This window comes from Cuculus canorus, chromosome 1, assembly GCF_017976375.1.
Source record: "Cuculus canorus isolate bCucCan1 chromosome 1, bCucCan1.pri, whole genome shotgun sequence".
NCBI lineage: Eukaryota > Metazoa > Chordata > Aves > Cuculiformes > Cuculidae > Cuculus > Cuculus canorus.
Window position 1 is genome coordinate 110,671,449 of NC_071401.1, and position 71,074 is coordinate 110,742,522.

Genomic DNA, 71,074 nt, shown 5'->3' on the forward strand with positions numbered 1-71,074 from the left:
ACCAGGCTGCCCAAGGCCCCATCCAACCTGGCCTTGAAACCTCCAGGGATGGGGCAGCCACAGCCTCCCTGGGCAACGTGTGCCAGTGCCTCACCGCTCTCATGGTGAAGAAATTCCTCCTTATGTCTAGTCTTAAGTTTGCCCCTCTCCAATTTATACCTATTGCCCCTGGTCCTGTCACTACAAGCCTTTGTAAACAGTCCCTCTCCAGCTTTCTTGTAGCCCCTTTTGGGTACTGGAAGGTCACTAGAAGACCTCCTCTAAGCCTTCTCTTCTCCAGGCTGAACAAGCCCAACTTTCTCAGCCTGTCCTCGTATGGAAGGTGCTCCAGCCCTCTGATCATCTTTGTAGCCCTCCTCTGGACCTATTCAAACAACTCCATATACTTATGTTGAGGATTCCAGGACAGGACACAGTACTCCAGATGAGGTCTCACAAGAAAGGAATAGAGGGGCAGAATCACCTCCCTCGACCTGCTGGCCACACTTCTTTTGATGCAGCCCAGGATACGGTTGGCCTTCTGGGATGCAAGCACACATTGCCAGCTCACATCGAGTTTCTCATCGACCAGCAGCCCCAAGTCCTTCTCTGCAGGGCTGCTCTCAATCACATTGTCCCCCATCATGTACTGAAAATGGGGATTGCCCCGACCCAGGTGCAGGACCTTGCATTTGGCCTTGTTGAACCTCATGAGATTCTCTCAGGCCCACTTCTCCAGTCTGTCTAGGGCCCTCTTGATGACATCCTGTCCTTCTGGTGTGGCAACCGCACTACTCAGCTTGGTGTCATCTGCAAACTCGCTGAGGGTGCACTCAATGTTGCAGTCTATGTCATTGATAAAGATATTGAACAGCACCGGTCCCAGCACAGACCCCTGAGGGACACCACATGAACCTTATTGAACCCTCTCTGGCCGCAGCCCATCTACGGCCTCGCCCTCTATCTGGCCCCGCCCACTACCGACACACGCCCTCCTAGGCCACGCCCCCAAGCCACGCGCTAGTCTGATTGAGCCCCGCCCATTACCTGGACACGCCCCCATACTCTGACCACGCCCCCTCCCTCGCATCTCCCTCTCTCACCCCGTCCCCTCTCAGGCCCCACCCCTCCAAGCCCCGCCCCCTCAGTGCCTACAGCTGCGTGCCCCCACACCCTTCCCAGGCCCCGCTCCCCTCCAGGCCACGCCCCTTCCGGTTGGTGGGAGCTGCGTGGGAGGTACCGCGTGGCGGCAGGGTGCGAAGCGCGATGTCGCCGCGTAAGGGCTTGCAGAGCCCCTACTGCATCTTCGTGCGCGAACAGCTGCCTGAGCTGCGGCGGCGCGGGCTGCCCGTGGCCTCCGTGGTCGATGCCATCCCCTACTGCTCCCAGGCGTGGGCGGTGAGGAGAGAGGACCCCGTCCCGCGGGGGCGAGGGGAAGGAGCTGGATTCGAAGCAGCTCGAATGGTGGGGAGGGCAGGGAGGAGGCGTGGCACGGCCCCGCTTCAGCCACCCCGTGCCTCTCCGGTTTCCGGGCAGCTCTCCGGTCTGCCTTCAGCTCTTTGGGAAGCCATCGGGTGGACCCACATGGTGCCCCTGCGCAGGCTGTGTGGGGAGCAGGGAGTAGGGTGGCCTTTTCTTGGGGGGCAAACCAGCTGGTGGCTCAGCTGCTGCGTGTTTAGCAGCTTCAGCGGGTGTCTTGAGTGGCCTCAGCTGGCTCGGGATAAGCAGCAGGCGCTGTGCTCTGCTGTCCTCCCCTCACCTGCTGCCCTATGATTCCACACAGGAAAGACTGGATCTCTTAGAGCAAGGTTGTCAGAGGGCTGCAGCACCTTCTATAGGAGGGCAGGCTGAGACAGTTGGGCGGCTTCAGCCTGGAGAAGGCTCCGGGGAGACCTTATAGGGACCTTCCAGTCCGTCAGGGGGCTCCAGGAAAGCAAAGGAGGGGCTCTTTATCAAGGAGTGCACGGATGGGATTAGGGAGGATGGTTTTAAGCTGAAAGATATAGATTAGGTATCAGGAAGAATTCGTTTCCTGTGAGAGTGGTGAGGCACTGAAACAAGTTGCCCAGAGACGTCATGAGTGCCCCATCCCCAGAGATGTTCAGGGTCAGGTTGGATGGGGGTTTGACCAACCTGAAGTAGAGGAAGTTGTCCCTGCCCATTTCAGAGGGGTTAGAAGCAGATAAGCCGAAGGGTCCCTTCCAACCCAAACTATGATTCAATGATCTGTGGCTGGCAAGAATGGTTTCAGAAGACCTCTTGTGCATGATGGAACAGCACCAGTTTGCACTTGTCTGAGGGTGCTTCAAAAGCATGTGCTTGCTAGATGTTTTGAATCCAAGGTTATGGCTTCATTAGGAAGAAAGCTGCTGGAAATGTTTGAGTCAAGGTTAGCGGGTGGCAGTTCTTGCCAAGTGTTCAGAATGTCCTTTAGAAATGCACAGCTAGTTTGTTTACATGGCATTTGTTGGTTTGTGGGACTATTAGAAAGAAGCAGTAAAAACCTTATTTTAACAATTTGCTTTCCTTCAAGTTGCTGCCTGAGGAAGAAAAGATGGCTTATGCAGAGAAGGCTCGTAAATGGAAGGAAAAGAAACGCAGTCAGGAAACAGCGAAAGAGGTAAATGTGGAGAAAGGGACACCCTTCAGTGTAGCTAAATAATAGGAGGAGTAAGTGGTGTTGGGGTTTGGTCATCTGCTCTCCGTAGCCTCCAGCCTGGAGGTTGTGGCTGCTGTCAGAGTCCACACTGTTATGACGGTTACACAGAAAGTTATTCTGATTTAAATTGAAGATGAGAATACTGTATAGTACTTTAAATCAGCACATCTTGTTCCCTCGGGCTCTTTTATCAATTAAAATCTAGTTCTCTAACAACTTAGTTTTGCATTTAACGGTATTTTTGCCGACTGACTTAAAATTTTAACTTTTTTTAAAACTTATAATACTGTAAATTGGTGTGACTTTTGGTCATAGGTTCATGTTGCATTTGCTTCTTGGATGTTCTTAGTTTAGGTGGTTCCTGTTGACGGCCTGAAACTGCATCTTACAGCTGATAGGGCATTCTGAAGTCGCTGTGTGATGGACCAGGTCAATGAAATGTTGCAACCTACATACAAAAAGAATAGTTATACCTTGTTATTGTTTTTAAATTGATTTGCTTGTGGGGCAAATGGTAATGCTCTGGTGGAGGACAAAATTCCACAATGTAGAAGTGAATAGTTACGTTATGCTGAATGTGGTTGTGGTCAGAAATAGTGCTAACCAGATCTCTTCTACTGATTATAGTCTTGAAAGGGCATGTGTGTGTCTCCCCTTTTTTTTGTTTTTCCTTCTATCTGTCTCTCTCTCAGCAGTTCCCTGAAGCACAGTTTGTTTCAGAGTTTGAATTATGTGAAGTGCCAGAAAGCTTATTTTATTCCAGTCTTGGTTGGCAGCATAAAAACTTGCGTGTCAAAGCAGAATCTGGTTGAGTAAATGGATAATACTGCATTTACTTCTTCATCCCATGTTACTAGGTACTATAAACTACAAATGACTGGTGAAGGTAAATTTTAGGACTTTAAAACATGTGTTGCTAGAGAGAAATACAGGATAATGGTAATTTCGAGTTACTGCTAAATGTGTGTTGATTAGTTTAGTCAATCTAGATTAGCAGAGAGATGTTAGGCAGTGTTTTCTGATTATGGGAAAGAGCTGTTTAAAATGCCGTGAGCACTGTTTTATTTAGCTGGTTAGGGGTGTGTGATTAATAAAGCTCCATTTTCATATATAATGGAGAACTATGTGAATGACAACTAAGTCATAAATGGAGGGTTCTGTATTTCCTTCCACAAACAGTAGTGTTTTAGAAGGCTGTAATCAGGGAAAGGTATAATCGCTTTACCAAAATACAGAGCATCATTCTTATTGCCTGTCAGTGGAAATGAGGAAGTGTGTGTGTGCGAGATTGTGATTTCAATTTATTAATCCCACCCCATACACAGACATCCACAGTTATTTCGTGTAGTGAATGGAACCAATTCCTTATTTTATTTTAAGTAGTTCAAACTGATAATCAACAACCTTTGGTGATGATGGTCATCTGGAATTGGTGTAGCTGGATGTGGAGGTTAATCCTAATTTGGGTCTTGAATGATTGAATTCTGTAAGGCTGCTAGGTTTTTCTTCCCGTTCTCTTAAAAGCTTATTGTTCATGCGTGGATTTGCTGTGCTTAATGGGCATACGCACCCCCTCTTACTTGCTCTGTGCCAGAGCAGTCTTTTTTGAGACTTTATTAGCTTTTCATTAATTCTGTTCCTAGTCGAAGGCAACTAATGCAAGTGCCAAGCTTTATGAAAAAGTTTTAAAATTCCAATTTGAGAAGGTCCTTGCCTGTGATAAGTGGTTGAACCTAACAAAATATAACAAAATCTTAATTTTTTAAAAATTACATTTTGCAAATTTAGCCATAGTTCTTTCCAGTTGTACCGAGTTGACCAAGGTGTTAAGATACCTATCTCTTTGTTGGAAGAGAAGTCTTGCCTTTGTGGTCTGTAAGTACATATGCATTCATACCTAAACTGCAGGCTTGTTCCACCTGGCCGTAAATGTTAATGGACGTCATGTGTTCCTTTAATAGAAGGAGGTGAAGGTCTTTATTGGGTCTTCGAATTCTTTGATTTTTTTTTTTTTTAACTTTCTCATCTTTTCCAGACGTGTAATCTGGCTCATCCGGTTCCTGCATGTCTGACAGCAGAGATCCCCAGTGATACTTCTTTTCCAGATGCCTCTGCTATGTCTTGGGAGAATGATCAGGGTATGGTAGTACTGAAGCACTTGATCCTGGTAGATAGAAGCTTGCCCTTTATAGATATTCTTAGTGGTACCTATATAGAGGCTGTTTACATTTACTTAATGGCCATCTGTGTCCATCCTTGCTTTGTTTGAAACTAAGGGTCTACGGCTGCCAAAAGGTCTTTAGCAGTGCAGAGGTAAGCCAGTGCAAATGTGTATAGTTGTTCTTCCCTTTCCCCTCCCCCCAAATAATTGCATACTCTTTTTTAGCTTGATTGGAGTATAGCAACTAATAGTTTCTTTACAATTATTTCAAGGCTTTTAAGAAAAAGGTAATTCTTCAACCCCTACGTTTATGATTTACAAAGCATAACCCAAGTTGAGCATAAAAGAGTACTTGTACCAATTTTAAAGGGTGAAAAGTTGTTATATGTAGAAGTTCAGAATTCCTGGAATAGAGATGTTAAATAAAACGATGACCTGGCCTCTTTAGGAGAATAAAAGAGGGGATATGTACTTTGTCAGTGCTTTTATAATGTCCTGGCTTACTTCATTACTGAAAGAACTCTTGAACACTAAACCTTTCTTATCTGTGCCCCTTCTTCAAATGGATGTTTTGATTAGAATCGAATAATGAACACATCTGTAATCTATTCCCCATGAATGTTACATTACCTGAAAAATGATAAATGGTAGTGCTTACAAGATAAGTCAAACAGCGGATTAATGTAAGCTGTATCTGCTGTGTAGTTAAGTTTCAGCTCGAGCCTTTTACCTAAGAAGTCTCTTGAGCTATTTTCATGTTGTCATGGTTATGGAGGGGCAGGAAAGAGTAGCTCCGTAATAAGTGTAATAGCTGTTAGTGTCCTCACTGTCCAAGGACATGGTCCCCTGTCATTGCGATGCAAATTTCATCAGGTTGAGCATGGTGGCTTGAGCTGACACAATTGATATTGAAGCTGAATGAAAGGGGTAATAGTAAGCGATAACTGAGGTGTGCTTTATGAATTCTGCTCCTTAATATTGCTCAGTGAAAGTCTTGTATGGTTCCATGTAGCTATATCCATTTTTTCACATGTAAAGCAGTTCGTAGTTGGGTAGAAGAGGTATCTTTCCTGTGACCCTGTAGCTTGTAGAGTTTAAGACCTATGTAGGAGAGTACCAGCTAAGGACAACCGGTGTTGAATGCCATAAAATCTGGCAGACCACATCCTTTCTGTATACAAACAGTTATGCATCTCTGTTTTGTAGAACAGGTAGGATTTTTTTTATGAGGGTAGAACTTAAGGATTAAATAGCTGCCTCAAAGGTCAGTGAAACAGTTATGTGGCAGTGATGAAGAAAAGGATTAAGGTGTGTTGTGAAATATTTTTCACAGTTGGGCACTTTAAAATTAGTAATCTGTAGATTTATTTCTTAATGTTTGCCTTGGATATTCTTGCCGCCTTCTTTGTGTGTTCATTTAGTGAAAAAGAAGCAAAAGAAGCAACTCTTTTAATTAGCAGAATTCTCATTTCCCCCTATCCTGGAAGATTATTACCAGCTCATTTAACTCATTTAAGTTACCATATTGAGCTTGTGAGGCTGCTTTGCAGTTACTGATTTTTTTTTTTTTTATTTCTAACCTTGTTTTTCTAAGGGATGAAGACACCTGTCATAAAAAGGAATAGTAATTCCTGTTGGATTCCAGGCCTCTTGGTACTCTTAGGGGTTTAGAGTTTGATGGGTTTTTTATTGCTTTTATTTTGGGTTCTTATTGCCCTGATATCTACACACAGCAGCATCTGTGGAAGGTGTACTAGGACTGCCAGTATGCCTGGCTCTTGCCTTACTATTAGTTACCTTGTCGTCTCAGATACAGAGGAAGATCTGTGTGCTTTACTTGGTCATTACCCCGCTTTAGTCACTCATATGATGAAGTGCACCAAAGCTTTTGCTGGATGAGGCGAGGCCAGGATGGCTTTTCTGTAACCTCTGGTGGCTCTTATGAAAATGCGGGGTTTTTTTCTTTCAGCTGTGATCGCAGACATCTTCTACTTTCTGAACATTTACAGCCATGGCAAGCTGCCACCTGTCTGTGAACAACGCTTCCTTCCTTGTGAAATTGGGTGTGTCAAGTACTCCCTACAGGATGGCATAATGGCTGACTTCCATCACTTCATAGATCCAGGCGAGTCCCAAAATAAGGAGATGAGAAGTTCATCTTGCTTTGGGGCAAGAGAGAGGCTTTCTAGTGTCATTTAATGCTGCCCAGATTACATTTCTGATATTAAGATAGGTTTATTTCTTTAAGTGGTTGGACTTCTTAAAATAGTGGAGCAGTGCTGATTGTTTCTGAAGAGATGGGCTTAAGTGTCAGAACTGCATGAAGCTTCGAGGAATGTGTAATAAATCCAGGAGGACCTTCAGATGTTTGTGCTTTTTATTTCATTCCAATCAATATTTGTCTTGATTGGACTTAAATGCACAACACTGTACAATGTACTTTGTTTTTTAAAATGCATATAGCTGAAAATAACTTTTTCAAAAATAGTTATGGCATGTGTACGAGGCCACAAGGGGAGACAAAACTCTTCCTTTCTGTACATGAAACTATGGTGTGCCATTAAGAATTGAGGATCTGTCATTGTTGGATGGTGATTGTTCTTTTTGTCATTTCTTCCCTGCTTCTCCTGCAGAAGTACCACCACGAGGTTTTTGGTACCACTGCCAGTCTGCTGGTGAGTATCAGTGGAGTAAAAGATTGGCATGCAAAGGTGTACGGTTTTCCACTCAGGTTCTCTGAGCTGTATCCAAGTGTTTTGTAAGTCTGCAGTTTCTCATCCTGAGAACTTCTCAAGTTATGAAGAGAAAGGAGTGAGAGCAGGTTTTGTCACGGTCACCTTTTGTATGTCTCCTGTACCCTCAAATGGCAGAGCACTTCACCCAAAATGGTTTTGTCAATGGCAGTTGTCTTTTTTAATTCAATAGTACATGCAGCATGTTTTTCTTAAATGGGAAAACTTCATATAGCTTTAAATGCTTTTGGGCCCATCTGAGCAGAGTGTGCTTCCTTTGCATGTATCTTCAGCATGAAGTGATAATTCATGATAAGGTAACTCAAAGATGCTTAGGGATGTGGTTTAGTGATGGATTGTGATAGGTTTATGGTTGGACTCAATGGTCTTAACAGTCTTTTCTGACCTAACCAATTCGTTGATTCTGTATTTAAAAGCTCTTGTTTTGCAGCTTTATGTATATCAGCAGAGTTAAAGTATTTATAGTGATGTTGTGTCTGGCTTGGTCTGCCTCATTTCCCCTGTGACTCTTAAGTAGTGTTTATAGATTTCAGTTTGTTTCTATTAGTACGCTTCCTCCCCTTGTGTGCAGAGGGAGCAAACTTGGCTGATGTTTTCCTATGTCAAATACTTCGAAAATGGCCTTGTAAAAGTGGTAAGTGCGTGCGTGTTTGCTCGCAGCCCAGACCCACCAGTCTTCTGCTGACAAAGGTACGGTTTTGATAGCTTAATCACAGACACTGCCAGTAAAGAAGAGGGGGGGTGTGGGTGTGTATGTGTGTGTGTATATATATATATATATATATGCGCACGTGTATATGTAAAGATACAAAGGAGGGAATTATAACAGTTAAGGAAGTGGTGCTGCTCTTAACTTGTCTGTTATTTTTTATTTCCCACACTCCATTAGGTTATACCACTCATAAGATCCCTTTATCTGGATTTCATCTTCCACGTACGTGTTACGCAGTGGTCTTACGGGAGCTTCTCGAGTTTGTCCAGCCAGCCAGAGATGTTCGGCCTCGCTTCTACTGCAGGGTGTGTTCAAGTTCAAAGAAAGTTGCTCTAAATCAAAGCCTGTAATTTCACTCCTGTTGGATGACTAAAGATACTTCAGTCTCAAATCTAATCAGTGTGCAAATGCCTGGGAAAATACACTTGCTTCCGAAGTTTTCCTGTTCCATGCAGGAAGCCTTATTTTCTGCCCTCTTATTTTCAGCCTGCACTTCTGGCTCCATTGTACTGATGATCGTTACACTTGGTCTCTAAAATTGCTTTGACTTATGAAAGGCTTGTAAGATTGACTTAAATTGGTTGTGCTGAATAATAGTCAAATAATCATACTTCTCTAAGGAATTTTTTTACTTTTTTATAACTCTTTTCCGGAGAGAATACTGTACATCTCAGTTTCTGTTCAAGTTTCATTTGCCAATCAGCAAAACAAAATGTTAGGATTCAGAGGCATTTAAGCTTTGTGACAGCTCTGTTAATGTTTTGATCCCGTTTGAACCTAATGTTAATCCTTAAAAAGGGGGGGACAGTCAAGGTCTTCGGCTCCATCAATAAATACAGGGCTTCGAAGAAATACACATGAAAAATGTATCTCAGAGCGTTTAACAGACATGGCTGTTGTATGAGTTAGCCTTTGACCTGTCCCCAAATATTAGCCTAAAATTTCTCATAGAGTTTGGCTGGAAAACCTCTGTGGCATTTGGTTTGTCTTTGAGGTAATTTTCAGGAAGAGTGCGCATTCATTCCCGTAAAGTTTTTCAGATATAGTCAGAAGTCTTGCAGGTGTCAGAATTATTTCCTGTACTTCCTCAGTGTGACTGAACTTTTCTTTCCTCTAGTCTAATGACAGATTCCGAATTATGTGGTGTCTCAAACGAATGTCTAGCCTAACAGGTGAGGAATGGATAATCTTTGGCTCCCCTCCCCCTCCCTGTCCTCCCAAGAAAGAAAGTTTATATAATCCTGGACATCTGTATTTGTTTGAAAATCTTTGGGTCTCAAAGACTTCATAAAAGCTGGTACTGATGGCTAGAACTACTTTGTGTGCTTCTCTCCTTTTCCTCCCCATCAGTGGCAGTAAAACACTAGTGTCCTCAGCTAACTGGCTAAGGAGCACATCCGTACAATAACATCCATTGTCTATTGCTCAGCCAGTTCAAGGAGCACCAGAGACAGTGAGATTACTGGGAAGGCGAGCATACAGTAATGTGGGAAAACTAAGAGCTTTTGAGGAGAGATGGCCTGCAATTAGGATATTTAAGTACTGAGGTGCAGAACATTGTGGGAATACAGGACAACCCACTTTGCTGTGTAGACAGGTTTCATTAAAACCTCCTATTTGATGCTTCAGTAGGAGGTTGGGCAGTGAACAGGGACTGACTGAGAAGCGAGCTGAGCAGAATATTCACTGACTCTTTTTCTCCTGACCTGGATTTTGCCTGAGCTATAGGCATCGAGAGCCATCTTGAGCTTCTTGCTGTAGAAGACCTGGTAACAGAACTGTACCAGAAGAAATACCAAAAGGAGCTATCCAAGACTTTGGTGTGGAGAGAACTGGATGCCTTCCTGTGGGATTTCTCCAGTAATACCAGGTATGTTGGTTTCCTCTTTGTGAAAATGTGTATTAGCCTGGTGTGTCTTCATGCCCTGCATGCAGCTTGTATGCTGGTAGGCTAGAACGTTCTAGAAGCCTTCTAACCTGGAATGCTTGTCATATCATGTGTACAACTGAAAATGAAAAATACTTTCCCAAAAGAATTGTAAAGATAAGTGGACTTTTAATGCTGAGGCCTAATTTAAAGAAGGGAGTAAAAAATGGGAATAAAATGCATTGTGGTATTTAACTGGAAATCATAGAAGTGGGAAGATCCTGACACTCTTAGAAATGTGGATGGGACTTGGCTGTTGCTAAACATCAAATGCCTTGTGCTGGTACTCTGAAAGATGAGGTATGTTTGCCAGCGGTATATATCAAGTTCTCAAGTGTAAGATTGTAACCTAGATCGTATCTTTTTTCTTCTGAATGAATGTTCTTTATAACACATCTGGAATCCTGTTTACTTAGTAGGATTTTTTCGTTTTATTTGTTTTTCCTGTGTGTCTTGCACAGCACAAAGTAGTGGTTTCTGGTATGCAGCTTGTGGTGTTGCAGGGCAATATTTAGTGATGACGCAGTTGACTCAGAAATATACTTCAGCTTTTCCTCTGCTACTGTTCTAAGTAAGAACCAATAATTTAATCTTAAATTTCAGTAGACTTTATTTTACAAAAGAGAGAATTCTTCTAAGTCTGCTTATGGTATGAAGGTCCATTGGAATAATCAATATCACTTTATCTTTTTATAGGTAGGTAGTTTTACCATTTCCATGAGTATCTTCACACAAGAGGGAGACCTTAATGAGAATGGGAAAATGTACTTTAGAACACACACTTGGAGAGGAAAGTGGGGATGTTTATACAAAGAGGAACTATTTCACATTAATGGAAAACTTCAAAAACTTACCTTAAAATTACATGCATCTCTTGGAGTCTCTTTTCTCCCTTCCCCCACCTCAGCGTGCAGCAGGCTGCCTGTTTAGAATGCCTTTTAACTCTGCATCAGTCGCTTAGAGCTTAGTTATTGAATGCCAGTCCTCTGAAATTTTAAAGGCACTGTGTGATCCCCTCACCACAAGAAAGATGTTGCTCTTCTCTGGACACGCTCCAGAGCCTCAACAAAGCTGGTGATGGGGCTGGAGAATAAGTCTTATGAGGAGCAGCTGAGAGAGCTGGGGTTGTTTAGCCTGGAGAAGAGGAGGCTGAGGGGAGACCTTATTGCTCTCTACAACTACCTGAAAGGAGGTTGTGGAGAGGAGGGAGCTGGCCTCTTCTCCCAAATGACAGGGAGCAGTACAAGGGGGAATGGCCTCAAGCTCCACCAGGGGAGGTTCAGGCTGGACATCAGGAAAAAATTTTTCATGGGGAGGGTCATTGGGCACTGGAGCAGGCTGCCCAGGGACGGAGTTGAGTTGCCTTCCCTGCAGGTGTTTAAGGGATGGGTGGATGAGGTGCTGAGGGACATGGTTTAAGGAGTGTTAGGAATGGTTGGACTCGATGACCCAGTGGGTCCCTTCCAACCTAGTGATTCTATGATTCTATGATCCTGGATTCAAAAAGATAACATCTTTGAAGTTTGCTCCTGTACCTTTCTACTAAACCAACTATTTTTGTTGATTAAAGATGTCTAAATGCTTCTGAAATAAGCCTGAACTTCATTTCATGTAGGTGCAAGTGGCATGAAGAGAATGACATAGTGTACTGTGCTTTGGCATCGTGTAAGAAAATGGCGTGAGTATTGCTAAGGATTTATCTCCAGTATGATGATGATTTGTTTGCTTATAGTTGCATATTCTTTACTTTGGCTTCTCTGACTGCCTGCAGCACTGCTGTTCTAGATCTTGTTTTATTTGTTTTCCTCTACCCCCAAGATTTTCTGGTTTTAACTTTTTTTGTAGTTTGTATGGCTTAGCAGTATGCTCTAAGTCTTAACACTTAGATATAACATAATCTCTGTGGACATAATCATGTCTATCACTCTGTAGTGATCCTTCCCCTACCTCCAATTATTATTAGAGAGTTGAGAGAAGTGTTAATTACATTAGAATTGACTGTTTTTCTTCAGAGGTTTGGTATACCCATATTTGGTGAGAAATTCTTGGTGCATTCTAGTATATCTCTACTTTGGAAACTTTGATAATACTTTACGTATAGTGTAGATACATTAAATTCTGTAATCTTTTTGGTGGGGGGAGGAAATAAGAAAATGCCATTTAAGATTTCAGTCACTAGTAGTGCACTTTGAGAGAGATAACGAGTAATCTTTCATTCAGAAAACTCATCATGTATGGCTACACCTTGCAAAAAAGGTGTTGGTTTTCACACTCTTCAGTGGCTGCGTTTGGTAGTATAGAGAAGCAGTTGTTTTCATTTCATTTGCAGTTGTAGAATAGGCTGGTGGTCCTGGAAGGATTCAGGGTAACTATTTAGCTGCTACGATAACATCCTTCTGCCCTCTGCCATCTGCTCTGCGTGCTTCAGTCTGTGGTTGCTGTTGTTTTGCCAGTTGAAGAACTTAAAATGCTGTGCTTCCGTACATAAGCATTACAGTCCTCTTAGCCAAATTTTTCTTGTTTTCTTTTTCTTTTTTTCTCTTGGTCAAGTTACTGCATCAGTAAATCTTTAGCAAGTGTGTATGGAGTCCCACTGACAGCAGCTCACCTCCCTCTTCAAGACTCTGATTATGATGGAAACGTGTATACCAGGATGGTGGTACTGGATACTGGACATCTTCAGGTCACATTCTTTAAACAAGTATCCTGTTTTATTTCTAGTTAACTCTTGTGCTCAAATTTGCCAATTTCAGGTTAGGTGTTTTCTTTTGAATGTATATTGTGTAGACTGATGAAAGAATAATAATCTAGCTGGATTACTTAGTGTGATTTTTTTGAAGACACAGACATTACTTCAAGTGTTTATTTCTTCATGCAGAAGATGAAGCCTGAGGGTTCTGGATGTGACAGGCGTTTCACTTCTCCAAGTCAGGATGGAAGAGCTTGTCTGCTCTAATTGTGAGTTTGAAACTTTCACATTTGTGTAGGGAAAGAGATATTTAAACTTAAGCCAGTTAGTTATTGCTTTTTCGGATTTCTGGGCTTAGATGTTACCTGTCAGTGGTGTAAAGCTTAAACGGCTCTGTGTGAGCTGCACTTATCCTGCACGTGGATTTCACTGGATTTATGAAGATGTAAACATAAAGAGCTGCCCTATTCCTACTGGATACCATCTTATGGTCAGAAAGGTCTCAAAATTTAATTTTTCATATGACTATTGCTCTCTGATTTATACCCTCTTATTTTTATGCTACATGAAGTCTGTTCTCATATGCTGAGGGGCTTTTTGAGGCAGGGCCATCTTTAAAATATTCTCCTTGCTCTTAAGTCATTATATGTGCAGACTCAGCTCATACTTGTTGCGCAAGTTCTGTTAGAACTCAGTTTATAAAGACTGCTCATTTAAAGTTGTTTTCAGAGACAATTTTTTTTAGCAGAAGGCACGTGAGTGCGTTTTCTCTGGGCTAATCATTTCACAGCTAATCATGAGGAACAGAGTCAAGTTTGCAAGACCAAACTAGCAATTCTGAGTTTGCACCTGATTTTCTTGCATATAAAATACACGCTGAATTAAACTCCAAAATGGTTCCAATTGTAAATCATGAGATCTTATGGTCTTGGTGTTTATAGAGGACACGACCCCTGTGACTTCTTGTTAGAGCTGTGTTCAGTTCCACAGTGTATAAGAAGGACATTCATTCATTTATGCAAACTTTAAAGGCTGATTTGATTTGCAAACTATATTTAATTTAATAGGTGATTCTCCACGTGGTGTGAGGACTTCCCTCATGAAACAAGTACCATGCAAGGAAGAGGAATTATTCAGTTGCTGCTGAAAAGTGGATCTGCTCTATCAGAGTCTTTCAGTAATAGATTTTTTTTTTTTTTTCATCCAGGACAACTGAAAATTCTGATTTTTAATTTGTTTCATAAAGATAACCAGCAGTTTCTCTAGACAGCAGTTTTTCATTTTATGTGCGTTCCTTGACAGTTCAAGCTTTTGTTAGAATGATAAAACTGTTGACTGGATTTAAAGACGACAAAAATCTTGTTTATTATCTACAGGAAGACTTATTTTGAAGGGACCTGACAGTTGCATCCTCCTTTGAAAATACATGTCATACTAGTTCTGTTTCTTAATGGATGGAGTTGAAATATCAGAGGTTGATTAGCCAATATAATTTGATTAGGTGAATTCTTTAGTGGCCAATGTGGCTTTAAGCAAGTGCTTTATTTCTTCTTTAATAACCTCCTTCCCTTGTTCTGCATGTGGAAGACAGAATTTTCGTGTACAACAGTCTTTCCCCAAAAAAGTCTAGAGGGCTGCACAAGGGGAATTAAAGGTATAACAGTCTCAAAGGCAATAATCTGCCGGTTCTAGCCATGAAGAAGTTGGATTTTTTTTTTAAGGCAAAAAAGCAGACTTCCTATAAAATGTCTTGGAAGAAATGTGGTAGCAAACGTATCCATTTATTAATGTTATTTTAGAGGCACAGGCTATGTACATCAGGAACAAGTACAACATAGCTTTTTTTTTTTTCACCCTTTGCCTCAGTTTTCTGCTTAAAAAATGGGCATCCCTCAAACCTGCAGGATGAAAAGCAGTGTAGGTGTTAAGGCTTTTTTTTTTTTTTTTTAAAGCAATATCAAACAGATATATTGATCTGCAGATATAATTTCACGAGTTTATTCAGGCTGGGTAGATGCCAGTCATGTAAAAACTGGGAGACTGACTTATTGCTAGGAAGTTAGATGTTCCATTTTATGGAGATACAAGTTTTGGACTAGTCTCCAAAAAGTTGTCTGTTGTCTGAACCTCATCTTTAGTCTGCGTGTCCTTAAGCTACTGATTCTCACAACAAAGAGCTTACTTTTTTTTTTTTTGAGTTGCTTCTACGTTTTGTTCCAGCAGAGGTCCAGTTGTGAAGTACTATCTCCATAGCAACTAACTGTGAAAAGATCTTCATTGCATTCCTTGTAAGGACTGAAACTCAAAGTTATGTAGTTTGTTCTTTTGCATGATGGGAAGAGGAAAAACACCCAAACAGACCGCAGGCAAACTAAGAGATCAGCACATTCATGAATAAATGAGCATGCTGATCAGGATGTTAAAAAAGGCCAGTTGCTGGTTTGGTTGGAAACCTATACAGTTGCTTGCACTGTACCTGTTACTGTTGAGGCCCTTCTTCCAATATTACAGGGTCACTTAACCATTTTGATGCCTCTTACCTAACAGTTTGCCTGCATTGTTGAACTTTATTGAATGATTCTGTATTTCCTTCTTTTGAGGCAGCTGTTCTACCTGCTAAATAAACAGCAGAACAATAAACCTCTAAGACTAAAATTTACCAAGGAAGCATCTAGGAGTGTTGTAACAGAGTGAGAGCATCTATTTAGTAGTGGTAAAGGCTTCTCTGCATTGGAATAGAGTTGTTTGAGTTTAAAGTTTCTTGACTGACAGCCATTGTTGCATTGAAATTTCAAAACATACAGAACTGTAATCTGAACTATTTTCATAGGTTGGTGTTGCAATAGAAGTTTGATATTTTGGCTCTTAGGAAGAAGAGAATTCATTGTTATTAAAACATTTATTCTGTATGTGTGTAAGTACAAGTACACAAACCTAAGAGCATTTGTTACTGTGCTTAAGCTGTTCCAGATCTTCAAGACAGAGAAAAAGAATCTGGGCAGAAATGGAGGAGTACAGAGTTAGGGTTCCATGGCAGGTCTACACCTTATCACCTTTAATTTTAAATAGTACCTAAGTTGTAGAAGACCTAGTTGTATGCTATAGTCAGTGGGCTAGTAACTAGGGCAGTAACTGTCTTACTTCTTACAGTAATAACTAACCACCTGTGATGTTTTTTGTAGTGACAACTGTAAGGGCTGTACAATGAGACTTGAGTACATGACCTCGATGTAGCCCATTTAATACTATGGTTCTGCATATGTTGGGGGAACCCTAACAGCAGTTGGAGGATGATAGAAGACTTCCATTTTGGAGCTCTGCTTCCCCGGCTGTTTTGCAATTTGAAACTGTTTGTTTGGTTTCTTGAAAAATAAATTCCGCTTAATAAGCACAATGCAGTAGTATTTCTGTCCTTTAAGGGAAAAGTAAAGAGGGGGAAAAGATGGTGACTTGGCACAATTCTTAAGTCCAAAGCATAGTACTGGTAAGGCACAAACTGTGGGTCAAAATCCAAATAAAATTCTGCCCACTTGCGTGACAAAATCCTCAAGGGGAAAGAAAGCCAAATCAAGGCAGAATGGTCTTGAGCAGAGCTAAAGTGATGCAGCCTGGGAGCTCTAAACATATACTTTCCACATGGTAAAAAGTAATGGTAACTTAATGCTCTCTGCATTTCGGCATATAGGTACCGTACAGACTGAATTACCAAAAGAGTTCTTTTTGTAAAAAGGCATCTAGCACATTCTGTCAGATCTGATTTTCTGTCCTGTTGCTGTAGATTGCTCAGTTCTGTGACAGCAATCTGTAAAAGTCGTCCTGGTTTTGCTCATGTGTTAGAAAGTTAATAGGTGCTTTTGTTCTTGTTATACGAGTAAGTAGACTAATAGTTGAGTTGTGTGTTACTGCTCTAAAGGTTTTGGCTAGGAGAGCAGTTTGAGGGTCATGAGAATGCAATGGACTGCGGTGACAGCTTTGATTTAGTCTATGACATCAGTGTATTAACCTGTAATCACATTCTTTTACATTCTATTCAAACAGTATGTAACTGATCTTGAAAAATAAAGCATGTTCATGTAGAATGCACAGCAGTTACTAGTTCTATGTTGTAGATACTATGAATTTGACTGAATTGTGCATTCATTTCTGGCTTGTCCACTGTTGCCTAAGTTTCTACAGTGTATTGAATGTGGAAGAAATTCCTATGTGACCACTATCTCTGCATCAGCTAAGACTATTCTTACCAGTACCTTATTATTCTGATTTAACAAAGGTGTTCTCGTACACATATACAAATACACTGCAGATACAGCAATACCTGTTTATACCTGCCTATCTTCCCAGCAAAGATCAAGGCAAAGAAGGCATTTAGTCCTTGAACCTGCTTGTCTGTTCTGACCAAGTCCTCATTCCAATTCAGATGCACCCACAGCAGTCCTTCTTGTTGCCCTTCGTGTGCTACACCAGATCTAGCTTTGGGTGAGCTTTGGCTTTCCTAGCCCCATACCTGCACACTCACACAGCATCTCTGTATTTCTCCCAAATTGCTTGTCCCTGCCATTACCTTCTGTATGTTTCCTTTTTATATCTGAGTTTTGTCAGGAACTTTTTGATCAGCCTCTGCTTGTTTTCCTGCTGATCTTGGAGAAGATGATACTGGAAAGCTCATCTGGTCTTCTCTTCAGGACCATATGGCATGGGATTTTTCCAAGCACATCTCTGAACAGGCCAAAGACTGTCCTCCCGAGGTGCTGCGTTTTCCCTTCCCCTTAGGATCCTGAACTCCGCTATCTCATGGTTAGTGCAGCTAAGTTTGCCCCCCAGCCTTCACATCCTTGACCAGTTATTTCTTGTCTGTATGTCTAGCAGAGAGCACCTACCCCACTTCTTGGCTCCTCAGTCCCTTGTATCAGGAGTCTTAGGCTTTTTCCAGTTGCCTGAAGAAGGCCTTGTGTACTTCCTCCCAATAAGGCTGTCTGCAGCAGACATCCATTAGAATGTCACCCATATTGGTCTGTCCTTTTTGTCTAACCCATGAGCTCCTGACTGGCTCATTGTCTATCCCCCAGATGAGCTCTGTGCATTCCAGCTGCTCTCATCTAAAGACTAAATCTCACATCCCCAATGTGGGAATACAAGCTGGGCAGTAAGTGATGTGTGGGAAGAAAAGCCAAGTAATCTCTTTATTTCTGAGATCTGTAGGTTCCACACTTGTGCCAGTTTCAAGGTCTACATTATAATTAGTGGCAGTTATAATGGAGTGGAGTCCTTAGCACAGGAAAGACGGGGATCTGTTGCAGTGAGTCCAGAGGAGGCCACAAAGACGATTAGAGGGCTGAAGTTCCTCCCACATGAGAACAGGCTGAGAGGGTTGGGGTTGGTCAGCCTGGAAAAGAGAAGGCTGTGGGGAGACATTAGAACAGACTTATGGTACTTAAAGGAAGGTTGAAGATGGGCTCTGTATCAGGGAGTGCAGGGATAGGATAGGGGAACAGTTTTAAGCAGTAAGAGATAAATTAGATACGAAGAAATGTTTTCATATGAGGGTGGTGAGGCACTGGCACAGGTTGCCCAGAGAAGTCAGGGCAACCCTGCTATCCGTGGAGGCATTCAGGAACGGTTTATGGCTTTGAGCAACCTGATCCAGTGGGAGGTGTTCCTGCCCATTTCATGGGGGTTGGAACTGGGTGATGTTCAAGGTCCCTTCCAATGCAAACCATTCTGTGATTCTAAGTTATCAAAGAGAGTGTTTGCTGTGTCTAAAGTAAGATGAGTCTTTATTACATCTTTAGTGGTGTGTTATCATAGAATCATAAAAAGTTTGGTTTGGAAGAGACCTTAAAGATCATCCAGTTCCAACCCCCCTGCCATGGGCAGGGACACCTCCCACCAGACCAGGCTGCCCAAGGCCCCATCCAACCTGGCCTTGAACACCTCCAGGAGTGGGGCAGCCACAAATTCCCTGGGCAACCTGTGCCAGTGCCTCACCGCTCTCAGAATGAACAAATTCCTCCTTCTGTCCAGTGAAAATCTGCCCCTCTCTGGTTTATACCCATTGCCCCTAATCCTGTCACTCCATACCTTTGTAAAAAGTCCCTCCCCAGCTTTCTTGTAAGCAAAATCTTAGAAGGCAAGCAGTAATTTGGTGGGGATTTTCTGGGCGGAGGGTCTGTCAAATATCAGATCCTGGATTTTGCTGTGCAGGTGCATGTCGAACTGGAGGAAAAAGCGCTGTGACCCTTGATGAAGTGACATAGCTGATATTTGTTCTGCTCTGTGGGTTCTTTGCCACCTCCCTAAAGGGAGGTCCATGCAGAATCATACTGAAATAGAAAATGCTTCCGTTTCAGGGACTCTGTGTCTTGAGGCATCGCAGTCAGATGGCATTATGATGAAGGTCACATTCTTCCAAATATTAAGTTGTGTTGGGTGAGTGAAAACCTGTGTTCAAGAAAGCCCTGTCTGGATTTCATTGCAAAATATCTGTGGTTTTCTGTTCTTGATACATTTTTTCAAAACCTGCATTAATTAATAGAGATGGACTGTGCTTTTTGACCTGTTAGTTGAATTTAGAAGTGCTAATCCTTTCCCCTAGCAAGAATTTCAGACTTTCCCCAAAAGTTAAGTGACTGAAATGCATATGTGAAACCAAGTTTTTAATTTCTGGTTGCTAGATAGAGGTTTATGCAGTTGATCGCAAAGGCTTTAGCAACATCTTTCCATTTTGCAAAGTAAACGTGCTGTCGTGAGGTAGGGACAAAACAAGTTTGTTACTAGGTTTCTGCCCTCTTGATGTTTTCTGCAAGATTACCATCCCTCACTGTCACCCTAGAATGAGCTGCCAATTCATTTTTATTGCAATAATTATAATTCAGTTATACAAAGAAATGGACAAACACGTTTATTAGTCTAACTGTATATTATCTCTGCTCCCTCACTTTTCTTTGGTTCTGTCTTAGAAGCTCCCACAAGCTTCTCTGGTTTCAAATAATTTCCCCCCTCCCTAGTGAACAGGTGAAAAGCAGCAGAGAGAAGTTCCAAATTCCCTTATGCTGGGCTATAATAAATTTAGTTCTAGCACATCCAGAATTAATCTTGACGGTTTGCTCATCATACCGTGAACTTCATCAGACAGAAGACTGCCTCAATGTCTTTCCTGGAACAGATGATACAAATAAATAGAAAAGTAGTGCTGTTACTCTAGCAACAAGAATTGTGAGATAATTAACTCTTGTCTGTCTGCTCAGTTCTGAATTGTGCACCGAATCTTGTAATGAGCAGTGGCAGTGCCGGCTTTTGTGTCTGTGTAACGCTGGAAGTATTTTTCTCAGGACTTTGCAAAGTGAGGAAGGCAGTGAGAGCAGACTTTGGGGGTTGTGTGACAAATGGGTAGGGTTTGGATCCCTGAGGGGCAGCTCTGAAGAATAAAGGAGTTCATTAAGGTTGGCAGTTCATTAACAACAATGTCTTCTAACTTCAAGAAGAGCCCAGGAATGCAGGTGGATCTGGGGAGGTTGAGGTTGCCTCATCTTTCTAGGGAACTCATGGCAGCACCGTGGCTCTAATGCAGTACGTGGGAGATAGAAGCAGGTGTGGGCTACAAAGGAAGAATCCACAAACAGGGGCCAGGCTCATAGCAATGGTGTTTGGAAAACCAAAAGTCACCTGGAGCTGAAGCCTGCAAGGAATCAAGGTCAACACAAAGAGCTTTTATGACTGTTAGCAGTAAAAGACTGAATAATGAAAAAAGTGATCCTGTTGCTGAATGGTGTGTGTGATTCAGTAACACAGCTGGACTAACACAGATAAGGCTGAGGTGTTTACTACCTTCTTTATTTCAGTCTTTTCTACTAACGATTCTCAGATATCTCTACTCGGAAGGGTTCAGGGAGAGGAACACCAGCACTAGATGAAGTCAGGGGTCAGTTGGGAGTTCTAGGCCCATACAAGTCCCTAGAGCCACATGGGTTGCATCTGAAGATGCTGAGAAAGCTGCCTGGTACCTTTCCAAGGCTGTTCTCTTCACCTTTGAAAGGTCACAGACAGCATAAAGTCCACAGCAATGGAAGGCAAATATTGCACTCACATGCCAGAAGGATGATCTAGGAAACCATAGACTGCTCAGCTTTGCTGGACTCCTTGGAAAAAAATAGAATGAGTCCTCTTTGAATGTGTTTTCAGGTATGCAAAGGAAAAGAGAGGCTCTGGAAATGGTCAGCATGGATTTGCCAAGGTTAAATTGTGCTTGACCGGCCTTGTTGCTCTCTATAATAAGTTTGTGAATAAAGGAAGAACAGTAGTGGTCAGTAGTGAGTTTCAGTACAGTGTCTCACAGTACGCATGTATCCAAGCTGGAACCTTATATTATAGATGGGTGGACAACCAGATGGGTGGGAAACTGGTCGTACTCTAGGTGGAGGCCAGTAACAAGTTGAGGTACTGGAGTCTGTACTATGGCCTGTTTAGTGTCTGTAATGGCCTGGAGGAGGTGATGGAGTGCACTCTTGATGTAGAATGCCAAGCTGGTGGCACCAGCTGGTGAGCTTGAGGGCAGGACTGCTATACAGAGGGACCTACCCAGGCTGGAGGAGTGGGTGGATAGGAACCTTATGAAATGCAGCAAAGTCCTGAACCTTGGAAGGGAGAAACCCCTGCAATAGTACGGTCAGGATTGGCAGGAGGTTAACTTGGCTGCGAAGAAAGCTGAAAACTAGGAAGGGAACATAGGAAAAAAGGGGGATTTGGAAGGTGAAATAGGAACAAGAGTGTTGATGAGAATAGTTGCCTTGCAGGGGGCATCAGAGAACAACTTATCTCCATGCTTCTCCTGCATTGTGGTGATCTGTCTCTCCAGCTCTGTCATGTAACTGTTGTCTTTGTCACTCACAAATGACAGGAACTTGCTTGCACCATTCAGTAGACCTTTGAGTTCCTTGGGTGAAAAGTGCCTAGATAAGAATAAATCTTAAAAGCCAAATGACTGTTATTAGGAACAAATGACAACTACCCCCGTCCTCGGTAAGCCGTATAGTATATTGCCTTCAGAACATTATAAGCAAGCAAAAACATTAATGTGAACAGAAACAATTAAAGCTGGGAAGTGAAATAGCAGTGCACTGAGGAGATATTCTTCGCCTTTAAACAGAAAAGGGAAATGTAGTATAGTAGTGTAGTTGCCTTCAGCAATGCAGGGTGAGCCAAGTATTCAAATTGCTTGCAACATTTCTGTCCTGATGGCTTTTCATTGGGTTACTGGACTGCTGAAATGGACTTCTTTCCTTTCTTCATATGGCTCATTATAGAGTGAAAGCTCTGTTGCAGGCTGCTAAGGTAGGGTCAGAAGGAAAACCAGGTAATTTTTAAATGTCTTTTTGATATGCTTGCCAAAACAAATCTTGCTAAGTAATGATGTGTGAATATCTTATTGTGGTTGTTGTTCCACTTGGGGTAACAGATCTCAGCAGTCCTGCAGAAGGGAAAATGATTTGATGAAGGCTTAAATCCTTGTGTCCTGATTCTTCTTGTTTGTGAACAGATAAAGCTTACATGTGTGTATTCTTCCATGTGAAAGAATTACTAGGCAGTAATTTACTATAGGCAGTGTAAAGGGTAGAGTAGGATTTTACTTCCTTGCTTGGTCATTCATTTTCTGCCTACTTCCTGCTTTTGAGGGAAGTGAATATTGCAGTTGGGCATAGCTACATTCATTCTTTGGAATTAATTAATTATTGCTAGTTTTTCCCATTTTTCCCCGAATATGTTAGTAAGTCTTTAATTTTGTTTGAAGTTATGAGTATACTAGAGGGTCTTGGAGTTATTCCTGCTCTAAAGATACACAAGACACACAAATAATTAATTCAGTCACAGGAAATCCTTGGAGTAAGACAGGAATTTGAGTATGTGTATTTCTGGCTGACTGAATTTAACAAATTGGTTGAGGAAAAGCACATGTAGCATTCTGATAAATACACAGCTTCCAACATGTTAGTCGTCTTAAAAAAAAAAAAAAAGGAAAACAATTATAAGCAGCACTGAAATATCTCAGCTGTCTCTTCATGTACTATCACTTAGTTTATTTCCCAATGTAGAACTGAGCTTAGCATTGCAGAATGTCAGTAGTTCTGCTTTAAAGGCTGTCAAGTTTGACACTCTTGTTTTTTTCTTGCTAGTTCTTATGGAACCTGCCTACAGAGAACCGAATTCAAGGGGTTTGGGGTCATTATGTAATCTCTTCTGTATTTTGTGGCTGGTTTCTTCAGATAACTTAATGTAGATTCACTAATCTGCATTTTTCTTTATGGATAAAATAACCAATATATGAACATTACTTCAAGACTTCAGCTGACAAGCAACAATTAAGCTTTGTGTATTGGAAGGGTGAAGAGTATGGGACAGGTAACAGAGTGAGTGTTAAAATTTAGAGGAGGCCAGAGCCAGGTTCTGGCCATAAATTCTTCTGATAGTTGTCAAATCCTTTTGCTGGTCTTCCCAGTTAAAATCTTTGAGGAACCACTCTAATATCCCTCAGCAGGAGCCCTCTGTAGCCCCATGGTAAAGGAGCTTATGAGGGAGCTCGTCTGTTAACATTTATAAAAGAAACAGCTTTTATTTCACGGTAAAAACTTTTTAGAATCCTCATTAGATAATTCATTCTATACTTGCGTGTTGCAAAACAGAATGAAATACCTATCAGCCCTGTTTCTGAGATAGGCAGCTCAGGTTTTATCTGTCTTCGGCTTCTGTGTGTAGAATTCTTTCTTAGCCATCCATTTTTGCAACGTTTGGTTATGCATCTGAACTGAGCCCAGGATCAGGTCATCAAAACATCTTTCAGAGTTGCATTTTGGGTTGTTTGTTGCCAGAGAGATTTGGATTTTTACCTCCTTTGTCAAGAACACTGGTTGTTGGTCTTTGCAGTTGTTATTAGTACAAATGAATAATTTTATTTGAAGTACCATGGAGAACAAAGGCAGCCAGAGAGCACGTCAGAATAACAGTTCCGGTATTCTGATTTGCATAGTTCAGAATCTAAAAAATGCAGCCCGTCTGTAGGAGGATTGCTGATTCTTCTTTAAAGGTGTATTTTAAATTTTTGTTACAGATTTAAAAGTAAGTACTTGGGGGTAAGTGGTATGTGGGAGGCATTGCAGTAAGTTTCTGAAGTCAAAGAGAAGTAGAGATCTTTGAAAGGATAAATATTGTACTGCAAGTCATGTATTGAATATCTTCTTTTATTAAAAAAACCAACAGCTCTTCCTTAGCTTTAATACCACAATACTGACAGTCTTTTGGACAGAGACAGACAGTCCATTGTCTTCCAAAGATAAGATACTAGTGATGGGAATTCTCTCCACATTTCTGCACATTTTGCACGTACAGGGCTTCTGATTAAATTATTACAATTTTGAATAAAAAGTTACTTCTCCTTTCTCCCCCCCTTTTTCTTCTTTTCATTAAAGATGTACTTACCATGCACATGTTCTCACACTGTCATTTTTTTTCAGAAGCAACAGCAGGAGCAAGGCACTATTTCTGACTTGCCCATGCAACAGGAGGAAAGGATAATGTAATGCAAATTAGTGTTTAGAAACTCCCTGAGCTGGAACTCATAAGTTCAGGAATCTGACAGTATATTAGGCTACTAGGCTATTTCTATAATAGATCTTATCAGCTGCCAGTTATAAATCCATCTAACTTCTTATCCACTAGTATGCATTGTTCTTCCAAACAGGAGTCTTTCGTTGGTCATCTGTAAATTTTTTCCATATTTTTATTTATATGTGCATGTATAATATATACAAAGAACACGTTTAATAAAATGTTCTTAAAAGCCAGCTCGCTTCACTCTGCATAAAATAATTTCTATACTGAACAATGCTGAAAGCTGTGACATTTGCATAACACCATAAGCAAGACCGCCCTTCCTCCATGGCTTGCAGTTGGTAACCTTGAAATGTTCTGTAGATCTGGGGATACAGCAGCAACTCTGTTCTCCGAATAGACCTAACTAGCTTCTTTTTTCAGAAAGTGGGAAGATTAGAAGACTGCTTATTTTAGGATGACTGGGCGAAACAGTGCTTCACATGCATTTTTCTGCTGTGAGGTTATATATTAGTACTCATTGTACGTTAGGCACTTCTTTCTAGGGAGACAAGGATATTCTCTTCCAGAACTTGAAGGCAGGGCCATTAGCTTTCATTTTATTATTCAAATAAACCTTCTCTCAGTAAGAACGAGGGATTAATTTCTTTTCTACAGTGGTATCTGTGCCTTAGCAAATCCCGAAGATGGCATTGGCCTCCTCCTTCTTCATGCATCTTCAGCACTCCTCTGCTCTTCCTCTGCTCTCTGATTCCTTGCAGGCATCTCCGTGGAGGGTTCGTGCCTGTCTTCTCTCTCCCTAGAACATTTTTCAGGAGTAGAGATATTAATTAAAACAAACTAGATAGTCTACTGAAGAGATTTTGAGCTAGAATTGTTTTAGACTGCTCTAAGCTAGCCTGGATGTGTGCAAAACCAAAATACATAAATTAAGTCTTGCTGGTGATGCAAGAGGTGAATAAGGTACTTTTTTTTTTTTCATAGCAGGTATGTACAGAAAGGGTGTATCTTTTCTCATCCCACTTTTCTTCCAATGAGAATAAGGAAAAGGTTTCTGTGTTGGAGTGGTAATTCTGAACACCTAGCCTCGTGGTGCTTTAGGCTAGCAAGGACAGAAACAGCTATAGGGACTCGGAGAAATCAGAAATAGTCTGGGCTTTGCTTATCAAGCTGTTCTACGTGCTTGACTGAATTGACTTGCTGATTCATTTCCAAGGTTTGAATGTTTGGGTTCTACCTCAGAGACCACAAAGGTGTCTGGTAACACTGGGCATATTCTGTGAGAAGAGGTGCTGGTCACTAGGGTAGAAACTGAAAGGAGAAAGTGGTGCACTCTTTCCTTGATTTCTTCTTTCTCCCCTGCTTTCTACTCCATGTTGATGCTGGAGGGAGAATGTAAACCCTTCATGTTCTGTTCACTTTTCTAGAGAAAGGTACTTACGCCATCTCGTAGGCCTTGTTCTTGTCATCTGACCGACAACAGCAGAAATAGGCTAAAACACTAATAATTGCAATTGCAGCAACAGCTCCAGCAATGATGCCAATGTAAAGACCTAGGTTCATGGATGCTATACAAGAAGAAAAGAATTAGTCCTTTGCAGTGAGAATGATATAAAGTGCAATCAGCATAATCACTGGACTTCACATCCCCACCACCAGATGTCACATCTTGCTACCATATCCCGACTGAGTGGAAGCCACAGTTATTTGACTACAATAACTGGAATCGCTTCTCTACCGGGTAGCTGGTAAGTCTGCAGGAGCAATCAGTTAGATGGTGATGGGAAGGAGCCCCTGGATCTGAACAACTGCTCCACTTTATTGATAAATTTTAGATGCAGACTTTTGGGGGCTCAGGCCTATGTCACTCTATGCATTTTTTTTTTTAATCTGTGAACTAACCCTATGAGTTAGTGAGTGCTCTATAAGCATGTAAACCAATGCAGAGAATCTCTCTTAAAGGTAAAAAAAGAATGTGTTTTTTTGAGAGAAAGCAGAATTTTATACTTCTGTGTGCATTGGGTCTGTTCGCCACTTAGCTAGGGTGCTTCCTCTGTACTCTTCTGTTAAGCAAACTCATCTCTTACGTGGCATAACGCTGACTGTCATGTTGCAAAATTCCGTTCCCACGATGTTTGTTGAAGTGCAGATGTAAAAGCCAGAGGTATCTGCTGAGATGTTCTTCAGAGTTATTTTTTCTCCTGTGGCAAAACAGAACCCCAGTCCAAAAAAAAAGAATTAAAGCAGGGAAAGAAGTAGGGGCAGCAGCCCTTCAATTCTAGCCCCAGGTAGCAGGAGGGATGAGAGGTTATTAAGGTTGATGAATTGCTTCATCTTGCTCAGGAGCTGCCATGCTACTCCCTAGGTTTTAGTAGGATTTGTGGGAGGACAAACAGAAGTGTGCTGTTTTGATTACAGGGAGCATGTGGCATTTGAACATTCATTTTAGAAAGAAAATTGTAGGTGGAAGGTAGAGACGTGTACATAGTGGAAACTTTTCTGCTTTGGATTTTGCTGAGAAATATAAGATGTCCCAACCCAGCATCTGGCCTTCAGATCTGGCCATCTGATTAATTAATTTGTAAAACAACAAAAAGGTCTTCAATCCTCCAGCTCTTAAGATTTAAAATCTGAATTATGTAGCAGTGGCGGAAGTGGTTTTCTTGTCTGGGAGATGCCATGCAGGCTGTGAAAATAGATGAAGGCAGAACATGCAGTGACATGGGATTGCTATGATACTGATGTTTTCTGTCCAACCTAACAGAGCTCAGAAACATACATTGATGCTTAGCAAGCAGTCGGGTTTTGTGTCTTACATACCCGGCTGATGTTTATGTGTGTAGTCCATGTGGGTTTTTTCGTGATAGTCTGATAAAAATCCAGATTCCTGCTCTAACAGCAAAAAGCTCTGAATACTTTGCAGTAACTTTCCTTGTGATCTTACTTCTTTTCAACCCACTTGTAGGACTGGGATTCTCTTTAGTCCCCGATGGTGCCTAGCATCAGGTAGCAAAAGAGCATGCAAACCAAGAAATAACAGACTACATGCTTGATTATTGTTTTTCAGTCTCTGCATACTGTCTGTGCTTACTTTTTATCTTTTTGCAGTGTGATGTTTATAGCTTTCAGAGTTGTAGTCTATAACTGGAATACTCCTATAGTAAATCAAATGTAATTGGAGAGTCAAATTGGGAAAAATACTGCTCTCATACTATCAATTTTGGAGCGATTCCTGAGGGATTTTGCACTGTGCAGTGCTGGGACTTGCCTAGCACAGAACTTTAGGGACAGTAGGATGTCCAGCCAGCTTGGAGCAGGAGGTCACAGTGAGCATGGTACTGGACATCAGTGTTCTGATGAAACTCAGAACAAATCAAGTGGAAATAGATCCGAAGAGACTTATGTCCCAGGGAAGAATAGGATGATGGCAGAAGCAGGCAGGCAGATGCTGCTGTAAGACACAAATCTTGGGCTGTTCAGGGCTGTGTGTGATGCGTTGGCACCACTTAGTGGCCAGTCAAATGAATAAGGTTGTCTCCCTGGTGATATTTCATCTTTTGCATAATTTATGCAATAAGTGTTGAATATCCAGTTATGTCTCGTTATAGTTAGTTTACCTCTGTAGCAATGCTACAGTAATTAAACCAAGAAGAGTAGGTTCAGATACTCAGTTGTTCTGGAGCTGAATACATCAGGAAAAAACAAAGTTGTTCAGAGGAATAAATCAGAGTCCTCTGTTACTACTATACTTCAAAGAGTATTACATCCTCATTTCTGTGTGAATAGTTCTATCAAAGGTCCTGTGGTGGAAATTCAGTTCCATTCCCTGCCCCCCAGATTCTGACTTAAAATTAAAAGAAAGAAAATATTTGGGCTTGTATGACAGTCCTACAAAACAAGAAGCCTCTTTTATGCTAAAAGCAGGAATGGTGTAACCACTTCTACCACCTTCCTCTAGGTGAGGATTTATCTCTGGAAGAAAAGTAGCTTCCAGAGCCAACTTTTGCTTGCCTTCACCCCAAAAAGCAATCTGGTCATTGTTGAGCAAGCTGAGATATGAAGACACACCAGTTAGAAAACCTGATATTATTCCTCTTGTTATGCTCCCCTTATGCCCAGCAATTGGAAAGTTATTATTCCTAGGTGCTTCCAGAGTAAGCCAGCTTTCTTCCCAGGTGAGAACTAAAATGAAAATCTTACTGACTATAGTTACTTCAGTTAACAGTCCTTTCCCCTCCTGCTAAGTTACTTGTGAGTGATTCTTCAATCAAAAGGATGACTTTTCAAGATCTTAGTCAGAGGACTTCCTAGAAAAAGCCTTGAAGTGTGTTTTGTGTTTGCATTTCAAAATCTTTCCAACCCTGATTTACAGGGAGCTCAAAGACTTGATGTCTTTGAATTTCCCATACCTTCTGTTGTTTGTAATACACGGGGCTCATTTTGTACGTTGAAGCTTCGCCAGGTATATTTGGGCTTTGGGGAGCCCTCGTGAGAAACGCAGGTCAGATTGATTGTCTGTCCATATTCTGCTGTCCCCAAAATCTTGCATTCTGGCTTGGATGGTGCAACTGAAAGAAGAAAAAAGGAAAAAATTTTATGAATCAGAAGTATTTTTTTTCCCTGTTTCAACTCATCTCCTGCACCTGTGGTTTTTATTCTTACTAAACAGAGGCCAGTCTTGCACCTACCACCTTCTTCTCAAAGGAAATGGAGTGAACTTGTCTGTAATATGTTTCTTCCTTCTTGGCACTGGTCAGCCAAGAAGGGATTCTAAAGTGCATTTTGGGATATGTCTAATAGTGTTGGGTAGCTCATCCTTTGATAACTGGAGAATGACATGCCACAGGGGGAAGGAGGAATGCCCAGTAATGAGGCAAGGGTTATTAGGAAGGTGAGTGATACAACTATAGAAACTATTTTGTACAGTCAGGTATCAAGGAGTTGGGTGCTCTAAGCCTCCCAACCTACTTCCACAGTAGTAAGAAAAGACCAAAGTGGATCACTACTTTGTGGGAAAGTTTTTTTCTGTTAGAAAATCTGTCGTCTAAAACAATGTGGATATTAGGGTAAAGGAAGTGTTTTATCTAGTGGATCTGGTGTTGTCTCCATCATGCTTACCAAGGACAAAAACAGCCATGGTTGCGGTCTGCCTAGGGGGGTCATTCCTTAGACGAACGTTGCATGTGTATGTCCCATTGTCTTCCATGGTCACTTCATTAATGATGATACTGATGTCCCCGTTGTTTACATCACCACTAAACCGTATACGGTTTTCATAGCCTTTGCCGTACTGTGTAAGTCCATCAAAATACCTAATGACAGCATCATCCTGATAGAGAGGGAGAGAAAATGATCAATCTCAGTTTCTTCTGTAAGAGCCTACAACCTAACTCAATGGATTAGCTAATTCTTAAGAGAAGAGCAGCTTGGAAAAGAGGGCCTTAAACCAGCCCATTTTGCCAAAAAGCCAAGAAACACATACAAATCTAAAAGGTTCTGGAATCCCCATCTCCCACCTTATCTGAAGTCAGAGACAACTGATTCATCTTTCCTCTCTGTGACATGACACCATAAGACTTGTCTGAGATCCATACATCAATCAAATTCTCCTATGATTACAAAAATTCCCTTGCTTTCTAGCAAGGATCTTCAGAAAAGAAACCATTGGCTGTTGCTGCAAGGAGATCTCCAAAGGCTGCTTCCCCTCATTAATTCCCAAAACAGCAAGGGGAACTTTAGGGGACTCTTTACCTTCAATTTACACTCATATGGAGTAGAGACCTCAAGAATTTCTCCATGTACTATTGTCACCAATGTAAACATTTTTATATAGTACAAAGATCTGTATATATAAAAATATGTACGTGTAGTATATATACACTGAAAAAAATACATATTTTTTATAAAGCATCTGAGTATTTCACATATTTTAATAGATGTAGACCCACAGTACATAGAGTGATGTGTCCTCTGTGCATGATTGCAAGATCAGGAGAGAGGAATGCGATAGATTTGGGAGAAATTGCTTATAGAATCAGAGTTTCTGTTTCATAGTTCTGAGATTAAAGAAAGTCTTGAAGGAATCTTCCCACATTCCCAACCACAGTCCTGCTTCCATCTCTCCTCCCACCCCCCTCTTGGATTGCCCTATGGTATATTTCCTTATGCAACTGTATTTACCAGGCTGTTGATTTTTCTCCAGATAACAACATCTCCGTCGAAAATAGAAGCATCCGATTTGAAGTGACAGTGGAGGGTAGCATTGTTCCCTCGTGCCACCTTTATCTCCTTGTCGGGTGTTTCCACAGTGAGGGCATGAGCAGTCACCAGAACTAGGAAGAGAATTCTGCAGTCAGCAAAATTAACATAATCTGAGTTACATGTTTTGCCTCTTGGGCTGTCTTACATGCCACCACAACCCCATTTTCCTTCTGTCATCCTTGACATTCCCCACTGAGCAAGGGGTGACCTATGCTGGGCCTGACTGACTATAGGAAGCTGCTGCACAGGATGGCTAAGAGCTAAACTCTGCTCTCCTTTCCTCACTCCCCTCTTCTTTACCTGAACACACATTGCTATGACTTTATAAAGATAGTTGATGGTTTTTATTTCCCGAGCCTTCATTCAGCGTGACTGACATCCTTTGACAGTTCCAAATATACAGAGGGAGACAGATGAAACAGATAATACAAGTGCATCGGCGCTCTTAAGGATTCAAGCTAACCTAAGAATTTGATATCGTCAGGTTTCAGGAAAACTGTCAAGGAACTTGCCTCAATCCAGGTCCTTACAGAAGTGACATTTTGTGCTAGGGAATCCAAAACGGTTTATGTAATGCCCTGAAAAGAGGAAAACCCAGAAAAGCAAAGAGAGCTTGAAAGAAATGAGATAAGAATAGCTATTTGTTTTTAAAAAATAGCAAGCTAGTAGTTGCCTTTCTCCAAGAACTGCAGCTCCTGCTTGTGGAGCACGGGAGGATCTGAGTGTTGAAGAAAACAAATCCCTCTTGTGCCCTGTTGAAGCGTGCAGAGCACAGAGTAGGTAATATAGTGTATCTTGTACACTATATTACATTGGACTTGATCATCATATCTAAGCATTAGTTAGTGACAGGTCTTAGTTATTCTCAGAATCAGGCTGGAGGTTTAGCTCTGCCCTGCTGTAGACAACCTTCATGCCTGTGAGAACCTAGTTTAAAAACACCTGCTTTCTCCTTACAGTTTGGGGTGGGGTGGGTGCGTTTTTGGGGTTTTTTTAATGGCAATGAACCAAATAATTTTAAAAAATCTGAGTCTGAAAGCGGTTAGAGAGAGTACAGAGAGGTGGGAAGGGGGTGCTCCCATGGCAAAGAGGAACTTGGTCTACTAAGGAGGAGAGAGGAGGAGGGTGGAGATGTACACTCTACCCTAGAGGGGCATGCTGTGTGTGGTGGTGGAGGCTTGCTTCTGGAAGAACCTGGATATGACAGTGTTCTTTGGAGAGGATTTGAAGAGTTGCTGTTTAGCAAGCTTTGGTCCTCATACTGTCATATCTAGATCCAGATTAGATCCATAAGGAAGCGTGATGTGTAAGGGAGAGAACAAAGAATGTCAAGATTCCACCCTGAGTTGCAAACTGATTGTGAATACATGGGGTTTTTTAGACAGGAAAACACAAACGCATACAATAGGTCAACAAGAGTGTTAAACATTGGCAAGTTGAGCACTACCAGATCTTTGACTATAGGAGCAGTGACCGATAGTGTCCCTTAGAAAATAACAGCACAGGAGCCCAAAGTGCTTTGTTGTCACTGCACTAGGAACCTGCTGGTAGCAATTCAGGTACTTGCACTGGGTAACGTGGGACAGTTGGCATGGAGATCTGCTCCCTGCTCTGTAGCTTCTCTAACAGTTTCTTGGATCCAGTCCTGTTCTCCGTAGCAAATGGACCTTCAAGTGTCTTCCTAGATGTGGCCTGTACATCCAGAACTGCTGCATCTTCCCTCTCCTGAGAGGAGCTGGACGGGAATTTTCACAGCAGCTTTCCCTCCCCTGTACCTCTCCTTCCTTGCTGCCAGGCAGGGATGCCCTCCCTTCCACAGCTGTCTTCAGAAGCAGCTTCAGACATTGTCAGCAGGAGTGCAAAGACTGCCTTCTGTGCTTGTTAGTGTCCTGGTAAGAAAAGGAAGCCCAGTAACCACAGCAGGAGGCTTCTAGCTGAAGTTCTGATCTTCTGCGTTCCGGGTCCTGTAACTGAGTTGTTCTGTGGCCCTGCACAGTTAATTAGTGAAGGATGCGTTTTAGTCTCTCTCCCTCTGTGACATGGCGGTAGTGGTTTCTGTTCTCTCAGGGATTAATTCATTTACAGCTGCTGACAGCTATAAGAAGGAAACCAGTAGGGCAAAGTATTTCTAGCATGATTTTATTGCAGCCGCTCCCAGGTGTTTCCCTGTGCAAGGGCTGTGTTTGCAGAGCCCCAGGACTCTTTCTGACTGTATTTGTCATCATGCCCTCTATATGCGAGATGCCTATGAAAGCTTTCTCGTTCCTGTAATGATTTGTTAGAGACATTTTCCTGTATTTAGGTGAAAAGCACCACCATCTGTACTAAGAGATGGAGCAAAAAGCATCTCCTGATCCTTTCCTCACTCAGAAACTGGTTCCACCAGTCCCTGACGGGTAGTTAACTCAGCCCTGAGGCAAAGAAGACTGCCCAACCCTAGGGCTTCCCCTCACAAGTGCTTTTCCTTCTTCCAATTGGATGATTCAAATCCTACAATAAATGAGATCCTTGTTTTTTTCCAAATATGTCTTCATTGCATGGTCAGGGAACAGCTGAACCAAATGCCACATACAAGAGACACAGCAAGACTACTTATTCATCTGTTGTGTCACCCTAATGCCCGAACTCTTCTGATGCTCCCGTTTTTCACCCACAACATCTCTTTCTAAAGATTCCTACTCCTTCCCTGTTAGGGCTCCTTCTGGCTCTCAGGAAAGCTGCGGTTTCATTCTGGGACGCCATTTGATCATGACCATTTCCCCTTCTCACCACATTTCACTTCTTCACAAAGTCACCGACACCCAGGTAGTCACAGTCGAAACTGGGGTTTATTTTTCAGGAGTTGAGTTTTTATTCCTTATAGAAAATAGAATCTATTCAAAGTACAGCTGAAGGGAGGGCCAAGTCTGAAAGAACTTCAGAAAAAGAGAGGATGAATAGCCTTTATAGTATTAGAGGGGTGGCGTCACCTAGATTTAAGCCTCAGGATTACTTTTTACTGTGTTATCAGTTAGTTTGTTTATAACATTAAAAAATTGCGAAAGGTTTTGTCTCTGTCTGCTCAACCTAAACATTTGCACTTGTACAAAGGAAGAAGAAAATCAAAGTGACGTGTCTACATTCACATACTTCTACTGAGTGAGTGTTAATTAAAACAGAATGAAGGTCAGTTAACAGAGCTGGAAACAATTAAATTAGAGGAATATTTTGTTTGCTGAAAAAAAAGGAGATTCTGATCAAGAAATTATTGCTGATTTGTCTTGGTAGATTTAGCTAGTGAGAAAAGTAGGAAAAGTGGAAATGTTTTACTTCACTTTTACAAGGAAATGGTTTGTCTTAATTCCTCAATACCTTAACCTTTAGCTGAAGTTTAATTCCAAAAGTTAGAGAGGGGAAATCCTTTAAATCTGAAATTTGCAGTAAAAGTAGTTTGTTTGTTTTTCATTCAGAATAACCATTTGGGGCTTTTCTTCAGCAAGAAGTTCACAGTACCAGTTATAAACACAACTGCAGTGAAAAGCTGCGCAGCAGAAGTCAGCCTGTGCTGAGATCCTGATGCAGCTCATTTAGGGCAGCTCTGGCATCCCAACACCACACTGCCATGTGCTGTGCAGCTTCTCCACTCCAGTGCAGTGCAAGAATCTGCTAGACCTTCTCCAAAAGTCTCTTACAGGCCAGTATTTGACTTATTACCATTTGAGTCCTGCTCAAACAGGCAAGAAGAGCTTCACCCAACATACATATTTCTGCTCCAAAGAGTTTACTATCTATAATTTGGAGAGCATGAATGGTGAGAATAATGAAAAAGGAGAATGAATACCAATGGCACTACACAATTTACATAATGATCATGAAATCATGGTCCAAATCACATTTGTTGCATGTGGAGCACATCCACCTTTTCCGATTACATTAAACTTTGTGAATTTCCTTCTTGGGGTCTTACTGTTGTAGCGAGTTTTTCAGCATTTCTGGTAGTAAAAAAAAAAACAAGTGATTTCTATGCACATAGCTTTGTCTAAAACCTGGAAGAAGGTGTAGGAGCATTGGTATGAGAAGATGAGGTGGGTCAAAAAGCAGTGGAACTGAGACTGCAGGCTCTGCAAGGCAGGATGAGAGTGGGCAAGTCTGTGACAAAGGCCAAGGGTGAGCTAGCTCATTTGTATAGGTTAGTAGGGATTGTTGTGCATCCCCTTGACATGAACAATATACAGAGATCACAAGTTGTATTGGAGTACATATAAACAGTAGGATTTAGGCTTGTGGAAATGTACACTACACGCGGATTTACGTATAGAAGAGTAAAACCCAAGAACTTTTCCACTTCCACTTGTGGAAGTTCCTTCTTCAGAATTATGTTTAATGGAAGCCATTCAAACTGTTTTTAGGAAATATTTTCCAGCCTTATTAAGGATGGCATTCTTTCCCTACTCTTAACACTGTCCTGCGGCTTTAGGAGATGCCTGTGAGTCTGGACAGTCAGCACGGAGATGCGTGCGAGTCTGGACATTCAGCACAGAGACGGTAAACACACCTGCCTGATCATAAACATGAAGGAACTTTCACTAAACAAAAAAGAAAGACACAAAGTCCATTGGAATACTCAGGCTTTGTAGCACTGTTTCCTTCAACCCAGCCCTTGAGGACATAACCACATTAGTACTCACTCGCACTGAAAATGAACAGCCAAAGCCTTTTCATTGCCATCCTCCTCTTCTCTCCTTTGTTTCACCTCAAGGTGCTCTTCCTTGTAATCTCTAGGTGGCTGGGTAAGTAATTGGCTTTAGCTGAAGGGCTGCTTCACAGTAGCATCGAAAGTTCGCTTCCTCAGTCGCTTTAAAGTGCTGCCTCTCCAGTCTGCCACTCCCCTCCCAGGAAGAATGACAAGCCAGATCACCAGTCAGCTTTGACATCACTTGCTGCTCTCTGCCTGGAGGCAGAGAGAGACCTATGAACTCCTTCCCTAGTTGTGAACTTCCTTCTCCAATTAAGCTGCCTTTCCCTGTTTCTCCTAACGTGCAGGTACATAAAGCAAGAGAAGAGGCAAACAGAAGGGTGCGGTGGCTGGGAGTGTGCAATGCAACAACTGAAGTCATGCATGTGATGACACATAACTAGGGGAGAATAAGCCTCCTTCATCTTAAATATTTATTAAGGGTTCCTAGGGCCAGAGTTAAAAAGGTATTGAAGGCAATGTTTCACAATGGAGGCAGCCGCCAATATCTACGCTTTAAAGAACTGAAGTACCCAACTCTCCTTACATTGAATACCTGTAAGAATATGTACTTTATGAGAATTCGATGACTAATGAGTTATCTAAACATAAATGAAATGCATCTTAGTCAGGTTCTTATGCCTACCATTCAACTGTCCCTGTGTGGGGGTTGTACAACAGCTATAGATACCAAAGGGACTTTCTACCTCTCTGCTGAAAAAGACCGTTAGATAGACTGATCCATGGCTTGTAGCGTGCTGGCTGTGTATCCATTGAGGCATGTGCAGCGCAAGTCCAGCCACTGCTCACATATTTCTGTATAGGCACTTGGAAAGCACAAATAACTGCTACTATATTTGACTGAAGAATAAAAGGAGGACTGATGGCAGCTCAGGCAAATACCCGACATTACATTTAATTGAGAGCAGCTGGCTAGCATGGCTTTTAAACTCTTCACTGCCAACAGGCGGAAACGGATGTCTCCATCTGGGATAGTCATCTACACTCTATTTCGAGCCATTGGAGAGACAAAGTCACTTTTAGGGTGTGAGTGATCATTTTAGGCATCTTTGATGGGGACTTCACATCTTAAGGCATCATGTGTGGCTATAAACTGGAGAGGGGCAGATTTAGACTAGACATAAGGAGGAATTTCTTTACTATGACAGTGGTGAGACACTGGAACAGGTTACCCAGGGAAGTTGTAGATGCCCCATCTCTGGAGGTGTTCAAGGCCAGCTTGGACAGGGCCTTCGGCAGCCTGATCTAGTGGGAGGTGTCCCAAGGACAAGTTATACTTCTGTGCTTGGTATATAACCTCAGTTCTCTTCAAACAAACTGTTAGCACAAAGCAAATTGAAGCTCATCAGAACACACATACAGAAACGGTATTCTTTGACAATCTTCCAGATGAGAACAGCCAGTAGAAAAATGCCTCCTGCTGTATGCATCTCATCTTTGATAGGCTGCAGGCATTAGGAGATGGCAAGGACCCTGCAAGGAGTGGAGAGCCTTTTTTTTTTTTTAAAAAAAAGAGCTTTCTAACTTCTAAATGCTAACTACAAATGACTTAAAATGTAAACCAAACTGGAGCAAGGTCAGTAGTCTCCTTTCCCCTCTTTGGAGTTCACAAGGATGAGGTTCTTAAACTTTTACCTCCTTTAAAGACTTTAAGATCTTTGTGACTTTATCACACAGCGTCCAGGAAGAGACATGTAGGATCTTTACTCCAGCTGCCAGACTTTTGATTTTGCTCCCATTTAACTGAATCTGAACAGAGATAGTGACAGAAAGGCCATCAGTGTACACCATCTGCCCATAGTTCCTCTGTTAATTCTCAGTTCTCTACATATCAGCATTGAGTATTCACTGAAAATAACTTGATTACAGTTTCTGTACCAAGATGCTGTATGAGACTTGGTAAACTTGCTGTTAGCTTCTTCACAGACATAAAGCTTTCACTGTCATTTGTGCAGCTTCTCTTCCTTCTCTTCTTCCCATTAATTTCAAAATCCACTTGACTGATTTCAATGAATTTTGACATAGTAATCTTAAAGACAAGAAGTTCCTTTCAGACTCATAAAAATCAGAAACCCCAATTAGCTGGGATAAGAGAAAAATCTAAATGAACGGTACCTCTTAGGCATTAATCATTGTCTTTCATTCCAAGAACCTGCGTTTGCACAATCAATGCACCTCACCATGCTCTCTCTCACTTCTCGCACAGCCAGGCAGACCGGGAAATACGGTTTAGCGAGAAGTCGCAGGGAGCAAGAGCTGATGGCTCTGTGAGGGATGGTTATCATGCTGGGGCACCTGGACTGCAGGACACACGTCCCGTGGAAACCAAGCTTGCTAATCCCACTGCCTGTGGAAATACACAGAACTTAGTCCATTTTCTTATCTTCAGCAGCTGGCTAATAAAAAACTCATAATAGAAAGAACTTTCAGAGTTAGGCTGAAGATGGTGTCCATAACAATAGTACTTCAAATACCTAAAGCAGGTCTGAGCTTAGTAACCTAACTGTTTAAAAGATGCTATGGACACTAAGCACTTTATGCTAACCCAAAACCAAATGCATTATTTTCACATAAATTTGTCATTTGACTGTTAAAGGAACAAGATGCATCCTTTCCAATGTATTGGCGTGTGTCTTGGCACTGAGGAAGAAGGACAGGCACTGTCCTTCTCACCTCACAGTCTGTCACTTGGACAGGTTGCCTTGACTGGTGGCAATATGGAAATACTGGTGTGGAAATTATTCACTGTGGGACCAGTTTTACCCTGCTTCTACCAGTCATTCAGTTGCATTACAAGTAAATAAGTTGGTGCTGAGATTGACAATGTTCTGTTGTTTTGGAGACTTGCTAAATAAGACCGGTTTCCTAGGTATCATAGAGAGCAACACTCGATACTTATATAAATCTGATATTAAGAAACTTGCTTAGATGCGCTTTATTTATTGCTTTTGTTAGTTATTTAGACCTAAATTTGAAAAGGTATTTAAATGCTTTTATCTTGTTACTTTTCCCTGACACTCTTGTTGGGGGCCTCAGAAGCTCTTTGTAAATGCAGGAGGCAAATGTACATTTTACCTTTGAGAAGCCAGTAGAGCTACCCAAACAGAAAGACTGGGAGAGCTGGCAGTTTTAAGATATTTTAATTTTGATCCTAGGTTGACTTTCTTTCCCTGTCTAGTGTGATCTGCCAAAACTCACAGGCATTGGCACCACTGCCAGCTTTGCCACAGCCCTATGTAGGCTAATGCAGACCTACGTCTTAGCATAGCTGACACGCACTGACTTCATTGCTTACCCATGGGTAATGCAAACCCTTAAAGTCTTGTTTTTGCTGATGGCTGCAGCTCTAGAGAATCTTTTTGCTGATATATAGAATGTTTAGGGGATATGATTAGCTTATTTAAATGAAACTGCCATTTCCATTAAAAACTTTAATATAAAACTAGGGTGGCTTCATTGTCTTGCCAAAAATACGTGCTCTGATAAGGCTTGCTTGTAGAAGCAGATGAGGATTAACACTTAGGAGTGTGCCCAGATGGCCAAGAAGGCCAATGACATCTTGGCTTGAATCAGAAATGGCCTGGCCAGCAGGTCCACGGAGGTTATTCTGCCCCTGTACTCGGCACTGGTGAGACCGCACTGTGTTCAGTTCTGGACCCCTTGCTAAAAGAAGGATGTTGAGGCTCTGGAGCTTGTCCAGAGAAGAGCAATGAAGCTGGTGAAGGGGCTGGAGAACAAGCCTTATGAGGAGCTGCTGAGGGAACTGGGGTTGTGTAGCCTGGAGAAAAGAAGGCTGAGGGAAGACCTTACTGCTCTCTACGACTACCTGAAAGGAGATTGTAGAGAAGAGGGAGCTGGCCTCTTCTCCCAAGTGACAGAGGACAGGACAAGGGGGAATGGTCTCAAGCTGCGCCAGGGGAGGTTCAACCTGGACATCAAAAAAAAAAAAATTTCATGGAAAGGGTAATCGGGCACTGGAATAGGATGCCCAGGGAGGTGGTGGAGTCACCATACTTGCAGGTATTTAAAAGACGGGTAGATGAGGTGCTCGCGGACATGGTTTAGTGGCAGATAGGACTCAATGGTTGGACTCGATGATCTAGGAGGTCTTTTCCAACCTAGCAATTCTATGTTTCTATGATTCTATGATACTGCTAACACAATTAATGATAGTAACTCCTGTTAAGCTAAGATAGACAAAGAGGACCCTTCCATCAAGATCCCTTCTTTTCCACCCAAGAGGACAGCAACTGGCCATATTCAGTTTGGGTTCTTCTATGAATGAATGTACTGATCACTGATGGACAGATGCCAAACAACCTACAGCTTGTTACTTTTTACTATGCCTGCATGTGTACATATTCATTAGCAAAGATTTCTAGCATCCTTGCCTCTGTTCTACCTGGTCGTCTTGATCCCCTAAGGCAACAACTTCTAACAAGCAGTGAGGAAGAGCTGCCAGGCTGCCTGCTTCCTGCCTATTCTCTGCAAGTCTGCAATGTATGCGCTCCTATCTGCATCTCTACACGTGAATGGCTGCAGTGGGCATGGCAGAGCTTTCAGGCCCTGCAATCATCCTCTACTGATGTTGTATTCTAAAAGTTCACAAACAGGATTTTCAGAAGCCGCTCAGTGACTTAGAAACATCAGGTTTTTATTGGATGCCACTGATATATGTGCTCCCACTACATTTAGGCCCTTTGAAAACACTGATCTTCAATAATAAGGGAGTCCATAGGTAAACATCTTTAGATCACTTCCTGCTTCAATCAGAAGTCATTAACACATGTGGCACAACACAATTCATCCTCTTTTGGTACATGAAACTTAGGATGTCTTCAAATGTGTAATCAGTAATCCATTTCTCCCTTTAGTGTGAGACCCAAAATTCAATATACTACTGTCTCTTGTTCCTACACCCCAGTAACTGTATTAACACAAGTCTAAGCTATGAGCACACCAATACTTGAGTGCCTGTTTCACGGATCTTGCCTGCCATGATGTGGCAGCCCTACAGATGTGGTCCCATCCCCATGCAGGGATGCAGCACTCAAGTAAGAAGGAAGGGGGACAGGGGGTGCAAGCTCTGCATGATGCAGCAGGAAAGGTATCTGTGGCACGAGATAGGTCAGTTCTATTTTCCACTTCCTTTCTGTTTGCTTGTTTGTTTGCAAAAGGAATCAACATTGCATGACTCAGAATTGGAGCCCCCAGTACAGGTAAACAGCACTTCAGCTTTCATCACATCCTGCCTTGGACCAGTCTAGCCCATGAGCTTTGCTAGGGAGTCAAGAGGTGGAAACTGGAAGTTTCTTTTCTCATAAAGTATAGGAGAATGCACGGTGTACCTCAGCCCTGGCTCTTCCAAGAACAAAAATCAGCTAATCATACACCTGCAGAACCACAGAATACTTTGGGTCAGAAGAGATCTTTAAAGATCATCTAGTCCAACCTCCCTGCCATGAGCAGGGACATTTTTCACTAGATGAGGTTGCTCAAAACCCCATCCAACCTGACCTTGAACATTTCAATGATGGAGCAGCCACAACTTCTCTGGACAACTTGCTCCAGTGTTTTACCACCCTCATAGTAAAGAATTTCTTCCTTATATCTAGTCTATATCGATCCTCTTTTAGTTTATAATCATTACGCCTTGTCCTGTCACTACAGGCCCTGGTAGAAATTCTCTCTCTGTCTGTCTTATAAGATCCCTTTTAAGTGCAGAAAAGCCACAGTGAGTTCTCCCAAGAGCCTTCACTTCTCCAGGCTGAACAGCTCCAGCTCTCTCAGACTTTCTTCACAGAAGTGTGCTAGCCCTCTGGCCATTCTGGTGGCCCTCCTCTGGACCCAGTCTAATAGGTCCATGTCTTGCATTAGAGGACCCAGAACTGAGTGCAGTACTCTAGGTGAGACCTCACCAGCGTGGAGTAGTGGGGCATAATCGCCTCCAGCAACCAACTGGCCACTCTCCTTTTGATGTAGTCTGGGATATGGTTGGACTGCAAGCACGCATCACTGGCTCACATCCACTTTTTAATCCACCAACAACCACAAGTCCTTCTCCACAGGACTGTTCTCAATCCATTCATCCCCTGGCCTCCACTGATATTGGGATTGCCCCAGCCCAGGTGTAAGACCTTGCATTTAGTCTTGTTGAACTTCCTGAGATTCATATGGCCCCATTCCTCAAGCCTGTCGATGTTCTTCTGTATGCCATCCCTTTCTTCTGCTGAATTAACTCCACCACTCAGCTTGGTGTCATCCACAACATTTCTGAGGGCGCACTCAGTCTCACTTGTCTATGTCATTAATAAAGATACTGAACAGTACTGGTCCCATACAAACAACTCTTGCTGCTGATCTTCATTTGGACACTGAGCAGCTGACTGTAACTGGATGCAGCCATCCAGCTGATTCCTTATCCATTGAACAGTCCCTCCATCAAATCTGTCTCTCTTCTATTTAGAACTAAGAATGTTGAATCAAAGACCTTACAGGAGTCCAGGTAGTTGACAGGTAGCTTGTTTCTAGTAAGCTTGGAGTGGCTTATCCTGCACTGTGTTTCCCAAGGACATCAGAGGTCATACCAGCATTTCAGGTTGCGCCTGGTGGGATCCAACTTGCCTGGATGCTCACTGCAGATGGAGGTCCAGACTCACTGGCTCTGGGCTCTTTCTCTGGGCTCCTCCCGCAACTGGAAAATGTCAGAGGATCCAGTCCACAGAGGGGAAGGAGTTAAGTGCTTGACCAGCTGCCATCTATGAGGCACTGAATTCTTTCCTCGTGCAATCCAGCAGCCAGCGTCAGGACAACGCTATATTTAGAAAGCTGATAAAGGTTTGGTGCTGACAGTTGTCCTGCCTCTTGATGCAGAAACCACAGAGAAAGCGAGAGGGGGCAGCCTATTTCTCTCCCCCCGGTACTGCTCCCTGCCCTCTTCGCTGGACTCCTTCACCGTGCCTCCAGCAGAACCCCCCAGCGGAGTCGTCCAGGCACAGGGGGTAAGTGTCCTTTTCTTGTTCCCCTGCCGCCTCACTCGCTGTCCGGTGAATGGCATCTGCTTCTCAGCCCTGTTCGCAGCACATGGCCGCGTTCCTCCCACCTGAAGCCCTTTGGAGTCACCACCGGCTGTTGTGGCATGGCGAGGCAGGAGTCACTCTGTCCGGAACAGGGAAAGCTTCGGCTGCTGTGTTTTCATGCTCCTAACTGACCTACGGCTCCTTTGCTCTCCCACACTCAGCGTGGGCATGGCAGCCTCCCCACAAAGGATTACAAGGACAAAGTCTCGAGGCTTAAAGCGTTTTCAGCCTCGAGTTTTAGGAGCGTTTCATTTTGGGGAGGTGAGGTCTCATGTTTCTTGCCCCTGACGCACCTTCCAGCCTGACTCTGGCTGCGTACAGCTCCTTCCAGCCACCATGCATGGGCTGAGCCATCCATGGAGGGGATAGAGTTTCTGCCCCACCACCCCTGCCCTCCTGGCCTTCCTTCACACTTACTCACAGGCAAGAAGGGTATTGGCGCTCGCTGGGCTCCAGCCAGGAAGCTGCACAAGGCCCCAGGAACAGCAGGCACCCTGACAGAGGAGCCAGGGCAGCTGCCTTGCAGTGAGGGCTGCTCGCAGGGTTGCGGGAGCAAGATATGGGAGCCCTCTCCGCCATGCCCCCTTTGCCACCACCCCACCACATTCTCCCACATGGACCTCTGTGATAGCCCTCCCTCCTGCTGTGCTCCACTTGCAGCGGATCCTTTGCACAGCTGCCATGGCCAGCGGCAGAGATTCAGACAGTGAGCAGGTGGTGCCCGATGAGGATGACGAGGGACCGGATGTGAAGACTGTGCAGGCTCACTACCTCCGCAGCCCCTCGCCCAGCCGGTGAGTACACCTCATCCAGGTGATGCCATGGCTTCCCGGTAGCACGTGGTAGATGGTTTGGGTTGGAAGGGACCTTAAAGATCATCCCCTTCCAAGCCCCCTGCCATGGGCAAGGGCACCTCCCACTAAATCAGGCTGCCCATCCAGCCTGGCCTTGAACCTTCTCTTCCAGGGCCTTCTCTCTGCACAGGCACCTCGATGAAGCACAGAGCCCAAGGCTTCCCTCCCCTCCCTGTGGTGGGGGTTAGTGTGCCAGCGGGGAGAGAAACCACGGAGATAGGGCTCACGTACTAATTAATGCATCCTACTGGGAGTGTATGCTCACGGGGGGGGGGGGGGATAAATCGCAGAAAGCATCACTGCGGGGTGGTCGTTACTCTTCCCTGTCTCATCCTGTCACATCTACCCCAATGCTGAAACCTGTGATCCAGATTTTAACTCTTCCCAAATTCAGTCCTGTCTTTCTGCCCATTTTATGGACATGTAGATTTTTTTCTGTTGATATTAGCCTTTCCCAGCCCCAGAAACACTGAGAGCCTTTGGATTTGGGTTTGTTTCAGAGCCATCTTTAGCTACAGGCTTCAGGCACTGAACAGGAGGCTATCGCAATGCAAGGAGAAATCGAGCAAAACAAGCATGATTAGATGTGTTTTCTCCTAATACAAGGAAAAATACATCCCTTTGTACTCTTTTCCTAAACCAAAATGCTCTGCAGGACTTCCTGTACACTTTGAGATGCTTTAGCTGAAGGCAGAGAGTAGGGATAGAGTTTGAAAAGAACCTGCCTCAGTGGCCCAACAAGTAGGAGGTTATGAAATGTTTCCCATTAACTCTGGAGCACCACAGAGAAATGAAGACAGAGTGCTTATTTCATTTATCTACATGCATTTAAAAATTTTAGGAAGTTCACTGAGCTCACTTAAAATAAAATTATGTATTGAACTTGGTAGATTACTCTCCTACTGCTCATCAGTCATTCAAAATGAGCAGAAGCTTATCCAGTTTCCTCCCTTCCCTTCCCTTCCCTTCCCTTCCCTTCCCTTCCCTTCCCTTCCCTTCCCTTCCCTTCCCTTCCCTTCCCTTCCCTTCCCTTCCCTTCCCTTCCCTTCCCTTCCCTTCCCTTCCCTTCCCTTCCCTTCCCTTCCCTTCCCTTCCCTTCCCTTCCCTTCCCTTCCCTTCCCTTCCCTTCCCTTCCCTTCCCTTCCCTTCCCTTCCCTTCCCTTCCCTTCCCTTCGAAACCTAGACAAGAATCATAGAATCATTAAGGTTGGAGATGACCTCTAAGATAGTTAAGCCCAACCATCAACATGACACCACCGTGGCTCCAAAATCATGGCCCAAAGCACCCCTTCTACACAATTTTTGAACACCTCCAGGGATGGTGACTCCACCTCTCCCCTGGGCAAAGGATTACTTTCAGTAAATGACCTAAACAAGCCCTTGGCACAGTTTCCAGTGGCTGTGCCCTGCATTTTTATTCTGGAGAATGAAAGCAGTTTAGTTCTCCAGACACTTTGCTGCACATTAATCACTCTCCTGCTTTAATTAAATGAAAACAAACAGTGTGTTGCAAGTATTGCAAGCCTGCATTGCCAGATAGCTTCTGTGATGGCAGCAAACTTGTCCTGATGCTCTGTACCATCTATTTGGAAGGAAAATACAGAGCATCAGAGGAAAAGCCTTGTAAAATATTTTATTAAGATGGTCTAAATGTGAAGAGAATTACTTGAACTATACATGTGGACCCAGATGGAAATATATATATTGTTTTCAAGACTGTGGCCCTTTTTTGCTTAACAAAAACTTATGTAAATCACACTGTGGGTCAAAGCACTCCTTTCAAAGGTATTTGTGGGTTTCATTCTTGTTTCTGACCACCACACTGCGTGAGAGGAGAGACTGACCACAGATTTATGCTATGAAGTGACCAACGTACTGAGTACTGAGGAAGAGATTCACAGGCTTCAATTTTAATGCTTGCATTGCAGATTGTGATAACTCAAAGGATGCTTGTATGCAATTAGCTAACAGGAAAAAACCCAAGGCTAACAGTTTTCTAGCATAATCTGGTTAGAATTATTCAATAAATTCTAGTTAGGACAATGTTTATATCTGTCTGTCTAAGCAAGAGCTACTTGTAAGACTATTCCTTGTGAGACTGTTCCTCTCCCAGTCTCAAATCAGGCATCAATATTCTTTACCTAAAAACTCCTACGCCAGTCCATTCTCTCATACTCCCAGCCCACTGCAGCTTCTCTCCATGGGACCTGTCTACATCCTGCAAACACTGGATACCAAGGCATATCTGTAGCCTGTAGCACCGTGCTGGAGAGCAGGGTAGGGGTGAGAGGTGGGAGAAGAGCTGGGGCTTCCCTTCTACTGCCAAAGGATCCTCACTGCTTCAGTTCTCTGCTACCGTCTTCTGGAATGGATGAAAAGGGCTAAAGTCCTGGAGATGGGATCTCACTGGAAGGCATTTTCCTAATGGGCAGTGTGCTTGGTTGGCAGGTATTCGATGATATCGGACACTGATACAGAGAGCATCTTCATGGAGCCAATCCATCTGTCATCTGCTGTGGCTGCCAAACAAATAATCAATGAAGGTAAGAGAAGGAAGGGTAACAGAACTATGTAAGTAATAGGGTAACAGAACTATGTAAGTAATAGAGGCTTGTGTCGCACTTGTTTTGCCTTTCTTATCCAGAGATCCTAAAATGATAAAAAAGCCTTTACGAGAAAACCGCACCTGAGGCAGAAGTGAAAACCACAAAGAAATAGCATTTTACAGGGAGGTCTGGTGACTTCTTTTAAAGTTGTGCGCTGAATTTGTGGCAGAAACATGTGTTGCGGTGGTGCATATAGTTTGATTGCTGGTTGCTCACTGCAATGAATGGGATGGAATAGAATAGAATAAGAATAAGAATAGAATAGAATAGAATAGAATAGAATAGAATAGAATAGAATAGAATAGAATAGAATAGAATAGAATAGAATAGAATAGAATAGAATAGAAGGCTGTTCCAGTGTTTGACTAACCTCTTGGTAAAGAAATACTTAATATCCAATGTGAACCTCCCCGATGCAGCTTTGAACCATTCCTACATGTCCTGTCACTGGATACCAGGGAGAAGAGATCAGTATCTTCCTCTCCGCTTCCACTCTTCAGGAAGCTGTAGAGAGTGACTGCATTGTTCTGGTGCTAGAATGAGCATGCCCTTAACATCCAGGCCTTTGGCCAGTGTGGGTCTCTTGACTAGGAGGACAGTGCAATATGTTCTTCCTATTATTAAGTACCTTCAGGCTGCTAGATAAGCATGTACATGTACACGTTGAAGACAGCAAGGTGCGATGTTACTGGGAAAAAAAGCAAGCCACAAGGCTTGTCCCAGGAACAAAGGATAACGGGTCATATATTTGCTTTGTTTTTACATGCTTTTAGTTACAATATCAGTTTATTCCAGAACTGAAGACAAAGGACACCAAGGTAGATTCAATGTGTCCCAGGATGTTAGAGTCTGCGCAGCAGTTGATGGTGGAAGACCTGTACAACCGAGTTAAGGAAAAGATTGATGACACCAGCTTGTTTAACACGCCATGTGTGATGGACTTGCAGAGGGCACTTGTGAAGGACAGGCTGGAGACCCCCAGGGATGCTGTGGATGAAGTCTGGCCTAATGTCTTCATAGCAGAAAAGTGAGTGTCAGCTTTTGTCATAAAATCGCACAAGATTCCCAGTGAAGGGTCAGATGGAACCATTGAAGACATAACATGTACTGCATGCATCCAATACCTTTCATCCCTAGAGAATGCCAAAGTGTTCTTCAGAATATGCTCACAAAGATCTCTGTGCACTGAAAAGTAAATATTTCTGGATTAGAATCAGCAGCTTTCCTGTGCTATTTTGATGCTTTGACAATTTAGGAGAGGAAAAGGCAAATGAGCCCAAATTACACTGTTGTGATTGGAATTTGGCCCTGAAATTGGGACTGCAGTCTTTGTCATGTGGAAGAGAGTTAAAAACAAATGCTATAGCGAATATTGAGTATATAAGGCTATGTCTTCTGTGCTGTGGCTCAGCTGTCTGAGACACCTGCAGAAGTGACCAGAAAAGAATTAGAAGGGCATATAGCATATCGATTAAAGAGTGATAAAAATTGAGAAATAAGTAACCTGACTGAACCTAGGATGGCAGAATGAGTTTAAAATCAAGCTGGAATAGAAACTGGGCATGCAGCTCTATCGGTGAGCGCAAGTTTCTCATTTTCTCTTCCTGTTGAGTACTGGAAAGAAATACCTGTAGAACTCTCAGAGGACATTAAGGTCTGAGTGGAACCTTGTGTTGGATAAGTAACACAGACTAAGAGCTCTATAGTGCTTGCAGCAGACAGCTTCTTTCCTACTTGAAATAGCCACACCGGTATCTAACATCTTTCTTTCTTTTCTGAAGAAGCGTTGCAGTGAACAAAAGCCGTTTGAAGAGACTGGGGATCACGCATGTCTTGAATGCAGCTCATGGTACAGGTGTATACACAGGACCAGGTTTCTACAATGGTCTGAATATCCAATACTTGGGCATCGAAGTAGATGATTTTCCAGACATGGATATCTCCAAACACTTCCGCCCAGCTGCAGAGTTCCTTGACGAAGCACTGCTGACTTACAGGGGTAAGAGGAGAAGATTACAGTGGTTCCAGAATGCTTGGGAATTAACAGGTGGAAGCACTACTCTCATAAACAAGCAATGCCACCTTTGTAATTGGGTAGAAGGCAGGTACTTTGTCCTTTGCATCCAGTCACAGTGAACGCTTCTTGCCCATTTCTGCCATGCCTCACTCAAAACAGGAGGGGGCAAACTAGTGAGAGGAGGCAACCCAGCAACCCCTGCTGCAAGCCCAGCCTTCAGACTCAAACTGGCTGTGAGCCACCTCCCTCAGCTCCTTTGGAAGTACCCTGCCATTGCAGAGAGGTGAAGCCCTGCTCCAATATACACACACATATATGTATTAATTGATATACATAATCCTATACATCGATATATTCCTGTACACTGTGAGTTTCAGTTTTGCCAGGATGCTTACTTCAAAAGGACAGGCTTGTTTATGAGAACAATCCAAACAGCTGGGTTGAACCCTTGTGTGTCTATAGCCAGGCTGCTGTATAATTTCCTGGACACCAATGCCATGGCAACTGTTATTCTGTGGGCCTCCAGTGCATATTGGTCACTTTATTGCCGCTTCAGTGGACAGTTAGAAATATCTATATGGAATTCAGAACGAAAATGGCCACCACAATCAGTGATATCACTGATATTCTTCATATGCGTATTCAACGCATTTAATTTTTGTAGAGAGACAACTGGTTACCTCCTAGTAAAAGTAACAGCAAGAAAAGTGAGAAGATTTGTTGGTGTGCAAGAAAAGTTGAGCCAGTTTTAATAGCTCACCAACAACAACACTCTACCCATCTATGTTCTTCCTCGTAACGCTCATTGCTACCCTTGGCACAGCATAGACGCTTACTGCTGCTGGCCTTCATTGACCCTTCAACTCACTAATCCAGCAAAAATGACAGCCCAGCAGGGAAGAGATAGTTTTCCACTGGATTGGTGAGCTGAACTTGCTCATTAAAGGGCCCAGAACCAACATAGGAAAGGATGCAGGGAGACAAAGGAGCCTCGAAGGAAAGCAGAGGAATGAGATCTCCCCCTTTCGGTGAGCTGTTAGATAGGCTTTACTGGCTCTGAAAACATTTGGAAGGCAACTGAGCCTTTTGATACTACAAAAGGTGTAAAAGACATTTAGGACTTGTAGGAATAGGTACATTAGGTAAATACTTGCAGTAGCATATCAGCAGTCAGAAAGGTGGTGTTTAAACTTGCTTCATTAAGTTTCAGTGCAAACATTTTGATGACACTGGAGTTTATCACACATTTAAGAACTGTCCTTTTAGTTGCTGCAAGGCAGCAAAGCCTCACTTACACTCTCTTCATACTTACAAGCTTTTTTCTTTCCTAACTGCAATTTGCTGTAAAAGTAAACTTTAAAAAACCCAATTCCTTTGCGCCAAAGCTTAGTTTTCTGCAAGACATGGTTTCTGTGTAAATGCCATGCCATAAAGCCGATGCTCAGCTTTGATTTTAGCTCTTGCAGTTCCATTTTGCAGAACAGTGGCTCCTGATAGTTCGGGGCAGTGGTATTGGTTTGCTAGAGTCAAAATCAGCTCTCTTCTGCTAGTTGCTTGGTTCTGCTGTTCTGAGATATACTAAGACCCTGGCCTCCAGCTAGTCTATGTGTAGCTATTTGAATGTACCTTGCAGAACAGCAGATCTGGATTGTGGCAAAAATACAATTAAATTAATATAAAATTGTATTTAAGTTTCATAACATGCCTTATAAAACCTGAGTTGTTTGCTTCTCCTCCCCATGTCTTCCAGGAGGCTAATGCGAATATCTCCCTCTTTACACATGGGGAAACTGAAGCATGGAAAGCTTAAATGTCTTACCCTAAGTCAACCAGCAAGACAAGAACACCATACCACTTGTCTTTCTAATACTTATAAGCTCTTTGATTATGTGGGGAAGTGAAGTGTATAGGTGAAAACACAAATATTATTTAGATTGTTTTAAAAGATGCTTGCCCACAGCTTTTGAAACTAACGTGGTTTTTATTAATATGTGTCTAGATTTTTATGAAGACAAAGCTAACAAATATTTGGTATGGGTTTCAACCACTGAAGCATATAATCTGTCTGAATTCTAATGCTATTCAGAAAATGCTTTTGTGTTACATATTAGAGCAACCTCTTCATGTTCTTGGAAATAGTAATTACTTTTATTTTCAATGTCTATAGGCAAAATCCTTGTCAGCAGTGAAATGGGAATCAGTCGCTCAGCTGTGCTGGTGGCTGCTTACCTAATGATCTACCACCATATGACCATTCTGGAGGCTCTGATGACTCTGAGGAAGAAGCGTGCCATTTACCCCAATGATGGCTTTCTGAAACAGCTAAGGGAGCTCAATGAGCAATTGTTGGAGGAACGAGAATTGGAGCACACTGGAGATGAAGAAGTCACTCCTAGTCAAAGTCCTGTTATCCATGCAGGGACTTCTTCACGGCTATCTGGAGCTGGGGACTCAAAAAGCATCATGGGAGCCAAAGCCCACTCCATCACAGTAGAAGAAGAGGACACTGGCAGCCTGCTAGGTAGTTTTATGAGCTCTTCATCAGCAGGAAAAACTAGCCGGGTTTCCAAACACTCCACCCTCATCAGTGAGGAGGAAGAGGAACAGCTGTATGAGGAATGGAGAAAGAAACAAGGCCTGCCTACAAGAGAACCAAGGGAACCAGGAGTTAACCATGGAAGAAGAACATCTCCAGAGCTTCTAGATCAGGAAGGGGAACAAGCTGAGGAGGATGTGGAGCAAAGAATCCATGACTGGCGGTGCAGAAACGAGAAATACCAAATGGAGGGTCCACCCAGGGAGGAGGATGGAGATTCCAACATGGGAGGAAGACCTTACCCAGCAGGTGAATTCAGTGATGTTGAGAGTGTGAGCAGTTTTGAGATCCGAACTCTAAAACAACAGCTGGAAGCCAGTAGCTTTAGCAGTACGAGGAGGAGCCGCACAGGCTCTATGTCTTCCGAGAGCACCTGGGACATGTGGAACCAGAGGCTTCTGGAGATTGAGAAGGAAGCATCTCAGAGGTATCATTCTAAGAATAGAATTGCTGGGGAGAGACAATCCCCAGAAATAGGAAGAAAGGAGAGGGATGTGGATGAGGAGAGTGTGTTTTCAGACAGTAGCTCCTTTTACAATTTCTGCCAAAAGAACAAAGACAAGTTGACTCCTCTAGAAAGGTGGAAGGTCAAGAGGATCCAGTTTGGTTTTCACAAGAAGGATTTAGAATCATCATCATCTTCTGCACCATCTCCAGCAGAAAATGGCAGCCAGGCAGGTGGGGAGGGGACAGAAGGGAAGAGTTTGTCAGATATTGACCTGACTGCTTACCAGGCTTGGAAAATGAAGCGGCAGAAGAAGGTGGGCACTGAAAGCAAGGAAGAATTTGTGGAGTTTGCCAAAAGTGAGGATTCTGCTTCAACCAAAAAGAAGCAGAGGCGTGTGGAGCTCCTTGAACGTTCTAAGAAAATTTTAGAAGAAAGCCAGTCCATGTGCAGCTGGGAGACAGACAGTATGATGAGTGGGAGTATCCCACTGTCAGCTTTCTGGTCCTCAGCACCTTCTGCAAGCGGTGCTGAGGATGCAGCTTCTGCAATGAGTATGCAGACAAATCATTCATCTTTATCACAGACCAGGAGCAGCGCAATGGCTATGCAGCCTCAGATGACAAATATCCCCCCTCCCACTCTCCCGGTTGGCCCAGGTGACACAATATCTATGGCAAGCATTCAGAACTGGATCGCTAACGTGGTCAATGAAACCATTGCTCAAAAGCAAAATGAGATCATGATGCTGTCCCGTCCGTCATCTGCAATGGCCTCCAGTGTAATGTCAGGAAACCCTGGCAGGCATGCAGACGATGATAAGGTTTCTCTTCTCAGTGCTCAGAGTGGCTCATCTCTTGCTGCCTCTCAGCTTTGCCAGCAAGACATGCACAGGGCTGAGTCTCAGTCTGTCCTGTCTTGCAATACCTCAGTGAGCGCAAGGACAGAAGGGACTAGTTCAAACATGAAGACAATGCAGACAAGCAAGCCACTGTATAGCCTCTTCGCTGATGACGTAGACCTAAAGAAACTCAGGAGGAAGGAGAAGGAGATGCAAATGGAAATGAGAGAGAAAATGTCAGATTATCAAATTGAAAAGGTCATCAGAGACAATAAACGCAGCACTTTATTTAAAAAAAAGATGACCAAAGGAGAGGAAAATGAAACAGAAGATGACAGAGAGAGTATAACAAACAGCCACAGGCGCCCCTTTCAGGCAGATCTTGACAGAACTGATACAGTCTTTGAACTATCCAGTCAACCTGCAAACACAGGTGCAGTGAAGTCAGAGATAGAGACTGATATTACCAAGTGGCTCAGTGGCCTGAAAGCAGAAAGAGAACCACCACCGTATTACGATCAAAGTGAGAAGGCTAGAGAGAAATATAGCAGATCATCCAAAGTTAGAGAGGTGGATTCTGAAACATCCAGTTACAGATTCTCTAGATCCCAAAGAGAAGAGCTTGACAGCTGTTCTTCCTACGAATCAAAGGGAGATTCTCTGAGAACCGTGTCGAGAATTTCCTCGGCTTCTGCAAAAGAGGACAAAAAGATGTATAAGTTCACAAGGTCAAGGGTCAGTGAGACAAGTTCTAGAGGAAAGAGCCCAGAGCTGCATGTTTTCAGCCGAACACCTGAACCTTTCTTTGACTCTGAATCCCCTGAACCATCTACACAGAGTCGAGTTAGATCTCGTCATGTGGAGGCATGTGAAGAGGAGGCCAGGTCAGACACGTCAGAATTTGGAGCTAAGAGAAAGTTCACCCAGAGCTTTTCAAAGTCTGAAGAGGATGGAACAGAAGAAACAAAAGTGGAACAAAGTGAAGAAAGATTTGCATCTAGACAGTTCTCTCAGTCCAGGCGAAGCATGCGTAAAGAAGAGGAAGAAGAGATGGATGATGATGCCATTATCGCTGCTTGGAGAAACCGACTAGAAGAAACCACGGCAAAGCTCCGGCGGAGAAGGGAAGAGTGACCAAGATCAAATTATAGGAATACAAGCAGAGCTACGGAGTCCCTGAATCATTTATCATTATATTTCTGATAATCCTTTGTGGTCTGTAGGGCATTTCCTGCAGATAGTTCTCTTCTTAATCAAAAGCGATAAAGGGAAGAGGTCAAGTTTTGGAAGTGTTTGTGGTTTGTCAAAAGAAGATGCTAGTATTAAATGATCAATGTAGGTAGGAACACAATGTTAGAAGCCATTAGGAGCCAGACGACGTTTCAGCAGCAAAAGCAAGTAATGGTGGCACCTAAATTCAAAAGACCAATCACATCCCATTTTGGTTATTTCAATTTCCTAGTCTCATTAAAGACTGGACATATCTTTTCTAGGGTCTTTTTGATCATAAATGGAAGAAGCCAACAGCGTTTTCTAGGAACCTGAAGAATGTTCATCTCTTTATCGATTTTACTTTATACCACTGAGAAGACATTGCCAGGTAGGCTCCATTTTTCTTCACCAGTCTTACGAATGTCTTCAGAAATAAGACAGTTCAGGGGAATATATGTACTGTTTTACTTCACTAAGTAGCTGAAGCAAAGTGAAATACTAGAACAAAGAAGATGCCTCCATCTTTTTAGAAGTTCAATGCAGTAATGAATGTATGCCTGTGGTGCCATTGTTTTCTATTAGATGGAGTCAACTCTGCTCCAGTTTGGATGGTTCCTGCTTTAGGTCAATAATCCTGCAGTAATATTAGCAGCTGTCTAACGAATTATGTTCTGCTATAGTTAAAGAAATAGAGTTAGTATTCGGATTAGTGTCGGGTTAAGATGGGTTTCTGAAGTACTCACTCCAGTTTGTTTTATGTGTGGAGCTCAGCTAAGTCTATGCTTTTATGTCTATAGTCAGATTGTCATGTGTTAATTTTCAACATGATTGCCTTAAAAGAAGAGAGTGATACACAAACTGACCTCGTAATAAAATGATGTGTAACTAAAGCATTGATTTAAGGACAAACTGCGTGTCTGTTGAATGTGGTACTTGGAAGCTCATTTTTAGGAGATGGTAGTTTTAGTTGACATGTTGCAGTTAGCGTGTTGTTTGTATCATGAGCTACAGAGTCCACTTTTCAGACTGAGTGGAAGGAACACAGTCTCATGTTAACTGAGTACACCAAACTAAGAGCCTCAGGTCTTTCTGTGCCCCACAGAGCCTTGTGAGCTTGTATGACACAACCTGCTACGGCTGCTACAGCATCACTTGTGTAGATCTTATGACTGTGTCTTTGATGCATCAAAGCACCCAACTCCCTGTCACCCTCCACCTCTCTCTTATAAACATCTAGGCCAATTTCTCCTGATTTCTACTGTGGAATTGTCTGTTCTGTCTTCTATACAAACTGTATTTTGAAACAACAAAATCCTCTGGCAGAGCTGAGTATGAAACAGTAATGGAGGAATGATACAGTATTGCTCTCTCACAGGAAGTTTTGTCTTTTTTTTTTTTTCTTGTCACCTTTTCTCCTTCCCACTGCGATGCTTGGAGCTCACTATTACCGTTCTGTTAGTACCTCTCCCTATTTTAATTGTGTAATATAGACAGTAAGCTCTGCCGGACAACGGCCTGGTCTTTGTCCTTGTCTGTATGACGCCATGCACATCAGCAAGGCTATCTAAATAATGGTTACTGATAACAAAATGGAGCTGCCAATTTTCCTAACCTTAGAATCATTTCTTTCAAGTATAACTCACTGATTAGATATTATCCCTGCTTCTCTGAAGATAAAGATGATTCTTTCTGACAGCCAGGACTAGGGTAAATGATAGCTATTTATTGTCAGGTGAATGGAGTCTCAAAATCAGGTGATTGAACAATAACGGGGGGTAGGAAAATAAAGGGAAGAACGTATTTTACTTGTGCGAGTTCTTCTTTTTTTAGTAAACTCAGATTACATTTTTAAAGTACATAAGGAACATGGTCTTGTTAATGTTTCAGTCATACAGAGGGGCTCTAGGGCTTATAATGCACTTCTACAACAATGTAATATATAATACAATGCATCCTTTTTTTCTGTGTACATGTGTGAGTTGTATTTTTTTAAAGTAGTGGAATTCCAGGCTGTGATCCACGTTCTGAGAATTCATATTGAATTTCTGCAGTGTGTGTTAGGATTGGCATTTTCCTCTTTTATTCATCCCTGGTATAGTCGCTCTGTGGAAAACAACTCTGTCTGTGTGTATTCAGAGCTTGCTTTAATTTCAGTCTAGAAAAGGTGTTAAGTTTCCATGGATCAAAGTTGAAGTGTACAAAACCTTCTGGCACTGAATTCACTTTCTTATCAAAGGCTGGTTCCCCCTGAAAAAATCCTTCTCCCGCTTCCTCTGGCTGGCTGCTCTTCTCAACAGAAATGCCTGTCCTCTGCAGTACTGTAGGGGGCATCTTGCGCTGTAAAAGATGAGCACTCTGTGATGTAGTAATTGGTTTCATTTTGCACTGTGCAGCACAGCCTTTGTTTGGGTAGCATTTTGATTTAAACAGTAATCTAGGTCTGCCACACAAATAAATTATTCAGGACTGAGGGGCAGAATATTGTTCTATAACAAGCCTGAGCCAAACCATCCTGATAGTGAGTTTTGACCCTTCTGGGAAAGGGTTAAGTGGGTTCTGCTGACTCACTGAGGTAGGTGGCTTATTAGTTCACTTGTGTAAAAGGGAGATAAAAATGGTTTGCTGGGGAGAGGCCATCTAAGATGCTGGCTGAGCAGTCATGAGGGAGAAGCCTTAGAAATAGCTGAACTTTATTTTCTTATTGCTTATATCCTTGTTAATAAAGCCAAACCCCCAAAGCAATAAGGGGGTGGGGATCATTTTGGACTCCATTCAGTGTATGGCCTGTGCTAGAAAGCGAGATGGGAAAGGCTCCAGCTCACAGGTATAAATTACATGAAACAGTGACATAAAGACCTTGCATGGTGAAAATATTAAAGCATTCAGTCATGAGACCAATAACCAGGAGAGACAGAAATGGAGAGGTTGAAAGCAGGCTAGAAAGTCAGGTTTTAAGATGAGAATTTAGAAGGAGATAGTGAATCAGTGAAAGGGGAGAGTTCCACACAGATTGTTTCAAGTGACCAGAGCTGCAAAGAGAATGTTTTTTTCAGCAATTACACTGGTCTGACACTAGATTAAAAGAGCAAGTAAGTACCCAAATTTATTTAGGAAGGATTTTTCAGCAAAGGTGTGCTGATATTTTCGCTCTGCCTCAGTGTGCTGCTGTAGGTAGGAGGGGGATTTCTGGCTTTCTATAGTGGAAGGTGAAAGTGCAAGGAGCATCCATACAGCCAGTTAAGAATATAAACACAGGAACATCAGAAAGGCTATATGGGGTCAGACCAAAGGTCCATCTGGCTCAATATCCTGTCTCTGACAGAGAACAACAGTGAATACCTAGGGAAGAATATAAGAGCAGTGATAGAAGTGATATTTCCCCAGCATGATCTTCCAGCTTCTAATAATTTGCAACTCAAGGACTTCCTGAGCCAGATGAGATATTTTTGTATTTAATAGCCCTGGATAGATTTTCCTTCTATGGAGGTCCCTAGTCATTTTTGAGTTAGAGCCATTATAGCCTTGTACCCACTAGCCTCTGTGATCTCTTGTGGCAAGAAGTCCCACAACATACTCTGCACTGAATGGTAAGCCATCTCCTTTTTGTCTGTTGTGAACCTGCTGCCCACTCGCTTCCTTTGATGCCAAGATAATCTCTAGTTAGTATCTATATGCCCCACAAGATTTTACCCAGCTCTGTTGTTAAGCCCCATCCTTTGTTTTTCAGCCTGAGTTACTCATTCCTCATACGGGAGCTGCTGCATGTCTCTGATTATCCTGGCCACTCTTCTCTGAACCCTTTCCAGTTCTGCTTTGTCATGTTTGAGATGAGAGACCAAATCCTCACATGGTGTTCAGGATACAGGTGCAGCAGGGATTTATCCTGTGGCGTAATGACCTTCTTTATTCTTTACTCTCTTCCTTCCCTATTAACTCCTAACAGTTTGCATGATTTTGGGGTTGTTGCTGAGTACCAAGGTGACATTTTCATGGAACTATTTATTATATCCACAAAATCTTGTTCCTTGATGGCAATGGTCAGCTCTGAGATCATAATTCTATGTGTTACATTTTCTTATTTGTAGTGTTTTACATTTATTAGCCTTGAATTTCGTCTGCTATCTTAGCGCTCAGTCTCTCAGTCTCACTAAGTCCTGTACTTTTTCACAGTCAGCCTCTCCTTTCTGCTGCTCTGTTTACTTAATGTCCTTCGAACGATGTAGAAACTCAGGGTGTGTAGGAAGCAAAGAAGTTAAGAAGGGACACATGGGAGAGAAACCTAATGATGTTGGTCTGAGTGAAGTAAGAAATTAGAAAGCAGTGAAAGCTGGACAGGTAGGAGATAAGAAATGTTCCAAAAGGGATCTGAAGGCAATAGGCAAACTAAGAAGGGGACCTACATTGGACAGAGATAGTAAGATATATACATAAGCTGAAGAGGTTAATGCTAAATACTGATTTATTTAGATTTATAAAAATCTAGGGAAAGGTTATGGGGCAACCTCTGTGGGAAGAAGGGAGATAGTGGGATTTACAGGTCTCTGAGAAATGTGAAGAGGACTGTAAGAAATCAAAAAGGTGAGAGACATCAGTGGGACACAGATAATAAAATGACATCTGTGCTATACTGGGAAGTCAAAGTGGCAGAAGCAAGTTTGTAAGGGAGCAAAAATGTGCCAGAAAGAAGTTACTCCTAGTGTAACAGCTGCATTCTTGCATGGTAGGACTCATAGGTGTGAGGCCATGGCCCAATTCCCCCCCTCCAGGATCTTCAGGACAATTTGATTTATTGCATGAGGCACTAGCTTAGACTGGATAATTTTAAAAGGAGTTTAACGCCATTCCCTTCTTTTACAGCTCCCTGAGAAATGCTTACGCATTAGCTATAGTGGAGAGCTAGGTGAATTATGAGACAAAAAGTTTTACTTGGGGATGGTTATGTTGCATTGCCTGCCTTTCCATAAAGGGTTTAGCTGGAGTGCATTCAATACAGACATTATAACACCGTAACACAGTACCCATGACCTTTCTAAATTTATAGACAGCCCAACAGAGATGCAGAAAGCATGTGATTAATATAGTCTAGGACCTGGAAACAGACACTGCACGCTCATGTACTCCAGCAAAATCTCTTTGAGAGCTACCTACCTATTCACTGGAATTTCACTTGACATTTAGAAAAATGAAAGCGGGTTAAATCTCTGGCTCTAATTATGAAGAAAATGCTCAGAATTGGAACTATGTATAACAAATAAACAGTTCTCTAGAGAAGTGGGAGCATAGCTCTGAATGGTGTGTGACTTGCCTCAGTCATCTCAGCAAGGTGCTAACTTATTTGCCCGGGAGTAATAATTTAAATGCCAATAAGATTTGTTACACTGTTCTTCACGTAAAAAATGGAGAGAGGTTCAAAGTACATGTATTTAGGTTGAGTATTGCCAATACTAGCATAATCCACATAAATGAACACCCTGTCATTTTGGCTACCCCTAGGAACAGAATTATTTTGCACGTGGAAGATTACTATGCTTTTTGTTTGTTTGTTTTCTGGACTGCCTTTTGTTCTTTGATGTATTTCAATGTATTCAGGAGCTGGTTTCACGTTTCTTCCATCTATCCCCTTCTTATAACTACTCAGTAGCTTCTAAGCTTGGTGTTTCCTGGTGACTGCTCTTCCCCTGCCACAGGGCGCGCGCGCACACACACACAGAGACTACAAACAGACTGCAAAAGGGAAAACATTATTTGTGACTTATAAATGCAGGTAACAGTATGAATTCAGTTCCTCCCAGGACTAGCGGGTTGAAGTAAATGTTGGGATGTCTATGCCAAGCTATCCAGCTGTGAAATGTGAAAACTGTCTTAGAGAGCGGGAAAAGGGCCATCCTGCCTGTGCTTTGAACCCTTCTGAATTGCATTTGAACCCTTCCCTTCTGAATTGCATTTCAAAGATTTTTATTTGCATGTATCTTTAAAATACACAAGAGTGTAGCTGCTTCCACATATGATTGATATCTGCAGGCAGATTGGTTTACTTTTAGTTAAAGTGTGTATGCCCTGGGAGACACAAATGAGTATAATGAAAAACTAGCTTCACTGTTAACTATGGCGAGGACAATGTTTCTACATAATCGATCAATCAATCGATCTATCAATCGCTTATTTTTTCTAGGGTACCCTTCTCACCAACATGCCTGAATGCTTTATGGTCATTAAATTAAATCAAAGAACACACGACAGAATGGACAAGGCCAGATCAATAAATCTTAAAACCTGATTCAAACTTACCAAGGACTCTGCACAAGCAACCATGAAAGGAAGGATGACTCCAGTCAGAAGGGCATGTGTGCAGACATAAAACTGAACCAAGACATAGGTGATAGCAGTTAGAAGACAGAAACATTTAAAGGAACTGATCATTTTTATAGCATCCTCAACTACCAAGAGCATCTACCTGGAGCTCAATGTCTTAAGAGTCTTTCTGGACTTCTGAGCGATATTAGAAAATGACTATGGGAGCAAAACCTATTTACAACTGACCAGACAGCTAGATGCTTCAGGTAATGTCCTGCCAAGAACATGCCTAATTTAGAGATTTGCCTGTTTGTGATCTCTTTATTTGATTACTGCAGGGCACCACATCAAAGAAAGAAGCAGTACACAACAGCTGGTATTAAACATTGTGTGACTGGTCCATCTTCATGGATCATCCTAACAATTTGATCCTTGCAGTGACTCCATACTGAGCTCAGATCCAGTCGAAAGTCATCTGTTAATTTGGCAGAACTTCTCTCCCTCTTTGCTTGAGAGGAGAGCTTTATACAGCTACAACAGCCTTCATGAAACTAACAATTAATGAGGAGCTTTGTACATTTTGCTTACAGAAATTTCCCGGTAGCTGTCATAACCTATGGAGGTTCATTTCCAGAGCAGCTAAAATGATCACAGGCCTAACTACATTAAAAACTAAATGCAAACCCTAGTTCTTCAACTTAAACTTCCCTCCCTCAATAATTCTGCCAGGCATGTGCTCCTTAGTCTGTGAATTGGATCAAACGCATTGCCTAGAGGCAAAGGGTCAGAGGAGATTCCACATATGAAAAGCAGGAGCCCCTCAAAAGGGTGCAACCTCAGTTGCTGAACAGACACCACAAATAGGATGGATAAAAGCCCACATGAGACTCTGGTATGTGAGCAAGCAGAAGCTGACAGTTGCCCCTCAGGAATATTGTATAAAGCTTTCAATTCTGCAGGAGACATGATCTGAAAGTCTGCTTCTGGGGAGCAATCACACCTGAACAGTTGCATGGTGCTGCAGTTGCATAATTTAATAGTTGTCATGTTTCATCCCAAGGTGAGTGTTCTTGGTGGCAGTGTACATATAAAATTTGTAAGTCATTAGGGATAAAAGGGTCTATGCAAGAAAAGGTCAGACATTATCCTCATGACTGGCAGAAAGTGTCCATATTAAAACAAAGGAGGTGTTTTATTTTCTTTTGAGCATGGGCAGATGATTCAGACCCACATGCCCTTCATATGCTCTGTTTCTCCCCTTCCCATCTCCTCTCTTTTGAAACAGATTTAAGTCCATCTACTTTTATATTTTCAAACAAAACCCATAAAAGGGCCATAAATATCATGACTCGCTAAAATGAAAGCTGTTTTCTTCTCCTCCCAGGAGACTCGTGCCTGAGAGAGACACAGAAAGAGTTCACCTCTTTGAAAATTTCCTTCTCTGTTGAAGTAAAGCTGGTATCTAACAGCAGTCTTCAAGGCTTTGTTCTTATCATCTTGACCTGGCTTTGTACTGGCATCTCTCTGTATTGCTTGTGGAAGTGTGAAGGACGGGGCTAGGGAAAGGAGTTTTGGCTATCAGTGGCAGAGCAAGGGTCATGTTCGGAAATGGATTTCATTGTGGTTTCAGAAAATGTTATAAACTCAGTGTAACAGCAAAAAGAATGAAGAAACTCATCCCCCTGCTGGATCAGAACAGTGTTCCACCCTTCCTTCCTCTGCTGTTGGCCAGAACTAGATGCATCTCAGAAAGTATAAAGAAAGTTTAAGTGGATAATTATAGAATAACCTGCCTTGAGCAAAATTTTCTCCTTGCCTGGCCCACAGCCCTCCTTTATCTCTCTTCCTTGGTTAGAGTTCAAGTCTATGCCCTGAAGCACGACGGCTTCTCTCCCTTCCAAACGGCTTTTCATCCTGGCTTCTCTAATGTAACTGCCAATGACAGTGTTGTGATGGGATGTATAGGTCTTGTCCATTGAGAGTCTGTGACAGATCATAGCCTTATTGGAAAGAGAGGCAGAGAGGTGAAGAGAAGGCGAAGGAGGAGAGCACAAGCTCAGATGAAATATCCATCAAGAAGATGGAAAGAAGAGTGAGTGCCTGAGAAACTAATTGCTGCCTGCTGATCTGGGCTGTGGAGATAGCTTGCAAGCGAGCTTTTTTGCCTTTCAGAGATTTCAGCCTGGAGCATGCTAGGAAAGTCAGCTCTTGGTTGAAACTACAGTTCATCAATACTTCCCCTTATATTTAAAAAAAAAAAAAAACAAAAAAAAAACCACCAAGAAAAAAAAAACCCTGTAGAAGTATGAGGGTAGTCCTGAGAAAACTATTCTATTATATTCTGAGGGGCCTTTTTTTTCCACTGAAGTTCACTACTCATTTCTGAAAAGGTATTGGAGTAATCTGGGGCTACTAGAGACAGTGCACCAAAGAAAATCCAGCTATTTTTCTGCTGCCTGAAAAGGATTTAGGAACTCAAAGTCAGATATTCCTGTCTAAGTCCTCATCTCTATCTTATAAACAGAGATGGCTGTTCATACTTCTGAGCTGAGTGAAGTGCGTATCAGAAAGTGTCGTAGAGCTTACCATCTTCTGTGGGTTTGTTTGATCGTTGCATACTGCATCAACATTTATGTGACACAATGACAGATGTGAGGGTTAGGATTGTCCGACACGTGAGGGCTCTTGACTTTTTAGATGTTGTCAACATTATCTCTAGTGATAGCACTTTACTGTAAAAAGCATTAACAGAGTTCCAAGGAATACTTAAGAGTATTTTCTAGATGGCTACTTTTCGCATTATGCAGGTTGAATGACAGCTTTCACTTCTTTGTCCAGGAGTTCAACAGTTCCTAGGGAGAGACAAGAAAGGCCTAGGGCTTGGATCGTATCCAAGTTTCAGTAATGATTAATTTCACTCCCGTGGTATCCACAGTTTCCCATATTCCTTTCCCTCAAAAGTGGTGCAAAGCGATCTAGTGTTTTCTAAGTGATGGGTGCTGAAACCTCACCCAACACCCTGGGTGCCACAGTGAGGTGTTCAAAGCATCCGGCTGCTGTTGGTTCAGCACAGGCGATTGTTCATTTATAAAACTGACGATATCATTTATACTGGGAACAGCTGCAGTGAGCAGCTCAGTGGCAGTGTTCAAGGCTCTGTAATCTGCTCTGAGTCGCCACTTGCCATTAGGTTTCTTTACTGGTCATCAAGGAGAATTGTAGGGGAAATGAGACGTGACAATGATTCCTTGGTCTTCTCGCTCCTTAATCAATTCAGAAACAGGACAAATAGCATCAGAATGCAATTTGTATTGTGGAATATTAACTAGCTTGCTATGGGGTAAAGAAGCAGCTGTCTGCAACAGATTAACAGTCAGGGACATGTCTGTAGGAGGTAAACCATGCGGCAAAGAGGGTGGTATCCCTCTTTCCCATTTTCCCTGCAAGCCCACCCATGACTGACCGTTCAATATTACAGGAACCTAAAAGTAAGGTTGGATGGACTGTCTGTCCATTAGGCGGAATTAGTTTAGCCCTGACCAGTGGGTAGTTAGTGATTTTCCCATTACCACCTACAATGGAAACTGTTTGCTAAGCAGAGGCTACCCTTTGTAAGTGTTCTTATCTACCATCGATATTTGATACCGTGTCAATGAGCAATGTCGTAAGGGAGGGATAATTAACTGCAACCATCATCTCAGGACTGGAGTCTCCAGCAGTGGGAGCAGCGGAGCAGCATCAGCCAGAGTTGTCCCTGAAGCAAGCCCCAACCCTAGTTTCCTGCATATTCATGGTCTAGGTTCGTTCTGATAGATTTGGCTATATCCCTGCGTTCACATCCTCTGGCTCCCTCGTCATTATCGTTTTAAACTGTATGGTGTCACCTCCCTCTCCTGGCACAGATCCTGGAGGGCTATCATGAGAAGTGGATGAAGGAAACCCTGCCAGTTGCCCCAAAAAGGGAGTTAGCAGCCCACTGAACTGGCTCAGAGAGAGTCCCTTCTCTACACACGTTTTCTGTCATCTCTTACGCTCAGTACTAACTGAGGGCGTTTCACAATTTCTCCTTTTTGTTTTTGTCTTTTGCGTGGAGACAGGCTGGCTCTTTTTTATTGCATTTACTTTAGCTTAGGTTCTCTCCTGGTTTTTATCCTCCAGAGTGTATGGTGGTAAATCTGCTAGCATGTGTTGAAGGATCTCTTGGAAAGTACTACTATTTAAGCCTAGCTTAATGGCTAAAACTAAAGATTTCAACACCCCTTCAGCTCTCTTTATTACAGGTCAGAAGTCTACAGGCTCACAAATCACCTCCCAGGGACACAGCTCTGCAGAAAGGGGTTGTCCCGCACCCAAGGCAATGGGTGCTCATCCTTCTAATTCAGCCACTAATAAAATCAGTTTCCAGCAGGGCAGTTTGCAGGCTGGCTGCCAAGGCCCAGGGCCACACACTTTTTCCCCACAGTCAGTGAGACAGATTGTGCCTCCCCAGCGCAAAGTACAAGCCCATAAGAGACTCGTAATATTTCGCCCCGCAATATCTAACAACGCTCCCAGGCCTAATGATAATGATTGAGCTTCAGGTGGGGCAAAGGAGAGCCGGTTGGCTCAGCTGTCCAGATCCGTGCTGGCCAAGGCCTGGGTTAGCTCCTTATTTCTCCCCCAGATCTCTTAACTCTCAGGCAGTAAACACTTGAGGAGTTGTTGTGGAGGGAGGTGGGGGTTGTGCCCCTGCAGATATGACCTGTTGCTAGGTCTTGATTACTTCTGCCAAGAGGGCAGGAGGGAGGGAATCGTCCTCACCATCACCTGGCTCTGAGGGAAGGGTATGCATGTCTGCTTGTTTCCAGATATCCTCATCCCAAAGGGCATCATACATGACAAAATAGACTGATGCTGTGAAAAGGGCCAATCTCAATCATCAATGCCAACTCGATTATTAAGCAGGTATTGCTTTAATACATAATACGACATCGGACACACAGAGAATCATTTCACCTAATGCGTGTGTCCATTGAGGCTGGTTACAGGACTTTTATACTGATTAAACATACATATTCATATAGATTCTAAAAAGTACTGGTTACATATTTGGGAAATATTGGTTAAACATATATAGAACTCATTATCATATCTTATCACCCACTCTCAAGTACATCACAGTGTCTTCAGAATCCTCTGATGCTCTTTATCTTATCTCCCTCCTCATTGTGTCCTCTTGGTCAGCTCAGGTCTGTCCTTTGTTCCTGCTGGGGGACTGTCCTTGTTTCAAGCTAAACTCCTGTTACGATCAGATTCTTTCTTACTGCAAGCTGGCCAAGATTTGATTCTTATTATTCTCATTATTCTTAATGATTTATTCCTTCCTTCAAGACTCTAACCGGGTCTAGTGTAGTAACTTCCAACAACTTCTTCCTGTGCTCTATAGCTTCTGCAGTTATCTGGGGCTGATCTATTTTTTAAGCAGTCTATTTGGCATTTCTGCTTGCTTACAATTTACTTCCTAAGTATTCTTTTCTTTTTTCTTTTCCTCACTTTCCTTTTTCAAACTACATTTTCCCCTTTCAACTCATCAATCATATCCATTGCTGCTCTATGACAACTGCCTAGTAGCCAGCACATACCATCTTTCCCCTTCTTTTACTTACAATAACCCCACCATCTGGCAAATTCCTGCCAAATAACAACAGTACCCATTGAACGGCTCTTGGCCCAGGACAAATCCCACTTGGGATTTCGCCATCCCTCTTTCTCAAATTCTTCTCCCAGTTGTTGCCATTCAGTGTCCAGTTTTTCAAGGCACAGACAAACAGACACACAGAGTCACAGAAAATATCGTTACGCTTACAGCAAGACGAATGCCTCAATAGACACAGCAAAGCAGTTTGTGCTTGCCCACAGAGGGTGTCCAAGGGAGACCCCACTTATGACACCAATAAAATGTCATGGTCTGTTTGGATTTCTCAAACTTACGGGAAATCAAGGCTGCAGGAGGCTTGCAATTTGCAAGTGATCATGGCTGCATAATGGCCCTTTAGCTCTTTCTGACCATCTGTCCTGCCTACCTCATGCTCTGACTTTTAGGTAAAGGTGCTGCTCCCAGCATAGATCAGACCTTAGCATAAGCTGGGTTAGCCAAAATCTGAGCAGGAGTTGAGTGGACATTGACAGAAAGGCCAGGATCTCAAACAAACAAACAAAAAGCAAGCAAGCAAGCTTGCACATATAAATAAGATAACATAAACCAATACAAAATTTTTCATTTAAGCTCATTCACAACAAAAAGGAATCACAATTATGAGATGGTATCATAATGATACTGAAAAATACCAGTAAATAAAATCTCTAAGACTAGTTTTGGAGTTTTAGAAGGAAACCTTTATTACAGAGCTGAACACATGGATAATTCCACGAATCATGCATTAACGGAAGGAGAACTGGTTACAGAATATATTTCCCATCTATATGCATATGCATAGCATTTCCCAGAAATCTCATGCATATTCTATTACTTCCAAGAACTAATTTTAATATTATTATGCACTTCACAACACTCAAATTTCCTCTGATTTGTACCAGTTCTAAAGTACAAAACTTCCCTTGTCGATTTGACCATGCGTTCCTTAGGTAGTAGAAACTATAAGCAAAAGGAAATGATTACAGAATAAGACACAGCACACAGCATCTACTCAGCACACATTATACCTAACACAAGGTGTTATCATTTCTAGAGAGAACACTGTCTGAAAAACAGTCTGAAAAACAGGCTGGCTGAAAAATGTGCAGCCAGCTTTCAGAAAATGAAGTTACTTAGACAAGACTTAGCTGAATTTAGAAAACCGATTCTACTTTAACTCAAACCAGAACATTCCACTTTTGCAATAGTAATTACCTCTTGCATAAGTACTGTAAAGAATGGACAACATGCCTGTCTCTTTGAAAGCATCTCCTTTGCTAACTCCCTTGGATCAGCTTAGTAAATGGTCCTTTCGGTCTATATGCATCCTTCTCAGCACTGTGGAGCAATACTGTTTTTCCCACAGGCTCACCGGAGAGGCAGATGGGACAGCAGTGGATCTCAGGCAGAACTCTCTGTGTCTTCTGCTTTCTCAGGTGACAGCTGTCCAGATTTTCTCAGTGCCAGCTAGCAGATTTCCCCCCAACTTGCTACAAGAGATGCTGGAAAGCCAGGGGTTTAGTGCTGGCTAGCTCTTACCGGATCCTCTCTGGGGAGCAGATACGATCCAACAGGTGATCTGTAACAGCAGAGCCCGTTACTCTTTTAAATTGCCATTACAAGTTCAGACAATGAAGTGTTTTCTTCTAACCCCATAATACAGTGCCACTGCCTGGTATGGATGAGGCAACAAGAATACTGTTTCATTGACATGTTCTCATATGTGTGCCCACAGCTTTGTCTGATGACAGTTCCACACTGCAAAATAATCCCTCATTTCTTTGGCAAATCTCTCTGCTCTCCACAATTAAGACTCGTCAGAATCCATTTTTTCCTGTGTTGAGAACAATAGAGCTATTGCAGGTGTATGGAAATAGTAAATATCTTGTCTATTATTTTTCCCAGTCACCTTTCTCCTTGTCTCTCTTTCAGTTATGAGTGCCTTAGAGAAGAGATCATCCTTGCTTAGTGCCTGGAAATTCCTTAGCTCCTAGGGGGAGCTGCAGTAAATAAAAAAAAATTAAGGTAGATTCTATTTTCACTACAAAAAAAAAAAGACCATGTTATAACTTGATTTGGTATGATTATACTGTAAATGGGCTATAAACAGTCAAAGGGAAAATAACCCATAGTATTCTAGTATTCATACCACTGAGAGACTGTGTAGTGGTAATCATTGTTCTTCCCCGCTGTTCAAAATATTTTCCAAGTGTTCCCAAAACTGCATCAGCAGCAGAATGTAACCCAATTCAAGGACTTTAATGCTACTGCTAAATGGAAATGCTTTCTCTACTAGAAATTTTCAGTGAAATAGTCTATATTTTGAAAAAAATCATAGCTATTCTCAGCAAAAGCACTAGAAAAAAGCAGTCCCATGTTTTAAAAAAAATTAATTCAATCAAGGAAAAAGCACAAATGTTGAATTTCAAAACCAGGTATTTTCTATCAGAAGGTGCCAAAGTGTTTTTCAGTGTTGGTTGCCGAAGTTAGCAAAGAACATAACTCCCACTTTACACATGAGGAAACACGAACAGAAATTTGTTTTGCCTTCAGCTCATTTTTTCACTTTTCCCCAAGAATCATTACTCTTTCCTTGCTGCACACTCAACTGGCGTTTTAAACTGGTGTTTTAGTTTACCTCTAAGATAACCAATCTTCATCAGAGAACATGGCCACCTCTGGACTACAGAAGAGCTCTGCCTGAGATTTGTTGCTGACCTTGATGCAGGGAGATGCTGTGCTTTTCCTGCCCTTCATGGAGAGGTTCTTTTCCATCTGATATCCATGCTCGACACTTCAAAATATTTGCCCTTTATGACCTCTTATTTCTTAGAAATAGCTAAGGATATATTTATTTACTGTTCCTCCATTAATGGCCAGTGGTCTTAACTAGCATCAGGACCCCACTGCGGTATGTACTGCATGCAGCACAATTCAGATGTTCTCCCTAAAAGACTTACGAATTAAATGAAAAAAACCAGACCCAGGCTGTTTCTCTCCAGGCTGGGAGAAAGAGATTGAATCTGCCAGTGTATTTGAGATGCAGAAACTAAGCCCAGCGTCATACACCAACACTGCAGCAGAGGAAGTCTGTGGAAGATTTCAAAAGATCAGGCTAAATTCATCTCACTGCTGAAGTCAGTCTCCCTCAGCAATCCCTCAGCAATGTGTGGCACAATTAAATACTCACTGGCCTCCAGAGAGCACTCTAAAGTGGTGATTAAGGCATTTGACTGAGAGGGGCAGACATATGTTTCAGGCCTTTTTCCAGAGAACATGCAATGTGGAAGAGTTAAGCGTTCATCAGTGCAGGCTTTCCCCCAACCCCTAAGTCACCGTTCCTGACTGCCAATCTACAAAGTTGTGCTTCATCTTGCTGGTCCAAAGAATACTTAAATGATCAATTCAAAAGGATATAGTCAATGTGGGACTCTCACTCTAGAACAACCAACAGCACAGGGAAAGAGCCTGCAGCTTCCTTGGATACAGATTCAGGTTCTCTCAGTGAGTTAAAGTGGTATCTCGTGTCTTCTGAGAAGGCATGAACACTGAGCTACTGCATTGAAAAGGCCACCCCCTGTTTTTTGTCACCTGTTGCTTGTGGGCTATCTTTTGTTGGTGCAAGAACCACAGGTAAAGTTCAGCCCAGGCGAAAAAGAAGTGCTTCATTGTAGTTTCATGTTTTTGATTAATCCAGTATAATTGCAGACTGCTGCCAGAAGTGGTGGCCCCATCTCCCTTACCTTGCCTTCTCCAGCCTCTGAGCGGCACACAGACATCACATTGCTTTTGTCAGATCTAGCAGTGACCTGAGTATGGGGCTTGTCAGATCAACTTGTTGAGTTGACAGAAAATTAATCCTTTTTTAGAATTGGGGGCACGGTGTTAATAACTACCCTGTGCCCACTCAAATTGCTCTCTTCAAGATAAAAGAGTCAGCAGGACTTTACCTCAGTGGGAATCCTCAAATATACAAGGGTACAACTCCACCTTAAGACTGGAATAGACCTAGTCCTTGGCATTTGTTATTTATTTTCTGAAGAGACTCCCCATTCATTGTGGCTCTGTTAGGACAGTTACACAAGGAAGCCAGGTACCTAACAGAGAACTGCAGGATCAGTAAGTGGGTGAGTCTCGGAAAGCTAGATGTGCTGCACTGAATTTCACAGTGCCTAGATCATCTTTTGGGTCTGGGTCACACCGTGATGGTGCAGGTGGTTTCAAATATAAATGAAGGCCATCACATGAGTGAGGCATACAGTCCTGGCAAAACTGGCAAGTTTACCTATGTTTTTCTGTTTGAGAAATGATTCATAAACAATCAGATTGGTTCTGGCTCTGTGTGGCAGATTGCACTGGAGCATGCAGCAGCCTTCCAGCCAAAAGCTAGGCTAAATCACCCACTGAAAGTACAAGCCTTCTTTAGCATTTAACACTTCCTTAGCATTTAACAGTGAAACTCAGCAAAGCACCAGCTTTTATTTTTGCTTTGTGTTACTCACTCTCTCAAGGCTCAAAAGATTGCAAATGCCTCTGGAGTATCAAAGCTCCAAATTCAATGGAGACTGGCTATTATTCCCTTCAGCCATAAGCATAGCAGTCACAGAGATGGGATAAGTCTAGATAATTTAAAACCTTTGTTTAGTATTAATTCCATCACTTTTTAGCCTGATTTTTAGTTTGGAAAGTAATTGGCTTACTATGGAGGCCAATACAACGCCGTATACCTCTGCTGGACTTGTGCATGATAAGAGATCACCTCATAAACCCACGTGCTTGCTGGAATGGGAGTGCCATCATGATTTTAGGTGAGATTGGACAACCAGACGAAGAACTTGCTCTGAGGGAAATGTCTTGCCAAGATTTATGCAGGCAGTGACAGGATTAGAAAGATACTTCATGTTCGCACATTATAGTGGATGAATCCTATTCCCTTATTCTACTACATGGACTGAGTTACACACTCTAAAAAACATGTTCCTTGCATGAAGTAGTGGAATAAAATACTGTTTGGCTTAAATCTATTCCTGCTTGTGAATGTAAATTAACGCTGTTCTCCTTCATGTTTCTTTTGTTCTGCTGCTTTTATCTTTGTGGTAATTTTCCATGGTGAGTCCTCTGTCACCAGTCGGGCCCTGGCAGGTGAAAATCATAAACCCTAGGAACACATCCTTCCTATCAAGACTGGGGGCAACGTGGAGTTACAGAACCCCAAGTGGACTGCAAAGATAGAGTGGCTTTTCCTGCATTCTTCTGCGCAATTATTTTGGCAAAAGCTGTGGATCCAGGCCAGAAAAACTAAACTCATAACATCCACTATTTAAGCCTTTCACTCAGGTTCTTTCCTTGCAGCGGGAATTGACATACTGTCACAGGTGACAGCATTATGCCAGTTTATTTCACCAGAAGACCTGGCCTTTTCTTCCCTCCCATCTCCTGAGCTCCACTGCTCCCATTATATGAACCCTGGCTCACTCCTGTGCTTAATAAAATCTCCATGCTCCATATGCTCCCTCAGCCTCACTTTGATTAGTGTTCCCAGAGTCTTCCTCACTGCTGACGTTGTGTGCATGCACAGCTCTGTAGCTCTGTGATTTCCCAACAGCCTTTTTCAAACACGGGCTTTTAATCAGGCACTCTGTTTTACCAGCACTTTCTTCTCTCACCGAGTGCCTTTGAAGCAAGGCTGCTGATAGTGGTGGGGTTCCTTCTCTGCTGCTCTTTTTTGTTGTATCCATATATTGTAGCTTTTTGGATGGTCTGATTTGGGGTTTTTTTTTTTTTTTTTTTGTCTGCGTTGTGATCCTAATTTCCTTCAGGATTTCTTCTTCCTCTCCTGGGAAATTTGTCTCTATTTCTGGCATCTGTCCTGCCTAACCCTTCCCACTTTTTTTCCCTTTCAAAGATAGGGGAAAAGAATCCATTTAATATTTTTCTGTAGTAATGTCTATCTCATCTGTCAATAAATTACCCTTTGCCATC

General features: G+C 42.5%; 3 protein-coding genes across 3 annotated transcripts; 2 read left to right on the forward strand and 1 right to left on the reverse strand.

Moving 5' to 3' along the window:
• Positions 1–1,199: 1,199 nt before the first annotated feature.
• Positions 1,200–14,271, forward strand: MAEL (maelstrom spermatogenic transposon silencer). Its single transcript, XM_054062100.1, is given in 15 exon segments — positions 1,200–1,377; positions 2,513–2,599; positions 4,674–4,776; positions 6,769–6,924; positions 7,433–7,474; positions 8,442–8,569; positions 9,382–9,436; positions 9,993–10,134; positions 11,807–11,869; positions 12,742–12,874; positions 13,070–13,126; positions 13,128–13,149; positions 13,948–13,980; positions 13,983–14,057; positions 14,183–14,271. Coding segments are annotated over 15 exon segments (1,317 nt in total). The 5' UTR covers positions 1,200–1,245.
• Positions 14,272–24,986: 10,715 nt separating this feature from the next.
• Positions 24,987–35,537, reverse strand: GPA33 (glycoprotein A33). The gene is made up of 7 exons (XM_009557225.2): positions 35,407–35,537; positions 30,659–30,810; positions 29,597–29,807; positions 28,888–29,046; positions 26,566–26,679; positions 25,920–26,046; positions 24,987–25,277 (listed from the first exon to the last, which is right to left on the reverse strand). Exons 1-7 carry the CDS (start codon positions 35,444–35,446, stop codon positions 25,187–25,189), a joined length of 894 nt encoding a protein of 297 aa, XP_009555520.2. The 5' UTR covers positions 35,447–35,537; the 3' UTR covers positions 24,987–25,186.
• Positions 35,538–42,347: 6,810 nt separating this feature from the next.
• Positions 42,348–55,079, forward strand: STYXL2 (serine/threonine/tyrosine interacting like 2). The gene is made up of 6 exons (XM_054080906.1): positions 42,348–42,475; positions 43,214–43,347; positions 45,856–45,950; positions 46,809–47,040; positions 47,795–48,012; positions 50,198–55,079. Exons 2-6 carry the CDS (start codon positions 43,235–43,237, stop codon positions 53,044–53,046), a joined length of 3,507 nt encoding a protein of 1,168 aa, XP_053936881.1. The 5' UTR covers positions 42,348–42,475; positions 43,214–43,234; the 3' UTR covers positions 53,047–55,079.
• Positions 55,080–71,074: the final 15,995 nt, after the last annotated feature.

Bases quoted from the DNA above. Each gene is read 5' to 3' on its own strand.
- GPA33 (XM_009557225.2), bottom strand. From the start codon at position 35,446: ATGGCAATGAAAAGGCTTTGGCTGTTCATTTTCAGTGCGA. The intron at 30,811-35,406 runs GTGAGTACTAAT...TTCTCTTCCTAG, and splicing joins GCTGTTCATTTTCAGTGCGA to TTCTGGTGACTGCTCATGCC. The intron at 29,047-29,596 runs GTAAGCATGATG...TTCTTCTTTCAG, and splicing joins CATGGCTGTTTTTGTCCTTG to TTGCACCATCCAAGCCAGAA.
- STYXL2 (XM_054080906.1), top strand. From the start codon at position 43,235: ATGGCCAGCGGCAGAGATTCAGACAGTGAGCAGGTGGTGCCCGATGAG. The intron at 43,348-45,855 runs GTGAGTACACCT...CTTGGTTGGCAG, and splicing joins CGCAGCCCCTCGCCCAGCCG to GTATTCGATGATATCGGACA. The intron at 47,041-47,794 runs GTGAGTGTCAGC...TCTTTTCTGAAG, and splicing joins AATGTCTTCATAGCAGAAAA to AAGCGTTGCAGTGAACAAAA.